The 72089-nt window shown below is 41.6% G+C and overlaps 1 protein-coding gene across 4 annotated transcripts; it reads right to left on the minus strand.

Moving 5' to 3' along the window:
- Positions 1 to 30325: 30325 nt before the first annotated feature.
- Positions 30326 to 39976, minus strand: LOC148039046 (glutamate receptor 3.4-like). Of its 4 annotated transcripts, XM_087674920.1 has the most exons (6): positions 39494 to 39976; positions 35913 to 36205; positions 35123 to 35154; positions 34952 to 35038; positions 34641 to 34810; positions 33357 to 33861 (listed from the first exon to the last, which is right to left on the minus strand). In XM_087674920.1, the coding sequence occupies exons 1-6, from the start codon at positions 39932 to 39934 to the stop codon at positions 33514 to 33516; spliced, it is 1371 nt and encodes a 456-aa protein (XP_087531046.1). In that variant the 5' UTR covers positions 39935 to 39976; the 3' UTR covers positions 33357 to 33513. The 4 variants fall into 4 exon arrangements, with proteins under 4 accessions (XP_087531048.1, XP_087531046.1, XP_087531045.1 ...); XM_087674922.1 differs by lacking the exon at positions 33357 to 33861 and adding an exon at positions 30326 to 30572 and having other exon boundaries at positions 34641 to 35038; XM_087674919.1 differs by having other exon boundaries at positions 34641 to 35038.
- Between the last annotated feature and the right edge of the window lie 32113 nt (positions 39977 to 72089).

A 72089-nucleotide genomic window follows, 5' to 3' on the forward strand; every position in this document is an offset into this window, starting at 1 on the left:
TAGCAGTCCATCAAAAAGGATGTCTAGAAAGCTCTGCCCGGTACTCCCATGGAATGTTACGGGGTTTGCAGTCTAGGGCTTTCTGTGTCTGCCACGTAGCGGAAGTATTCCGGCCATTCCCACTTAGGATCGACCTGAATTTGGATTTTCCTTATTGGTCATTTCCTAACGGCAACTAGCGTCAGACCCAAGTGAACTACTTTATGCAGAAACGCTAGGTCCAAAGCGGATTCCCACTGCACTTGGTTCAAGGAGAATGGGAAACGAGAGGGATGCAAAACTCAACCTCTTTGCCATAAGGCATAGTCCCATTTCATTCCCCTAAAATAGCGTAAATCGGGTTCAATCACAACTCTAGGTCAACGCTTTTGTTGTTCATGTTCTTTGACGATCTTCCTGCTGTCCCTCGTGATTTGAGAAAAGTTCTCGGCCAACTGGGACCACCCATCCATAGGACGGACCTATGGCCCATCCTCCGCACTTTCCTCGGGTTGTTTAGTTATTTAATTACCTAACACACTAGTTGGATATGTAACAATCAGCTTCATTAATTAGCCTGTTAGGCACTGGTTCTTTCATGTAATCTTATCACTTGACATAGAAAAAACAATATCAGACAAGTTCCTTATTAAACAAGTTATCATATTTATCTTTGAAATACAAAGAGTCCAGCCTGTAGGCTTATCCACAATCCGCCCAAAGGCTATCCAGCAATCCATAGGGATTACCAATCCAAGTTTCTGCCCGTAGACTAGTATGCGGGCCTCGAGATCCAATCCCGAGTCATGTTAACCTCTTGTGCAGGGCCTGAAAGGTGAGGGATTTATGGCCAGAGCCCCCCTAGCACCCAAGCATCCTCCTGCTCCAAGTAGCGCTCAATGGAGAGACTTCTCGCAACAGGTTCAGTCCACTTTCCTGGCGCGGTTAACAACCCCCTTGGTTAGGGTCAGGCAGGCAGTCAACGGTAACTGAAGCTGCCTCTCCCTTCAGGCCTTCAACCTAAAGTATAAATATCCATTTATCTTTTAATTCATTGATCAAACAAATCCAAACAGTGCTCTAAAATCTGTAGCAAGCACAAACATTTCCATTGATCCTTTTTGTTAGCAAACTGCTAAGGAATGAATCCTTTCTTTCGAATGCGTCCAGCACTCGATCCGAGATGACTTGCAACTTGGCAAGATCCCCTATATCCTGGGTTAGGGCATACCCTATTAACCCGACTTGGTCAAACCTTAAGCTCATTGGTTATTTCAGTTTATCGGCTTGTCTTTAGTTTCCAATCAATCTTCTTTACTCAAGAAAGATACTAAATTAGGATGATTATTCATCCTCTTGCAAGATAACTTGTGTAAGGACCTGCCAACCTCATTGTGAGAATTTGGCCATTCCCTTGTGATCCAATCACAAGATCATATGACTTCGCACTTGCTGCGCAAGTGTCACATCGAACTATGAGACTTATTCTACTCATTGAACGGAGTCACAAAACAATCTGTTCCTGATTACATTAGGCTGACATCGTTAGACCTAGGGTTCCAAGTTCCATCTTGTAAGATTCTTAGGGACAAACCCTAGTTCACCTTCCAAATATGTTGCACTGTCCCTACATTTCGGCGAAAGTGGGCAAGTATTTAGGGTATAGGAGTTTCAGTTTTAGCAATACATAACGATTAGGTTACGTATTAATTCCTAGTGAATTTCTTGGAATTTAACTCATTCCAACGAGTACTCCGTGGTTTAGGTGTTTAGGTTTATGCTAATTTGTTTAACTCTTGAAGATAGTTACGTTATCATTTCATAAACACATCACTCGTTGTCTATGCGTAAATTTTTTTTTTAACTTTAACTTATCGATTAAGGTCAAGGTTAATTCCAACTAATCTTCCTATAACTTTGCGAACAAAATTCATGTTAAACAAGCAACCTTTTTCTTGGTAATTTATGCAGTTGACAAATGATAATTTCCTAGAGTTATGCATCGTAAGAATCATTTCATGCCTTGCACTTTCCATGATGATTTATTGCAAAGAGGATATGGATCAATAGTGCGATATGCAGTTTATACTTCCAGGCTTAAACGAAGTATACTATTTTAATGGACATCAATCTAATTTTTAATTCATTTCAATGCATAAAGCTATTTGCTAGAAATGCATTTATGCTTCCTTTATTTTGCTTGTTTTATTGAAAGTATTAATGACTAAGTTCCTCCGTTGTGAGTATTTAGAACAAAAATATATCCTATTTCCAACAAATAACCTTGCATGATTGAATTACAACAATACCAAATAAAAATTTGGAAGGAAAACCTGGGCTTGGGGTGAGATATCCACGTGGATGCTGGGAGATGACCCTCCCGCGCGGCTATGCCTTGGACTTTCTTAGGAGGCATCGCAATTGTAGTCTTTCCGTAGTGGAAGAAGCTTTACGACTCCTTTTTGAAATTCCACCGTGGCTTCCTTTGCGATTTTCCTTCTTAAGTTCCACCGTCCTTTAAAAGTTTCTTTTGCTTCCCTTCATGGAGACTCTTTGAAGGGATGGGTGTGTGGAGGAGGAAAGAACCAGGGAAAGGGGTCTAAAATCTGAAAAGGGGGTATTTTGAAAACCCTCTACGAGTAGGGCTCATTTTACACAGAAAAAGGGGCCTAATGGGGGTTCAAGGGGGAATTTCGAGGAGGGGAAAGAAGAAAGGCCTTAGGGAGCCCTTTAGAGGGATTTTAAGGACACGGGGAGAAAAAAAACATTTAGGTGAAAACCCTTTTATGGGGGAGCATGGCGAGTTCTATCCTCACAACAACAGCAGGCGCGGCACACTATCCCCCTCACGATGCCCAGTAGTGATTTAAATAGGGGGAGGGAGAGGTTCCTCCCTTCCCTACGCGGCAGCACGCATGGCTTTGGCTCCATCATGAGCTCCAGCGTGCTGCTCATTCCTCGTGGCTTTCCTCCGTCTCCTCCAACATGACGTCGACTGGGGGAGAAGGAGGGGATAGTTAATTTAAAGAAGAAAAATTTTCCCCTTATCCGTTTGGCGATAATACATAAGACCTCTACCATTGTAGAAAATATGATTGTAACCAATGAAATCTCACAAGAACATGCCTCAAGCCAAGGCTTAATCACCTCCTACAAGAAGAGAAAAATTCCCATGCCACCACAGGAACTTGCTGAGCTCTAATAACTAGATGAGTCTGAGTCCAATTTCTTACAGAAGTGATAAACTTTGCACATTTCATGGGCTCAAGATGGTTATCAAATCATGAACAATATGGATCAATGACATGCCATCAAGACTTCCAAGTATGACTAGACATATGTGGCCCCAACCTCATTTCGAATATTAGCTATGACACAAAATTGGCCATTAGAAGATAATATCATACTACATCAATACTTGGATAGAATTCTAACCAAGGAGGAACTCTGCATTGCAAGTCAAATAATCAACTCAGGTGACCTCTTGGACAATGTATTAACTTATATTACACAAGTGGGCATTCTTCCACTAGATATGGACTATTATGCGACCCTAGAGTATAACCCCAAGTTTTACTCTTGGCCCTTGAAAAGTAAGGCACACCACAGATGTAGCAAAGACCCTTCAACCTTTACTTCCATAATCTTAGGAAGGTTTTTCATCATTTCGAAGGGGGAGAGGGTAAAGTGGAAGGTGAATAAAAATAAAAATAGGAACTAAACTTCAAAAAATAAAATTGTATTCTTCTTTTAGTAAAAATGTTCCATTAAGTGCTTGTGTAAAATGTATGGGTTGATTAATATGGAATTCTCATTTTGTGATTTATGCATTTCATCAATTTCTAATCACTTTATCTTTCGTGCAAGAAATGTCCTTTAAGGAGAACTAATGATGGGTTATCGTGTGGTGGCATGAACCCAAATGGCAAGACAGTAGGATAAAACCAACATGCTTCCATTCTCAGAGGAGAAACACAAAATATACAGCTTAGCCATGGAGATACATGCGTTTAATCAACTGAAATATTGTAGCATCCATAGTTTAGGGGAGTTTGTGACATTTGAAGAGGAAATCAGGTGAATAATAGAACAATGCAACCTTGCCAAGTTTCTAGAGAAAGTGGAGCAGGACATCGACCATGGCAAATGCACTAAGTTCATAAGGACCTTAGATGCCCAAAAGAACAGTGGCACAAAAACAATGACAGGGCGATGCCATGAGAAAGGTGGAAGTGGAACTTAGCTCAAAAATGGTGGAGAAGGCCTTGGGACTAGTTGACAAATGAAAGAGATGGCCCAAGAGAGATATCTATGGGATGTTGGGAATGGACAAGAAGAAATTCTATACAAATGATGAGATCCGCTTGGTTGATGTCCTCGAACCCACCATCAGTAGACTACAGGCAAAGATGGTACACAACCTCTTCTCAAGTCAAAGTTATAACACCTGAAAGGGATGCAAGAGATGCGGGAGAGAAGAGCACACACAATGTAGGTGATGTCCACAATGTTATGATAGCCTTATTGCACTTTCTTATATATATGAATAAAGAATATGGGTGGTCACTGTACACAGGCAGGCCCAAGGACCTTTTACCCCAACAACCTCCCACTAAAAGGCCAATGGGCGAGGGAGTGAAAAACAAAACAAAGCAAAAGAGACAGGGTGAGGAATCATGACATCTCGCCCAACGCCCAATCAAAAAGCAAGCTATGCAATAAGTGGTGGGAACCTCCTCACAAGAAGAGTCAAGCATTCCTAACTCCATGACATCCAGGAGAGAAGTGATCCCATAGCTCTAGAAAATGGATCAATCCATGACTGCTTCCCATGAAGCAAGCAACACAACTCATAAGTGCACAGCTATAAAGCATCAGAGTGGCACAAGCATCAACGCAGCGCATAAAAGACAACAGAGAGCATACAGACTCTCCAAGGTCAATCATCAAAAGAGGGCCAGCATTCCGAACACAAGTCAAACATGGTCTCAAGACAGTATGCGGCCTCAGCAAAGCGGAAGACTGACGTACAACTGTAGAATTAGCCATAAAGCACATTGAACGCGCATCAAGAGGCCTGAGAGGTGTCTGCATCTCATAAAAGACAGCATGATGGTTGCGTAGAACCTGTTGGGCATCTAAATCTCAAAACTTGTAAGCTGTAAAGTCACCATCTCCATAACCAAGGAGTAGGCATCTCCGTGACATAGGCTCATGTGGCATACTGACAGATGCCTGGCAGCCAAACATCCTCAAGTGATCATAGGAGGGTCTCATGCCACTCCATGCCTCATGCGGAGTAACAATATCCAAAGAGAAACACGACGTCTGATTAACCAAGTAGACTTCCATCATAAGGGCCTCAGCCCAAAAGCCATAAGACAACCTAGCTATGGTAAGCATAGAAGCAACCTTATACTGTGGGCATAAGAAATCAATGCCATATTCTTGACAATAGATCCATAAGTTGGGAGAGATAGCATGACTCTCATAATCCATCTGCAAGCATTTAGGCCTGCTACTAGCAGAATCCATAAACCTGTCAAGCATAGCAACAACATCCTCAATCCATACAAAAGGCTAAGCCCAAACACAGTGGGTAGCATGATCCATGAAGGTCACAAAATACGACGCTCCACCAAGTGACTGGGAAGGCATAGATCCATATATTGCAACATGGACTAGATCTAGAGGAGCATGCCTCACATGATCGCCATAAAACAAAGAGGCTCTGCATGGACCATGAGTACAATGAGGGAAAGTAGCATGGGGAAGAGCAGGCAATAAGCCCATATCACATAAAACATCCATCTCAATGTGTCGTACATGGCCTAGGTGACAATGCCACTACAATGCATGTGGTATCTGCATAATTGCAACCATAGAATCTCCCACATGAGAGACATGCACTACATAATCATGGCCATATCTAGCACCTCTTGCCAATACCAACCACGACAGATTTTCCATGAAGAGACATAATATCTTGCACCATGCAACTGACTAACATAGATCCGGCTCTTACTGAGCATAGGTATATGCAAGACATCATGGAGCATAAGAGAAGAACCATTTGGCAAAGCCAAGTGTATATCCCCTATACTAATAACATGACAATCCTAGTCAAGGCCCAAAGAAATACATCCGTCAATCTCCCTGTAAGAAGAGAACCAAGCTCTATGCGGAGTAACATGACAAGATGCCATATTGTCTAAAAACCAATCAAAGGTATAGGCCGTATCATTGAGCAAGTAATTTGTAAGGTAGCACGATGCCAGGAGTCTGAGCTCAGCTACATCATCATGGGTAACTACATGCACCATACCATTATCAATAGTGGTCTCACCCACTGTATCACTGACTTTGCTCTCATGTCTAGTGCGGCGCAATCTTTTCTGCTCTCTAATCCACTTGAAGCATTTACACTTCACATGCCCTGTCTTTCCACAATGAAAGCAAACAGAACATGTAAAACCTCTAGAAGAGGACAATTTCTTTGTAATAGCATTAGTAGGGCTGCCCAATATATTCAAGGAGCTCAAAGAATTAGGGGAACTCTCATAAGAGGGAACATGCTCATCAAGAGGAGTGTCTGCATGACTAGAAGAGCTGGAAGACGTCATAGCATACTGCAAAGGGGACTCATCCAAACCAGAAGGGGAGAACACAAAGGCATCAACCACGGATGCACAAGCTCTCACATATACAAGCCTAGCAGACAAAAGCATGACATATCTAACCACTATAGCTCGCAGCCATAAAATCATAAGCATGCATCGGAACCATAAATGCATAAGTATCCCTGAAACATTGGAGTATACATAACTTTTCAGTGTCTCATACCATGTACTGACATACATGTCCAGCCAAGAACAGCATGTGGCAAATAAACATGTAAGAATCAAGCTCTAATAAAAGCCCAAATATCTATCTAAAAGCATCCAGGTAAGAGGCTCTGTAAAATACATAGCAACAGATCATGTGCATACACGGGTGGCCATAAAGATCAACTACTCCTTGACATACATGGGCAATAGCTGCCCAAATAGCATAGATGCCATACAACAGAGAAGTATGCTGGCTATAACTATAAATCCCAAGCACTATCCAAGTCCACTGATAAGTAAGTATCCTGCATGTCAAATGCAAACGAGCAATCATAGCTCAATAGGCAATTGCAAAAACAAGGGAGGAGTTCACTACTCAATACCTGTAAGTGTATCCAAGTAATAGCCTAGATCCATAATCAGAGCATCAAATCCCATATAGCATCCAAGGTCGTAACAAAAAAAGCCAAGTCGTAATGGAAAAATCCAAATCAATGTCCAACTGCTCAAGGGAATACTCAAATGAATGTCAAGACGAGCTCAAACAACTGCCATCCATAGCCAAAGCATAAAGCATTCACCAAGACATCTTAACACGTACTGGGTAGCCTAGGCATAAACCATGTCATAGATGAAATGCCAGCTACAAATAAGTGATAGTCAAGCCCAAATCAAGCTCTAATATCATCTCAAAAGCATTCTGAAGCATAAACAAGACATTTGGCATAGTCCAAATACATCATGACATCATATCGAGTAGCCAGGAGCACCTCGTGACCAATAGGCATAACTCAACTATAGCATAAATAGCTTCAGCCTTGAAGTTTCTAGCAGCAAATAATAGTCCAAAACTAAGTAAAATAATGCTCAAACCAAGCTCAAATCAAGTGTCAACTCATAGGCATACATTCCCAGACATGTAGGCACCAACCGGGCGTAATCGGACATCAAATGACCATGTAGCTTGAGCATAAAATGTAATGACAAGGGGATGCCCTATTTTGGGCTGCCTATGCACTATGTAAAATAGTCAATGGCTGAGCAAGATCAGCTCCAAAATCATCTCACATGATAGGCATACATTCCCACATCATTCCGAGAGCATTCGGGACCAATTGGGCGACCAATGTCGATGCCAATGTGGCCCAAACATAAAATGCTAATATAGCACTGCTGTAAACTATCTGTGATCACTCCTGGACTAAAGTAAATCAGCCCACAAGTCAATGCCAAGTCAAATTCCAAGTGCCAAGAGAAAATGCCAAGTGTCGGGGGCTCTCATGAAGCCATTTTGAAGTGTCAAAGAGTGCCAACAAGGAGGGGAGCTGAAGGAAGAGAATCACGAGTTGCTTTCAAGAGCCCAAAATTGGTGCAAACTATAGGGAGGGGGGTGATCACGTTTTTTATGAAGAGGGGGTGCAAGGGAGCCACAAAGGGGACTCTAGGAAGCCAATAGAAGCCTCCAAACCAAGCCTCAACAAGCCAAGTTCAAGGGGGGAAGCTTCAATCTTCAAGGATAAAGCTCATCAATGGCTACCCTAACCTGTAAACCATGCTGTACCTATGTGGAATCAAATAAATGAGAGATAACAAGATCTCATAGCTCATGTAGATGCTGGGAAGAGTTCGCGAAGGAGTGGCTCTGATATCAATTGAAAGGGATGCAGGAGATAAGGGAGAGAAGAGCACACACAATGTAGGTGTTGTCAACAATGTTATGATAGCCTTATTGCACTTTCATATATATATATGAATAAAGAATATGGGTGGTCAGTGTACATGGGAAAGCCCAAGGGCCTTTTACCCCAACAACACCCTCATGAATATAATAGGACTGCCATTGCTAGAAAGCCTCATAGAAAATGCATTGGATGATGTAAACTGGAATGCCTATGTTTGAAAAACAACACAAGCGTCAGCAAAGGTGCTGGGAACAACGCCCAAGGGCAGTAGAGGGAGACTCTCTGGCTCAACAGCGGAGTCTACAACAGTGGAGTCAAAAAGGAAAAAATCAGTATCTAAGGCATCAACCATAGGGTTTGGAGGGGTACTTATAGATTTAATCTAGGAAGCCCTTCTACAGCCCAACACAAGGAACCACCGAAGGGGTGGTCAATGAAAGTAATATCATGGCTTGGGTGCAATATTTAGTGAGAAAAGTGCAAGAACTTGTGCTTGCACCAAATGAAGGAGTCCCCCCTTGTAAGAATAAGAGGCCACCAGAACTTGATGTTGAATCATGCCAAGGGCTGAAGAAACCCCACTTGGAAGTATCAACCACTTCGATGCCCTCAACCATACACAACACAGAAGAATATGACATGTTGGTAGAAGAATTTTAGAGCCAACTCAACAAGATGACTGGAGAGAAAAAGGTTGTGCTTGTAGAGCTAGAAGAAGAAAAGAATATATTTGCAACCTACAATATAGAAAAAGCAAGGGTAATGACCATCATAAACAAGGAGATGATTGCATGGAACGAGGCGTTAAAGGTAGGGCAAGGTGAAGAAAGCTTAAAGGATTTGTATGATGAAGAAAGAGACAACTGTATGACTCTAAAGGAAATGTGTGCTCTCAACTCTAGGGAAAGTAGACGCCTAGAGCTGGAAACAAGGAGTTAAAGTGGCAAAGAGAGGAAGCAAAAAAATAACTAGATGCAACAAAAGATCTGCATGCGACAAAAACACAAAAAGATGAAGAGGCCACAAAGAAGTTGGTAGAGCTGCATAACCAACTTCAAGTATCTCTGTATGAACAGGCAATCCTAAAGGAGCAAGTAGAGTGTCAGAACCTAGAAAAAGAACAAATGAATACATTATGGCAGGAGTAGGTGCAAATAATTGCCACTCTAGCCTAATATTAGAATCAAGGTTTGGAGTAGATGAAAGAGAAGGTAAAAGAATGGGCAACCAAAAATGAGGATAGAATCAAAGACTTAGCTTATCGAACTAGCCCATTCTGAGAGTGAATGCCACATGGAAGAGAGCAAATTTGTAGTCGTAAAGATGGGGATGTTGGAGCAACAAAAAAACTTTTTAAACACGGTGCTAAATGTAACGTAGTCAAGAGAAGAAGAGACCCTTGAGGAAGTCAAAAGGAAGTTAGAGTTGACAAAGAGAGCACTTCAACATGGCCTCCATGCCAAGGCACCCAAACCTATCATTGGCTTAGGAGTGGAGGAGTAAAGAGCCCATTTAATCTCAACTAGATTAACCACACAAGAACTCGAATTTCTAGGGTTTGGGGAGCCAAAGCAACAAGCAGAGCATCTCCCACAAGAGCCAACAGAGCCAATCCATGAAGAGGGGCCTGACTTTGAGCGTGACTAGGAGGAGGAATAACAAATGTATGAACCGATCCCTCCTCTACAACCACAAGCCTTAGGGAATTCACTATTTATATACCCTTTATATCATGTGCATTCAAGGCCGATTTATAAATATCCTTATCTATGAATTCCTAGGTGATATGGCTTTCTGAGTCTCATCTCCATCATTCTTTCCTAGGTGATATAGAGGCCCTGAATGCACGTGAAAAAATAATATTTTAAAACTCCCTTATGTTGAACCCACATTATACATACAAATATTTATGACTGATCTCTCCAAGCCACAAGGATAACTAGAAGAGCAAGGGGAGGAAGCCATACCACCTGAAATAATGGTGGAGATGAGACACAAACGAAGAGAGCAAGTAGAACTAGCATGCAAAAAGCTTTGAACGAACCCACTATTGCAAGTTCCACAATTGGCCATGCCTCAAGGAGTGGAGTGTGACCCTATAAATTGGGGCCAAGAACTTGCGGTGTGGGAGAAATGGAAAATTTGCAGGCACCCTTTTGAAGTCTTCTTCACCTTCCCTCGAATGCTAGACAATGTACTATCTCCAAGGGTGGTGGAGGATGTAATAAAGCTCTTGAAAAGGCTAGGAAGGAGATTGTTGGAGGAAAGAATGAGACACTCCACGAGGTGGCAAAAAAAGCCTACAAATTATTGGGAATACAAGGCAGTGGAGGTGCCCCAAAGAGTGGAAGGGTATTAGGATCAACCTAAGTGGCATAGAAACATCTGGGACTCTTACTTAGAGGCCTTTATGGCTTTGTATAGCACCTTACCACATGAGAGGGATGATCCTACCTACAGGCCCTATCCGCAGAGAATCGAAGTTGACTTCAATTGAGAGATGCATGATGAGGGCTGAAATGATGAATGGGTTTCCTCTCACCCATCCAACCTTCAATCCTCACTAAGAGAACTAAAGAGAGGCACCACCTAGCCAAAGCGAGGATGGGCTAGGACATCCCTTTTCTCAAAGAGAATCAAAAGAACCAAGACACAAATTTACAAGAGAGAATATATGTACTAGACACCATATTAGAATATGAGAGAGAGAGAGATGAGAGGAAAGGGAGACAAGAGGAGAAGAGGTAGAGGAAGCTTGCCATTATGCTACATGGAATGAGAAGATGAGAAGAGAGGGAGATAAGAGGAGAAGAGGTAGAGAAAGCTTTGCATTATGCTACATAATAAAAGAACTCACTCATAGCTCATCTCAAAGAGATGGACTAGCATGAGGGTATTCTAGAGTGCTCTCATGTGCTTGTCATTGTCCATTCTCCCCCCTTTTCCATTCTCCATGGGATCTTTATATAGCCTCCATGAGAGATTAGATTAAGCTAATCTTCTTTATTAACATAATCCTAGATGATGTATGGCATCTTTGAAAATATGGAGAATAGTGGATGGGACAAGTCCCCACCTTGGTCATCATGCAAGAAGCCAAGGGTGATGGTAGACAAAATAGAGAAAGGGAGCTACATTACAAGTGGTGGGTGCCCAAAGCACATTATTATAATATATTTTCAAAAAGGATAGAATGAAAATTTGGTGTGGTGAAAGAGAGAAGAAAATTGCATGTAGCCAGTAGTCTACGCCTTCGTAGCTTCAAATCGGTGAAGAATATGAAAAAGATTTCTTCTGCAATTTTGTAGACCAGGTCGAAACCGATCGGGCTGCGTAAATTTTTTTTTAAAATTCACTTTTCCTTGGGAGTTATTGAGATTATAAAAAACGGCTTCCAAAAGCTGCTTTGACTTTAGTCCCCCATATATATATAAATACATATAAGCATGTGACAGAAGGGGTCCATGCTTGTAAGCCTTTTTGTACGATCCAAATGACACCATGATGTGGATATTGACTTGTGTACTAGGGTGAGGTGTCCTCTAATGATGGTGATAGATTCCAAATCTCAGTGATGCAGGCGGAACCCATGTGTAGTTGGAGGCTAGTCCTTTGAAAAATCTATGCACTCACTCAACTCTAGGTGTAATCCATTTCCATCTTCACTAAGATAACCATCCCTTTTACCCTTTACATTGACATCCCTCCTAAGAACTTGTTCCCTCCATTTGCCAGAGTTATCATAATCGAGAAGCAATTCAGCATACCTAGAGCTTGAAGAGTAAACCCAAAGTGATATGGTAAAGCTCTTGATAGGGGCTTTGGCCAAATTTTGTGGTAGAAATCCGGGTTGTAAAAAACCCAGATCATTAGCCCTCCCCTTAGGCTAGAGGCATTCATGCCTCTAGCTTGCTAATGATGGTCCAATAGAGCAAGGAGAACTGCACCCCCTCATTGGTGGCTCTTTATTGAATGACTGCTCCAAAGTGTTCATATTTATTTGAAAATAAGGCTTCAGTGCGCCATCCATTTACCCTTGTCTTGTGAACCTTCCCATCCATGTCACCTAGCAATAGTTGCCGTTTGGATATCTCCTTATGGAGACCCAAGAGGAACACCAAGGAAAAGGGAATTCTCTTGCAAGAAAATCTATCTTGTAACATCAACAAGCTTTTATTTCATTCTTTTGATCATCAAAACAAAGAAAACAGCAATTCTTCACATAGCATCATAGTAGATATCTCCCACGGATTTGATAGAATCAATCATATTCTTCAATATCTTCACAAAATCCATCAATATAACAAAGAACACAAAAGAATACACCATATTTGAATGGAAATCAATCACATATTATTCATCTTCAATATCTTCATAATTCTCTCTCTCAATCTCTCATATACAGTTACACTGTTTTGATAGAATTGACTATCTCTGACTCTCTCTCTCTCTCTCTCTATCAATAGTACATCATCTCCTCACTATAATGCTCTATTAATAAACCTCAATAATCATATAATCATTCTTAGGTCGTGGATACACCTCCCAAGAGGTATGTCTGATATGAAGAGTCACCAAAGCCACTACAGTGTCTTTTCACAGCTCACTACTGTCACTGTTACTTAGTCTTCTCTTTAGTCTTCAGCAGCTGTTTCTTCCACTTATTTTAGCTCTTTTGAACTTAGATTCATCCTTTCCAAAGGTTAAAAAACTTTCCCAAAGTCACACATACATTCTACAAAACACTTACAGAAGGTCTACAGAACAGTCACAGTACAGCACCAGAACAGCTACAGTATAGTTACAGTACAGAGACAGAGCAGAGACAGAGACTCTACAGAGGGTCTACAGAAGGTCATCAAAACCTCATAACTCATACTCAAACCATCCCAAACTCTCAAAAACTATTCAATAAGCTTTTACAAGATCTCAATCTTCATCAATCATCAATCCATGCTTCATACAAAAGACAATCTGAACAAAACAGAAGCTATACAGAAGGTATACAAAACCAATCAGAACCTATCAGAACATCATAGAACCTCATATCTCCACTGAGAATCATCATGAACTTCTAAAACATAATCAAAATGTTTAAAAGATATAAGAGATTCTCTTCATCTTTCCACCATAGGCTTTCCATCCACCAACAATCTTTTGAAAAGAGCTCTCGAACAAGTATTCGCAATCAACACGAACTCATCACATACAATTAAGACAACACATACACAAACACTAAAGATATATCATTAAGAATCTTCCAAAATACATTGAAAAGGCATCAATGAAGATGATCCCTTTTAAAAGCTTGGTGGTTTCAGAAGCAATCCATGGAGAAGGATTCATCTACAAATATCTTGGGAGGATTTTGAAAGAACTACAAGCAGCACATCCTTTCGAGCAAGACAAGGTATCTGCTAGGGAGACATAGGCCATGAAAATACAAGACATCCAACTGGTGGGAGTCAATGTTCACATTGACATTCATACAAAGTTTTGGAATGGCCTTTTGATCATTATGGGAATGCCTATGCATGTATGCTAGATACCAAGCAAAATGAGCTGTCAATCTCATCGAAGGACCTAGAGATTGTGAATATTGGTGAGCACAATGAAGGTAGTTCTGGTATGCTTGACTGGCAGTTGTCCAATCTCCTGGAATAATTGGCCAGTTTATCTGAGGTCCCGTAAGAGAATCACTCGAGCTCCATCCTCTTCTTCTGGGAATCTACTAATTAAACCCTTCTTATTCACTAACCAACTGAGGGGGTTGAGAGATAGAAGTAGCAGGAGATGGAAGTGGAATAAGTAAAATTGGATGAAGAGATGGATAGGAAAAATCATAAAAGGAGGAATAGGTTAAAGAAGGAGTGGCTGAAATTTTTAAGGAATCACTTAGGAAAGGTGTTAATTGATAAATAGGAAAGGTAGAAGGTACATGAATGGATGGAGAAGGACATGGTAGAGAAGGGAAAAATACTCTATCTTCGATAAAAGAGAAATATGTAAATATGGGAATTTGAGGAAAAGATTGAGGTTGAAAAAGAAGGGGTAAGATTGCTGTGGAATTGGTTTGATAGAGGGAAAGATAGGTATCATAACGGTGAGCCATTTGTTGGTAATACAGTAGGCTAGGAATAGAGGGATCTAAGATAGATCTTCTCTGATAGGCATAAAAAAAGGTGGAATCAAATGGATTATTTTTGGAAAGGTGAGCTAAGAGATCCACCCTCAGTTGGTTAGTGCTCTGTACATAGGTAGAAGCTGTGTTCTGTCGTTGATTCAGGACCACAGAATCAATCATTGAGTGCCAGGAATTATCAGGGCAAGTAGCCACTTTTGAGGAGTAACTCTGGAACATTGGAAATGTTCAAATGTAGACCATAGCAGATCCATCCTGGACTGCAATCGTCCCACTTTATCTTGGAATAGAGGACACAAGGTAGCCTGTCTATGGAGAACTGCCAAGTCCTGTTGTGAGAGAGAAGGGATCAAGGGAACACTAGGGCTTGGAGGAACAAACCGTGACTTTGCCAACTGGTCTTGCAATTGCTTGATTTGGGAAGCTTGTGATTCCACTGTGTCATTAGCAGTCTGTAAGGCTGAGAGTTTTACATCTATGAGAGTTTGAAACTCGTGCGCTTCTTTGGATATCCTCTCCTTCTCCTCTGAGATTCTAGTGACCTCTGATTGAGCCTCTGTTAAACTGAATCTTCAAAGAAGATATCTCATCTCTTTGGATTTCAATCAGTTGGGTTTGTTGCTCCATCTGCTTAAAGAGATCTGTTAGGGTATCCTTAGCAGAGGCTAACTTGGATGTTGCCTTATACAACTGGTCTTTAGACTGCATCAGTTCTTCATAAAAGGAAGCATAAAGCTTTTGAATACAGGCTGTCACTGACAGTTCAATTGAACTCTGAATGTCTTTACATAGGAATGGAATGGCATCTCCCGATACTAGACTGTTTAGTGAAGGTACTGATATGTCCAAGGAACCTTCTCTATGTGCTCTGAACAGGTTGTTACATGTGAGATAAGCAGGGAGATCACTGCCAAATGTAGTAGGAATTGTCACTGAAGGAAGAACTGAAGGAGCTTTATCTGCTACCCGCTTCAAGCGTTTGTGCTGTATGACCAGGGGAGGAGAAGAATCCAGATCCTCTATATCAATTGGTTCTGACTCATCTGAAGGTGGAGGGGATACTGGATCAGATGGAGGAGCTGGAGGCACACTCTTCTGTAAACCTGAGTAGGTCAAGAAAGCAGGCAGGTAGAATCCATAGGTGACATTGGTAACATTTCCCCTGGTTACTTTAACGAAATATTGATCCATCTTTGTGAGTAGGTAAGTGCTCCAATCAATAGCTACTCCTTTAACACCATTCGTGAAGTTGTAAAGAGCTCTTTTGACAAGTAATGGGATGGTGTTTTTGCAGGCATAAACCTGTCTTGGAGGAACTGGCAGACCAACTTCCACACAGGATCGGTGATCATGGAAAAGGAGACTCCTGAAGTGTTGATCACCTTCTTGACATCCAGAATTTCCTTGGTCTGTTTTTGTAACAGCTTCAAAATCTCATCGTTAGAGAATAGCTGGTGAGCTGTAACAAAGGGTTCACCTTTGTAGGGAAGAGACAGAAACTTCCCTAAGCCTCGAGGCATCAAAGTCATGGAAGTACCATGGACCAGTCCCGACTTCTTGCTGTATGAGACCAAGAACTCATCACACATGGATGGATCTTCTGGAATCAATGGAAAGGAGGTAGCCACGAAAGTCGCGAGTCCCGCCTTTGTGAGAGGCTCAAAAGTGAGTAGGGAAGAGTAATCCCTACTGACTAGTGGGACATACTAGATAGGGGAAGGAGCGTGAGGTGCCATTCAGATGGTAAACACACACACCACAACACAGACAGTCGCAAAGAATGCCTGCAAAACAACCAAAGGGCTATCAAAAATGAATCAATCCAAAAAGAAGGACACTCATACAAACATAGATGTAACTAACCCAAGTACCACCCCAGACAATACACAGGCTAGAAAAAATTTGGCATGACCTCTACACATATGCAACCGAAAGCTTCATGTGATGCAACATGCAAGCACCCAAATCCTCGTATCAGGCAATAAAGGGAAAAAAAAAACTACACACCGTACCCGTAATCGTAACACATGGACAAATCAAACTACCATAAAAGATGTTCACCAAGACTGAACCATAACTTGGACCATCAGTGTCAACTAATAGACGTTTACGCACCCATCCCACGAAGTGAGTTTATTAAAAAGGGGGAAAAGAAGTGCAGTGAGGGGGAATCGCTTTAATGAAGGGTTCATTGTAATAAATTATTAACAATAGGTGACATTTTATGAGGTGATAAACCTTAATAAGAAAATGGCAGTTCTTTCTTAAAATTTTAATTACAAATTATTAATTTGGAACGGTGCTTTAGCGCAACCCGGACTACGATGCCCAAACTGGGTCTCTAAATGCAAATTCCTTAATTAAAAATTAAGAGTGATGTGGAGTGCTTTTTTGCCAGCGTGTGCTCTTGTGACGACTGGTTCATTTTTAATTACAAATTAAAGTACCTCTTAAGCACACGTAGCGCATGCAAAGTGAATGGCTTGTTGATTTTTAAATTATGAAATTGTGTGTTTAGCGCGAATGCGTGTGGAAAATATCGGTGAATAAATAGTTCATTTTAACAATTAATTTGTGATCAAGAGGGAATTAAAATAAATAAAGCTCACAAAATAAATACATGGTAGGGATGTATGCAATGGCCTGAAGGAGCACGGAAGAGACCCCCAAAAGCAATAAATCCAGGGTGAAGGGTCGGCCACCAGTATCCTGCTAATAGAGCCTTCCTGGCTGTCGCTTCTCCTGCGAAGTGTCCTTCATCAGGGCCTCGCCCTTGAGGTATTGCTTCAGCATTTGCAGGCATTTGAGTGTATTCTCAGTTTGAAACAGGGCAGGAACAAAGGGCAGCCACTCTTCTTGAGCTCCATAGCTCATATCTTCCCTCCCCTTTGCATTGGGCCTTCATGGCTTGGTATGTGCCTACCTTGGCCCATCATTGAGCCCCCCAACCATCATAACTCCATGTGATTGGTAGCAGCACTCCAGGCCTCAACACGCTGAATATGGCACCCATTTTCAGACTTTGACCTCCATGTTTTACAGCTGAATGCTTTGTTGCTCATGGAGCACTCATCATTGGCCTATTTGGAGGGCATTTGAGCCATTTTTGGATGTCATTTTGATGCTTTGGCTTGACATTGAGGTTGGGAGCTGATCATTCTCAGTTTTGAAACTGTCATTCACTGCATAACAATGCTGGAAACAGGGCAGCACCCCTGACACTGACATTTGTTGCTTATGCCTCATTCCATTGGAGCTATTTGATGCCCGTATGCGGTCTACTTCCTACTCGGATGTATTGGGGATGTATGCATTTGGTTTGACCATGATTTTGGCTTGAATTCGGGGCTGAAATCTACTGTTTAGAACAGTAAATACATGCTGGAATAACAGTGGGCTGAAGGTACTTTACATGCTTTGGCACTTACCTACCGATACCGGATGTATGCTTTGAGCTTTGGCATGATGTCTCTGACATTTGGGGACGACTTGGAGCATATGTATGAGATTATGGGATGCTTTTGAGCTTCACATTAGCTCCGTCTTCACTGGCATTTGGACCGACTTGGCATGCTCGTGGACCGCCTATGCCTCATGTCTCTGCTTGACAGTTAGGCTTTTGCATTACATGCTTTGGTTCGTGACATATGCTATTTGGTTCGTGTATGCCATACCGACATTTGGAGCTTGGATTTGGATGTATTTGAGCATTCCCGGCTTACTTGATCGCTGATCTTGGTTGCTATTTGGATGTCATTGAGTTGATCAAGAGCTTATTTGGGCTTATGTATTGCTTCATGGTTAATACGATTGGTGCTTCATGTATGTCATGCTCTCTTGGATGTGCTTGATGCATTGACAGGGTCACTTATCACTGGTGCTTTCTCTTGGGTTGTTTGAGCTTCTGAGCTCGCTTTGTACGCCTTTTGTGCCAGTGGGAGCATTTTACATGCTTGCTTGACCTTTGACAGTTGCATGCTATTGGAGCACTTACATGTATTTGGAGCAGTTTATGTCTTGAGCAGCTATATACGCATTGAGACTTTGGGATCATACTCCGATCTTTATGGATATGCATTGATGTACTCTTGGTCCACAAGATGCTTATGAGCTGAGTCTCATATTTGGATCTTTCTCTTTGAGCGGACACCTATTTGTGCCAGGTTTTGGCAGTTACAGGAACACTTTGCCTAGAGTGTCTGGGGGTGTACCTTTCACTGGTAGATGTTATTTTGACATGCTTCGGTGTTGAGCTCATGTTCTTTTCACTGTCATTGGCCTTTTTTATGTCCGTTTCATGCCGGCTTTGGACCTAGCATTGTTTGCCTCGCCCTTTGGACCCCGTTTTGGTCATTTTTGGGCAGTTTCTGCAGTAAAACAGCAAGCAGTTTTGGACTGTTTGGGCATTTCCAGCCTGCATAATGGTGTCATCTTCGCATGATAGTGCCATCTTTAACATTACAAAGTTGGATGGTACCAACTACTCTTATTGGAAGAGTCAAATTTGGCAGGTCTTGGTGCAGAAATCTCAGATTAAGCCACTTCGGTTGAGTGGGGAGCTGCCTGAAACTATGGACAATGACGACTGGCTTGAACTTGATGAGCTATGCAAGTCCACGATTGTATTGTCTCTTACTGAACAGGTACATTATAATGTATTTGAGGAAGCACAGAGTGCATGGGATCTATGGAATAAGATCAAGAATCTCTATGATAAGAAAAGTCCGGCGAGTCAGATGTACTGGTTGAAGCAGCTTATGGATCTGCGCATGAAGGATAATGCGACTATGTCTGCTCACTTGAGCCAGTTCCATGCTATACTGAAAAACCTGACTTCGCAGGATATCACCTTTGGAGAGGAAGTAACTCCTCTTTTCTTGCTTGGGACTCTGAATGAGTCATGGGATGTATTCCGCACTGCTCTTTGTGCCTCTAGTGCTACTCTAAAATTGGCAGATGTTGAGAGTGCTCTTCTTCAGGAAGAGGTGAATTGCAAAAACTTGGATGCCTCTCGTGGTAGTCATGCTTTGACAGTTAGAGGCAGGAATGACAGGAATGATCGTGGTAATAACCGTGGCCGTGACTCGCAGAAGGGTCGGTCTAAATCTCGTGGCAAGTCACGTAGTAAGTCGCGTGGGCGCAATGCAAATGTCACTTGTCATCATTGTGGGAAAAAGGGCCATATTAGACCACAGTGTCATGAGTTGCGCAATGAGAAGCGCAAGGATAAGGGGAAAGATAAAGTGCAGGAGAAGTCCTCTGATCGCAGCATAGTACCTGCGAAGTCCAGCGTCAAGATTGAGGAAATTAATGTCACGCAGACTGAGGAGTCCGATGGTGGTGATGAGTTTATACTTGCAGCTAGTTCTTCTGATGCTTCACACTTGACTGAGACATCTAGTATGTATGCACAGTGCTGGTTATTGGATTCAGGAGCATCCTTCCATGTGACGCCTTACCGTGAGTGGTTCCACTCTTACCGCACTATATCTGGTTCAGTCAGACTTGGAGACGACATGTCTCTTGACATTGTGGGCATGGGTGATATTCAGTTGCACTTTTCCACTGGCAGTTAATTTTTGCTTAGGGATGTACGTCATGTACCTGCGCTTACGCGCAATCTTATGTCTGCAGGACAGCTGGATGATGTAGGATTTCATGTATGTTTTGGGGATTCTGCCTGGAAGATTACTCGTGGTAGACTTGTGCTTGCTACAGGCGCCAAGGCTGGCAGCCTCTATCCTCTTGTTGTATCTGGGTCCTCAGTTGACCATGTTTTGGTAGTGGGTTCTATCCCACATGTATCACTTTGGCATGCTCGTTTAGGGCACATGTCTTTGAAGGGAATGAAAATGTTATCTGGTTTGCAGTATCTTCCGCCTTTGGATTATGCATGTTTTGACTCGTGTGATCATTGTCTTTATGGTAAGCAGAATAGGTCTATGCATAAGAAATCGGGTAGGCCACGCATGACTGAGCCCTTGGCATTGGTGCATTCCGATGTTTGTGGGCCTATGCCTTGCATGTCTATGGGTGGCGCGAAGTACTTTGTTACCTTCATTGATGATTTTTCTAGGAAAGTGTGGGCTTATCCCATAAAGCATGTCTTGGTAGTCTTTCAGCGTTGGCTTCCTCTTGTTGAGAACCAGACTGGGTATAGGCTGAAATGCCTTAGGACTGACAATGGGGGAGAATATGTCTCACATGCTTTTGAGCAGTTTTGTGATGACAGGGGTATTAAGCGTCAGTTGACCGCCCCTTACACCCCACCCCAGAATGGTTTGGCTGAGTGCATGAACAGGACTATTCAGGAGCGTGTGCACTCTATGCTTAGCCATGCAGGCCTACCCTAGAGTTTTTGGGCTAAGGCAGTTAGTACAGCAGTGCATGTCATAAACCGATCGCCTTCCAGTGGATTGGATTCCCAGGTTGTAGAGGAAGTTTGGGCTGGTAAGCCACCCTCTTATGCGCATCTCCGTGTCTTTGGATGTGAGGCATTCTGCCATGTGCCCAAGGACAAGAGGAGTAAATTGGATCCAAAGAGCATTAAATGCATATTCCTTGGCTATGGTGAGTCAGGGGAGATGGGCTATCGCCTATGGGATCCGCAGGCGCGGATACGCAGCCATGATGTCGTCTTCCATGAAGACAAGATGCACAGGCAGCCTGAGAAGGTGGTTGAGATCCGTAGAGTGATCTTTCAGGAGGAGCCTAGAGCTCCAGCACAGCCAGTAGTACAGCCTGCAACAGTTTCTCCACAAGGCCAGGGTGTTGGACAGGCAGTTAGACAGGCAGCAGAGCCTGCGGTGAGACGGTCTGCTAGAGGCAGACGTCCACCTGACAGATTTCAGCCCTCTATGCATTATGTTTTGGTTACAGATGCAAGAGAGCCTTTCACTTATGATGAGGCTATGCGCAGGGGTGACAGTCACTCCTGGGAGAGGGCTATGCAGTCTGAGATACACTCCCTGCATAAGAATGAGACTTGGGATTTGGTTGCCTTGCCTAAGGGCAAGAAGGCTTTGCCATGCAAGTGGGTATACAAGCTGAAAAGTACCCCTGGACACCCCAAGCCGGCATACAAGGCTAGATTGGTAGCAAAGGGTTTTAAGCAGGAACATGGTGTGGACTTTGATGAGATCTTCTCTCCTGTGGTTAAGATGACCACCCTGCGCTTAGTCTTGGCTTTGGTTGCACAGCTTGATCTAGATCTATATCAGATGGATGTCAAGACGGCTTTTCTACATGGGGACTTGCATGATGAGATCTATATGGATCAGCCTAAGGGCTTTGTAGAACCTGGCAGGGAGCACCTAGTGTGCAAGTTGAAGAAGAGCTTGTATGGCTTGAAGCAGGCACCTAGGGAATGGTATCATAAGTTTGATGCCTTTATGCAGTCACAGGGCTACAGCAAGAGTGCTATGGATCCGTGTCTTTATGATGGCAGTTTGCTTATCTTGGTACTCTATGTTGATGATATGCTGATAGCAGGGAAAGCTCATGATGAGCTAGATGCTCTTAAATCTCAGCTGAAGAAGAGCTTTGAGATGAAGGATTTGGGACAGGCCTCACATATACTTGGAATGCGCATTAGGCACGATACGCATCAAGGGCTTTTGTATCTCTCACAGCGGGAGTACATTCAATATAAAGTCCTTGAGCGCTTCCGCATGCAGGACGTAAAGCCTATTGGCTGTCCATTACCTTCTTATGTGAAGGTATCACAGGCCGATTGTCCGCAGACAGATGAGCAGAGGGCCAAGATGGCCAAGATCCCTTATGCTTCAGCCATGGGCAGTTTGATGTATGCCATGATAGCCACTCGTCCAGATGTTGCGCATGCAGTTGGTGTTGTGGCACGCTATATGGCTACACCTGGCAGCAGACATTGGGATGCCGTGAAGGGTATCATGAGGTACCTCAAGGGCACAGCAGATATGTGTATTTGCTATGGTAGCCAGGATACAGGGGTCGTGGGGTACACTGACTCCGATTATGCAGGACATGCAGATAGTAGGAAGTCCACTTCTGGCTATGTATTCACCTATGCTGGAGGGGCTGTCTCTTGGATGTCCAGGGTTCAGAAGTGTATGGCTTTGTCTACCACTGAGGCCGAGTATGTTGCAGCCACTGAGGATTGCAAGGAGGCCATATGGTTAGGCCGTCTAGTTGCTGACCTTGGAATTGATGCTATACCTACACTGCATTCAGATTCTATGAGTGCCATTCAGTTGGCTAAGAATCCGGTCTTCCATGTGAAGACAAAACACATTGAGGTGAGGTATCACTTCATACGTGGTGTTGTGGAGGACAAGTCTGTTGACCTTGTCAAGATCTCCACTGACGAGAATCCTGCAGATCTGCTCACGAAAAGCCTCACTACTGAGCGCTTTGCCTTCCTCAGGAGATTGATGGGCATTGGATGAGATGTTGCCTTTCCTCATCCCTTGTACCTTTGTACATTTGTACTGTCTTTTCCTTTTTCTTTTTCTCTCTCACTAGGGCAGATTCGCCTTTAAGTGGGAGGTTGTTGGGGGTAAAGCCGCCTCCGCCGTGCCACCCCGTGTATTACTACACTGACAGTACCCGCCACTGCACATTGCAAGTGGCAGGCGCCCGTTACGTCACTTTATTCTTTATTCTTTTAGTGACAGTTTGAATAAAGGAAGGCCCGGTCACACATTGTGACCGTTGGAGTTCCAATTTCTTGTCTCTCTCTTTCTTGCTCTTGCTCTCCCGCCATAGCTCGCGTGCAAGCTTCGATCCTTCTCACCTTTCATGAAGTGCTTGAAGATGCTCATTCCAAGTCTTGGTGTGAATCAATATACCATCAAGCCAAATGAGTAAGAGTTTTTTTGTATTAAATGATGAAAAATTGTGTTGCTAGTGGAAAGTGTTTGAAGGATTGAAAATTCTAAATAGCATCACTAAAAATTTATACAGCCCTTAAGGTGTGTAGATGTCTTGTGAGCATTACTGAGCTTTAAATGTATTTGTTGATTGCTAGAAGCCAAGTCAATGGATGTCAAAACTATTGATTGTCCAAGTTTCTCCAATTGGGTCTATTGGTTGTGTCTGGATCTCATGAAATATTAAAATGCTAATTGCCACTATATTGCAATGTAGATCTGGTAACATGTTTAGTGAGATCACTTGATAGATGTGGTGCACAGATCGAATGCTGTACGCTCGCGTAGTGAATGCCAGAAGGTCCCCAAGAACAATAGAACTCTACTTTTTGCACAAATTACAAGGTAAAAAGCATGAACGACAAGAGCAAGAGACCAATTGGGTGCAATCTCCCCCCATGCCTTATGTGAGCGCTCCACAAAGCATGTATTTTATGTATTATTCGTCTTCAAGCTCAAATAATAGCCCAAATTACAAAATAGCAACCTTTTAGCTTTTGAGTTTGCTTTAACACAAAAATAGGAATAAAGCTAATGGACGGTGCCCAAAGAGTCTGGCACGCCCAATACAATGTCCAAATAGAAATAACATAATCGTGCGCCCATGCGCATACAAAATAATAATAAATATCCGACGCCTTAATAAATAGGCAGGACAAAATATAGGCGCCATGCCTAAGGTATGCGCCCATCAAAATATAATCCATAAATCGAATACTCGCTATCCTCCAATGCTTTCCTCCCCCATTGCTGCTATCTCTACACATCAACTGAAGCATTCACAATCGTTAGTAGAATAATATAATTAAACCGACAAAAGTGAATACCTAGCAGTCTTCAGCTACATAAATAAATCAACTGGTTAGAAATAAATCCTAACCTTAATTTATTACAAATGCGCATTCTAAACTCATAAACGTTTATTAATTTAATATGCATTTTGTGGAATCACCCGCTATGGAATCACCCATGTACACACTAAATTAATGAAACGCCCGAAAAGGACAAGCGTCCCCATCAACTTCTCATGCAAAGAATCCACTTTGTGTATGAGCCCCGGTCATCAAAGTTTACGGAATCCACCGTAAAACTTCACAAAATCCACCATGGCACGGAATCCACCGTGAAATATGCCTCCTGGCATCATACCCCCGGGGTGGGATAGCAATTGACCTCAATTGCTATTAGCTCAATGTGGAGCTAACAGAGTGGGGAAAGCATTTAAGTCTCTAGCATGCATCCATTGTGCTTCTTCTACAGGATGGTTCCTAAATTTAACTAGATATGTAGAATATCTTCGGCCAGTTCTAGTGGTCATAAAATCAGTATCTATAATAGCTTCAGGTTCAAGTATTTCAGTCTCTTCCTCTAACAAAGGTGGGTTTTCATAAACAGGATGTACAGGTAATTGACCTCTAAAGGGTCTTAATAAACTAATGTGAAATGTGTTGTGAATTTTCCAGTGAGGTGGTAATTCTAACTTGAATGCATTGTCATTAATTTTATGAATGACCCTAAATGGTCCATAGAATCTAGGGGCTAATTTCACAACTAGGTGTCTATCTACACTTTGTAATCTACGTTTTTCTATTCTCAACCAAACATAATCATCAACTTTGAAATTCATTGCTTGTCTTTTCTTATTGGCTTGTTTGGTATATGATTGCTGGGCTTTGGTAATCATGGTTTTAACCTCATCAAAAATAGTATTGTGCATACTAGCAATATCATCAGCACTCTGAATTCTATTTGACAAAGATGCAATAGGTGTAGATAATCTATAGCCATAAATCACTTCAAACGGTGCTTTCTTTGTAGATGTGTGCGGTGTATTGTTATATGCAAACTGTAATAAATGCAAATGTGTATCCCATGTCTGAGGTTTAGAAATAGTATAAGCACGTAAAAGATCTAATATAGTACTGTTAATGACTTCTGTTTGTCCATTAGTTTCAGGATGAAATGCAGATGAGAAATCAATCTTTGTGCCAAGTTTAGCAAACAGAGTAATCCAAAAGTTGTTACAAAATCTAGAATCACGATCAGAAATAATAACTTTTGGTAATCCATGGTTAGTAAAAAACAGTTTTCAAAAACAATTGTGCTGCCTGTGATGTTGTTAAAGTTTTCTTACATGGAATGAAATATGCTTGTTTACTAAACCTATCTACTACTGTCCAAATCATATCATGGTTAGATTTAGTATTAGGTAAACTAGTAATAAAATCCATAGAAATTTGTTCCCATGGTCTAGATGGAATAGACAAAGGCATAAGTAATCCATACTGTTTACCATGATGTCTCTTAACTCTTTGACAAATCAAACATTCAGAAACAAAGTTAGATACATTAGTGTCCATATGCGGCCAATAAAAATCTTCAGTTAATGTACGTAAAGTAGATATGATACCTCTATGACCTTGATATGGGGGACAATGAATTTCATTCAAAACAAAAGATCGGAATGGAATTGTAACACACAATCTCTTTTCATAAAACATAAACCCATCATTATATGACAATGAATCAATAGGAATCAAGTTATTTTGAACTAATTTATTCCAATCAGCATGAAAAGTAATATCCTGATGATAAGTATCTTTCATAGCAATCAAAGAATCAAAAGATATAGCAGAAATATTATCAATGGAAGGTCTTCTACTTAATGCATCAGCCACTACATTTTCTTTTCCGGGTTGGTATTGAATGATAGGATGAAAACTTTGAATAAAGGATGCCCATTTGATATGGCGGTCAGAGATTTGTGGTTGGCTAAGTAAATGTCTAATACTTTGCTGATCGGTCTTAATCGTAAATTCTGAAGCCATTAAGTAGTGTTTCCACTGTCTTAATGCTTGTACAACAGCTAATAGTTCTTTGTCATATGTGGAATATTTCAGTTCAAAGGGTTTCAGCTTACAACTAGAATAGGCTATAGGATGATTATCCTGCATAAGTACAGCTCCTATTCCTGATCCACTAGCATCAGTTACTACTAAAAAGAATGGTCTATTAAAATCAGGCAACTGTAGGACAGGGGCATGGGTTAATGCATGTTTCAATAAATCAAAGGATTTCTGTTGATTTTCGGACCAATGATAGACAATTCCTTTCTTCAGAAGTTTAGTCTCAGTGGTAAAGCAAGTAATGAAAATTTACGTACAAACTTCCTATAGAAACTAGCAAGACCAAGGAATGAGCGTAACTCATGCATATTTTTAGGTACGGGCCAATTCAATATTGCATCTATTTTCTTAGGGTCAACTTTAATTCCATCAGATGATACAAAATGACCTAAATACTCAATTTCTGTTTTAAAGAATTCACTCTTTTCAGGATTTGCATACAGTTGATTATCTTTTAATAACTGGAAAACCAATGACAAATGCTCATAATGTTCTTTCTCATTTTGACTAAACACCAAAATATCATCAAAGAAGACAATTACACAATACTGATATTTCAAAAATATACGGTTCATCATTCTACTAAACGTAACAGGTGCATTAGTCAATCCAAATGGCATCACTAAAAATTTGTAATGACCAAACTGTGTTCTAAATGCAGTCTTGAATATGTCTGACTTATCTAGTCTCACCTGATGATAACCAGACTTAAGGTCTATTTTACTAAATATAGCAGATCCTTGCAGTTTGTCCATAAGGTCATCAACTCTAGGAATGGGATACCTGTTCTTTACAGTGATCTTATTTAAAGCTCGATAGTCAATGCACATACGATAGGTATTATTCTTTTTCTTGACTAACAGAACAGGTGCACCAAATGGAGAACTACTAGGTCTAATCAATCCTCTATTTAGTAATTCCTCAACTTGACTCTGAATTTCTTTTTGCTCTATCTGGTTATGCCTATATGGTGCTTTGCAAGGTGGTTGTGTACCAGGAATCAAATCTATCTTATGGTCTTTTGGACGTGAAGGAGGTAAACCAGGTGGTAGGTCTTCGGCAAAACAGTCTTTAAAATGTGCAAGAAATTCTTTATGCCTAGGGTGCATATGATTTTCTTTGACTTGCAGTTCATTCACCCAAATGAGATAGGATTTACTATTCTTGCGTAATGCACGTTTAGCTTGAGTATGTGAAAGCAGTGGAAAAACATTAGATGCATGCATACCATATAATGTAATAGGTTTTTCTTGAAAAGTAATAGTCATTGAATGTGTGGAATAATCTATATCTGGGTTATGCTGATGACGCCAATGCATACCTAAAATAATGTCACTCGACTGTAATGGAACAACTAGGAAATTTCTTCTTTCAGTGTATTGACCAATTTGAATCTCTAAGTCATGCACTTCCTGTGTACCATTATACCTAGTGCCTAAGAATGCTGCTTTAATACGATAATGCGTAGGTACAGTCTCTAACTTCAATTCTTTTACTAGCTTTGCTGAAATAAAATCATGAGTGCTACCGTCATCATGCAAAATAATATTTTCCTTTCCATGCACCAAACATTTCATAGTCAATAAAGAATGTGGAGTTGGCATACCTGGTAAAGTATCCAAAGGAGTAGTAGTGTCGCCCTCATCTTCTGTGAAATCAGGCATATCTTCATGTTCCTCTTCGTCCATTGCTCCAAGGTAGTTTATATGGGCAGGTGGCTTCTTCGAATGGCAATTTGCTGCTAGATGTCCAGGCTGGTGGCATTTATAACATACTATTGGCTTGGCTTTGGTTACATTGTTTGCAATAGCAGGAAGTCTAGGGACATTAGGATTTGGCTGTGGAATAGGCTTGGAATTTTGATTGACATTGGATGGTAATGCAGGTGGTTTTGCCCAATTTTTATAGAAAGATGATGAAGAGAAACAACCTTGATTAAATCTTCTAAAATTGGAATTGAATTGCTTAGATCCATAGTTACCATTGGCTTGGAATTGCTGTGGACGTCTGTCTCTACCTCGCAGCTTGTCTTCAGTGTCGTGAGCTAATGAAATTGTGTCTTCAAGAGTAGCAGGCTTGAACATGTTAACTTCAGCGTAGTAATGCCCAAGGAGTCCAAACATGTACTTGCGCTTGTGTGTCTCTTCAGGTACGTCTTCAAGCATGCATAACTGGAGTAGTGCATTCCAAAAACGCTCTGTGTACTGAGGAATAGGCTCACGATCCCGTTGCTGAAGAAGATCCCATTGCTTTATAGCTTTCTCATGAAATTGTGGAGGAAGGAAATTCTGCATGAACTTTTTCTTGAAATTCTCCCAGGTAGTGGGACAATCTATACTGTTGCGTACAACAGTCCACCAAAGAGATGCTCTTTCCACTAAATGATTAGTGACACACTTGATTTTATCTTTTTCTGCATAGGTTTCCTCATGGAAATAGTCGTCAAACTAACTAATGAATGCAAGAACAGTTTTTCCTTCTCGTATGCCATTGAAAGTACGGAATTTGAAACTTCTTTTACTTATCTTTGATTCCTTGCGAATGGTTTGAGCTTCGAGAGTTGCGTCGATGGTACGTCGGATAAGATCTTCAGATTGAGGTTCTTCTTTATCGATAGACGCTCTTTGTAAATTTGCCAGTTGAACTTGCAATGCTTGCCTAGCCCTTCATTCTTCATCCAATTGCATCATGATTAAATCCAGCTTTTGCTCCATCGTAGGTTCAGGTAGGTCGCCTTCAGCCACAAGGTCATCCATATGTGGTTCCGTCATCCTGCAAAACTCAAAAGACCTTTCTCACTCAAAATCAAGTTAGCGGGATGAGCGTAGCTCAAGTTCGGGAATACAAGGCTTATGTATTTTTGGGTATGGCTTTCACAATCTTCGAAAAATCTGTGTTTTATCCTTCTTCGTATGCTAAAAATGCTTCAGGAAACCTGTGTATGGGTAGAGTACCTTCCAATGAACAACTTTGCAGTTCGGAGTTTCTGCGCAAGAACAACCCTTCTATGAGTTTTAGACAGAAGTCAGTTTTGACTCCAATTGACTTGTCTGACTTGCAGAGTACCAGACTTATGTGACTTTCAGAGTCCAGACTTACAGAACTTAGTCGATTTATCTGACTTGTAGGATTTAGACTTGAGAGACTTGCTGAACTTGATTGGTTGTGTGTGACCTGAATTTTGTGAGGACTTGTTTGATTAAGGAGCTTATGTGATTAAGCTTAGTAGCCTGAGGCTACTGTCAACGGCGAAATTCGTGGGGGGGGGGGGGGGAGGCGTTTATTTTTTTCAGTGCCGAAAATTCCGCGACGTCTTCTGATACCTCAGGAAAAAAAATTGGAAGCTTTAAGCTTCTTAAAGCTTAAGCTAAGCTTCTTAAGCTTTAAATTTTGAAGCTTGAAGGTATGGAGATTTATGACTTATCTCTGTGTAACCACGACTTGATGAAGAAGATATAGGAGTGGTCCTCCGCCTCTGCAGACCGGTCCTTCACGATCCGATGATGGAAACAGGGGTTCTTGATCGCCAGAAATCTGCCTGTATCGACGGTTCGCGACGAGATTGACCGTAGAGCCCGATCATTCTAGGAGCTCCGCCTTCGCACAAGATGGGTAGCGATTGGAAGCTCTTGATCTCAGCTTCGCTCTGATACCACTGGTGCGCAGATCGGATGCTGTACGCTCGCATAGTGAATGCCGGAAGGTCCCAAGAACAATAGAACTCTACTTTTTGCACAAATTACAAGGTAAAAAGCATGAACGACAAGAGCAAGGGACCAATTGGGTGCAATCTCTCCCCATGCCTTGTGTGAGCGCTCCACAAAGTATGTATTTTATGTATTATTCATCTTCAAGCTCAAAGCTTTTGAGTTTGCTTAAACACAAAAATAGGAATAAAGCTAATGGACGGTGCCCAAAGAGTCTGGCATGCCCAATACAATGTCCAAATAGAAATAACATAATCGTGCGCCCATGCGCATACAAAATAATAATAAATATCCGACGCCTTAATAAATAGGCGTGACAAAATATAGGCGCCATGCCTAAGGTATGCGCCCATCAAAATATAATCCATAAATCGAATACTCGCTATCCTCCAATGCTTTCCTCCGCCACTACTGCTATCTCTACACATCAATTGAAGCATTCACAATCGTTAGTAGAATAATACAATTAAACCGACAAAAGTGAATACCTAGCAGTCTTCAGCTACATAAGTAAATCAACTGGTCAGAAATAAATCCTAACCTTAATTTATTACGAGTGCGCACTCTAAACTCATAAACGTTTATTAATTTAATATGCATTTTGCAGAATCACCCGCTATGGAATCACCCATGTACACACTAAATTAATGAAACGCCCGAAAAGGACAGGCGTCCCCATCAACTTCTCGCACAAAGAATCCACTTTGTGTATGAGCCCCGGTCATCAAAGTTTACGGAATCCACCGTAAAACCTCACGGAATCCACCGTGGCACGGAATCCACCGTGAAATATGCCTCCTGGCATCAAGATGTCATCCATCCTTATCAAAGCCACTATCTAATATGTGAGATGTATGAAATCAGCAGAACATGCTCTAGCTTTATCAATAGAATGGGAGGTAAATAGGGTAGTTGGAATGCCTTCAATTCAAATTCAAGAGAAGCTCAAGGTGTAGAAACCAATCACAACAAAGCGTGACTGAGAAAGCTACTTTGGTAAAAGGTATACTGAATGTTAAATGTTTGAAGAGTGGTACACCTATCCATAATCTGAAAAAGAAAAGAAATAAGTGTTGTTGCTTGTGTTGGAAACTGTAATTGTTGAGCAAGGATTGCCCTCATGAGTGAGGAGGGCCTAGGGTTAAGGAGGTTTCTAAATTGTGATTCTTGATTGTTAATTGTATGATTGTTGCTAATCTATTTGCCATTTGAGAAGAAGCTTGAGAGTACAGGTGATGTGCTTTTACCAACCACTTGTTTATATAGGTTTCTCGACAATTCTCCAAGTGTGGCTTCTTTAGCTTTACAAATTGCAATATTCTAAATGACCCTAATGTGACTTGAATTTCGTGGATTATTTTTTGACTTGATCAAAATTATTTCAATAAAAACATTTTGGCCAACCTTTTCTATCCTTGACTGGTATTACTTGCCTATCTATGAGTTGGATGGTTTTTCCCATATATGAGTAAAAATTATCATATTTATTCTACTAATTAACTTATATTATAGTTTTGTTCAAATTGTTGATTCTGTACAAGAATATTTTGTTGTATAAATGGTTTCGACTAGTTTTCTTATATAGGAAAAATTTACTATATCTATGATTCCAACTAGTTTTCTCATCTAGGAATAATTTACTACATCATCAACTAGAATTTTAAAAATTTTCTATATAGAAATCTTTTACTATATCACTATCTTGTAAAGTGTTCCACTTTTACTAGTTGAGACTTTTTCTATATACTTTGAGAAGTATCTAGAAAATTTCTCTTTTTTCACTATATGGGATAGTGTTCAAAGCTCCTTGTTAATGGCGGATCAGCGCCTTGAAGCTTGCTACAGCAATAATGCACAGTGATTAGCTATCGTCGACACACCTCCGTAATCTTGGTACTATAGCTACTGTTATCCAACAAGAGACAACCACCATAATCACGATAATAGCTTTTCAAGCTCTTTGTTAGTTGTCCTCTTCGTCAGACTGCAGCTTCCGAGATATGGCGATGGCAGCCTAATTTGGCCAGCTTCAACACGATAAATACCGATAGCATCGTAGCTCCCCGGCCACAAATACATGTAGAGCTCCAAGAAAATCCTACATTATCATGACTTCCCAATTGGCCAGCGATGATGTAATTTATTTGTATCATGTGCATTCAATACCTAAATCACAATCACTTACCTTTGAATTTCTCAAGTGAAACACACATTTTCTCTTACATTTTGGAGCGCATATGCTACTCTTTCATACTTATGGGTGACCCCCAAGGGTGAGAGAGATCTTGTGATTGGAGGTGTGAAGCCATATAAAAGCATAGAGTTGTGTTTGAAACCGTGCCACAGGTAGGTGATACTATATCAAAACATGACAGTGTTGGAGGATGAAACCATGATTATACAAACTCATCTAAAGTAGCCCATTCTAATCTTGGAGGTGGGAGATGGTTTATCATTTTCTATCCTTTGGGAATTGTTGGTACACATTAGTCCTCTTAACATAGAAGGTGACATGAGTCCTTGCTAAAAAATATCCCAACACTTTATGTAAGAGTGGGAGGTCTTATATTGGCTAAGTGCAATCAAATTGCATTGAATACTACAAAGTCATAAGAAGAAACTTACCTAGGCTTCATCATAGTACAAATCCACTTTCATTTTGACACATTAATATATTTTTAGTTTATTGGCTATTAAAAATCCACTTTCAATATATATTCATCTGACATTAAGTGATTGCTCCACTCAATCACAAACCATGAGACTGAATCGATTAGTTAAATTAATACTTTGGATATACTTTCATTGGTGGCAAACTCTATATTTGAAACCACATACTAAGTTTACCAAAGGGATCTACCTCTATATTGGCACCACATCAAAGTAGAGGACAAACATGTTGTTGTCTTGTTTTTATAGCCACACTGTTGGTCTTGTGTGAAAGTATCAAACTTGGAAACAAAAACATAAGATCACATAACTTTAGGAGATTTTCACCTCTCTACTTGGACGAAGATTTAGAATTGTTTGAAGAAAAAGAGGTTCTTCTTGCGAAATATAGAAAAAATTGTCGTGTAATTCATTGTAAAGTATGTCTCAAGTAAAGTATACACAAACTAGAAAAAATGCATGCAAGGTGAAGTTCTCTTGTTGGGGAAATTGAAAAAAGAAATTTATAGATAAGGAAGGATTTGCACAAAATTAAAGAGAATTGCGGGCATAAATATTAAATAACAATTGTTGTGTCCATTACAATGTATATGCTCAATGAAGAATACAAAAATAAGAAAGAAGGGGAACCTTGGCTAATAAATTTACAAAATAGGTACAAGTTTAACAAAGTTAGGGGTGAGAGTTGTTTCTATTCAATATCACTAGATGAATCAAATATTGTTCTAGATGAAAAGTAACGAGATGAATTTTTAAGAGAATGGAGTTGAGATAATGCATGTGACAAGTATGATCCTATGATCCAAATGCATTTATGTGGCTTTATTGAATGTATGAAAACACAAGTAATATGGATTGCTATGAGAGGAACAAAAAGTAATAGTGTGCTAGTAAGGCGAATTTGTGTGGGATATCCTTGAGGATCATTGCATTGAGATCCACTCATATTCTTTAACAACTCCTCAAGGCACCCACTCTCAGAGAGATTTAGAATAGCAATGGAGAGTTGATGAGTCCAAGGAGAGTTCTTCTGAAGCACCTAGCTCACAAACCAAGAAACCAAACCAAAGTAAGAATTTGAATATAAAAATCTAAGGGAAAAGCAATAATTTTTATTTAATTGGTTTTAATAAATAGTAAGTATGAGGCTAAAAGACACAAGGAGGTTTTCTTAATATAGAAAATTTGATGTGAGTACACAACTTTTAAAGTATATGCTTTATTCGCACAAGCATGTTCATACTTAGTGGCCATGACAAACGATGCGTACATATGAAAAATGATTGGAAATTCTATCGAATATTGACAAGTGCTCATTTGTCTTGATAAAACATGGAAATCTTAGACCCAAGATCTACTCCAATTGATTGCTCGTTAATTTATGCTCATTGTGTTGGAAAACATGTCACCCATTTCTATTGTGAACATAATGATCTTTTGGTGTCCCTTTGTGTTTTCGGGGGGGGGGGGGGGGGGGGGGGGGGGTGCGCCAGGGGGGGTTTTCGTGGCTAGAAAAGTCATAGAAGATCATGTATAATTATGGGGTTATTTCTCACATGCAATTATCTAAATCAATCATAGGCCCCTTAAATGTGATCTTTTGGTGTCCCTTCGACTAGGTTAAGGGGTCATGCTGGGTAAAAAAGTTGTAGAAGATCATGCATAATTATGGGGTTATTTCTCACATTTAGTTATCTAACTCAATCTTGGGCCCCTTATACTTGCTTAGTTTTGAAGTTAATAGAACAAGCTGTGGAAAAATTGTTAACTTTATTAAGAAGATAGTGATTTGGAAATTTTCAATGAAGAAGAGATTACCAGACCAAAGCCTTCACTTGTAAGAGGTGGATTCGAGATCATGTAGTCACAAGGAGTAGAAATGTTGGAGAGCATGAGGTTGACATAAGGGAACTCATCAATAATAGCAACTCCCTTTGTGAGGTTCCCCTTATATTGATCGAGAGTGTTGAATGCAATGAGCTTTTCATCTGGAATTTCAAAGCGTTCTATCAAATAATCTCTAACAATGGAACCACTCCAATGTCCAATTTTCATAGTATTTGTCTTTAGATAGTTGATATCTAGTGTGGTTGGGGAGAGTTGTCTTGCTGTCAAGTAAGAATTCAAACCAGCATTGTAGCTTTGGCTTAAAAGAAGATCAAAGAATAACCATGCCACCACTAGAAGTCTTCCTATGCCACTTTGTATAGGTTCCCCTATCAAAAACCTCATGTCAGATCATCTCCATTTGACAAAAATGTAAAATATAAGACAAAATTTGATTTGCAGTCTGCACTTACTTTCGAGAAAGATCAGTCCTTTTGTGACTAATCTGTAAAATATACCCATATTAATATAGCTTTAAAAATGATTAAGCAACATTCTTTATAAAAGCATTTTTTTTAAAAAGTCTTCCAAAAATCTATTGTAGTTATAGAGTAATGCTAATAAGTATATGGCCTAATATAGAGCATATAAACTAATATATTGATTAACAACACGGTCTAAAAGAGAGGTCGAATGTACCACAAATAGTAGGCATAAATTGTTCAAAAACCATGCCACACTATACATATTTGACAAATTGAGACTTTTTGTCAACAAGTCCACATAAGATTACTAGGAACATCTCAAACTCCCTTTACAAAACCTTCATGGTTACACATGGATTTATTAGGTCAAAGAGGATCTTCCTAGGAAGGCACCAAAGGCAAAGATAGAAAGGTATATTAGTCAAGGCAAAGAAACGGATTGTATATGTTTTTAAAAGATGGTATGTATTATTTTGGTTCACTAAAACTATTGTTAGAATATTGGTTGTATCAATACATCGGCTATAATTATGCCTTTGCTATGTCACGTGTTTAGAAGCTATAGACCCTAAGAAAGATCCAAATTTGCAAATTTGGGTTACACACATTTGCATGATTGATCCAATCTTAAGAAAAGAAACCCTCTTGTCCTAATTTAAATCCTACCATGGAATCCAAATCAAGAAATGAAAAACAAACATTACAAATCACTATGTTTCCTATTTTCTTAAACATGGAAAACACCTTTTTCCATTAAAAAGAGTGGGGGAAAGCTCACTCGCTAAGTTCTCGAAATTGTTCAAGGATGGTGATCCCATGATCATCCTTAAAATGGGCATGACGTTCAACCATAGCAAGTATGATCCCTGTAATTATGAAGGCTCCAACGATAGTATACCATGTTGTAGCACTAAAAGGAGTAAGAAACAACCACCATGATGAAGGTGCTTGGTTATCATCAAGTCTCTTTGAAAAGATCACTATCCCAGATGGCATAAACGGTTGTGTAAAGTCAGCCATCTTGAGTCGTTTAGCTCCTACTGTGATATCGCCAACTGCAACATCGTATCCCTAGAGCAGACATGTTAATGATAACTTTCAATGTTGATCATTTGACATATGTAATTCACAATTTTAGTTGCATTATTATATTGCATAGATATAGGTCATGATTGTATATGGTTCAAAATTACATATATCTTTCATAATGATCAGTAAATCATTTTAGTATTGAGACTTCAATTATGTTTTCTTTTTCTTGTGTGCATGCGTGTGGAGGTTAAGGGGCAATGGCATGTTGGGTGTGTGTGTTTTGGTGTGGGCAGAGCTCTTGGTCCTTCCATTTGCAAAATGAATATATTGACTTTATTTTTCAGAGAGGATATACAAACAAAATGAGCAATGAGTTTGATACAGGGGCCACCCATGTGGCATGCAAAAATAGAACATACATTAGGAATTGATACAATAAGAACAAGGAATGTGATGGGAATCTAGGTGACAATCAATGATTTATTAAACAAATGTCACATCACTAGGTTAGAGGTATAATGATAGCTTTTCTAAAATTGTGGGTGGTATTGCAAAAGTAATTTCAATGCCATACTCACCTAGCCATTTCCAAACTTTTGATAAAAATTAAAACATGTAAAACTTGCCCCTAAACCCTCTTAAGGACACTCTCCACAGCTAGTTAGGGATTTGTAAACATGCTTTGACATTGGAGCTAAAATATCTCAAGTGGAGGTAGCAATGCACTCAAATGAGGCATCCTACATATGATCTCAATGCTCCATGCTCAACTATTAAATGTGTGGTCTCTCAAGATTATTGTTTGGTGATGTAGCTATATGTTGTGCCTTTCTCTTGAATAATAAAGTTCCCTTATTGATAATATCGTATGCCCTTCTACTATATACAATTAGTATCAAAGAATCCCTCATGAAGTTATATAACAATACGGATCAAAGCAGCTTTGCCTCAAAATCATATTACTTAAGATAGGGGATTTGACTCAAGATAGTAGAGGAGAGTATGAAGGAATGTGATAATGACCTAAAGCATCAAAGAAGGTGTTAAGAAGAAACTCACTAGGGGAAGCTCAATAGAAAATCAAAGCTAGAAACTTGAAAGTAAGCTACTACAATAGAAGGAGACTATTGATATCCACAAGAAGATACTGGAATGAGAAATGGGACAAGGAACAACCCCAAGAGACTTCAAGCTAGTCATAGAAGCCACCATGGAGATAGGGCATCAAAAGCTAGAGTATAAGAATGAAGAAGAGAGATACAAATGAGCGGATGAGTCCTTACCCCTAACTCCAAGAGAAAACAGTATTTGGAGAAGTGGAAGGTAAAGGAATGTGAGAAGAAGAAAGAGTATGAATTCAATAACCAAATGCAAGAACAACCTCAATCTAAAGAGAGGGAGGGCCAAACAATGGTGGCTCCCTTCTTTGAGGGATGGGGCACATTTGATAGAGATGATGAAGTAGGTAAAGATATTGGGCTACAATAAGATAATAGAAGATCGATAATACATTGGGTGAAGGATCCTATACCTAGAGCCAGAGATACATTATGTGGAGGTGTAACCCCCAAATTGGTCAAAGTGAAAGAAGAGATTGGAGATAAGGAGAAAGAATGTATTGTGGAAAGGCAATGAAGCCAAGTAAAGCTACAATTGAACAATGATAATAACTAAGAAGGAGATAAAGGGAAGAATGTTGGGGACAAGTGCAACTAGACATAGGAGCAACCTAAATGCTAGCAACCAATCAACCAACATAGAGAAGTAGATAACATAAAGGAGGGAGAAAAAGTGATCAAGGGAGAGGATAACTGCAACTAGATTTAGGAATAGCCAAATTCCCAACAATCAACTAACCAACCCAAGTTCAATTTACTAGAAGCCAAAAGAAGAATTCAAGAATATGTTATTCAAAACATAGGGAGATATAGGAAAAGAAACTTGCCATATGGATCCATAGTTGAGAATAATTTAAAGATGAGAATGGAAAAAAACAAAGAGGTAAAAGAAAATAAAAAAGAGGATGAGAAAGAGATAGGAATGTAAAAGAAGCTTGGGAAGAAAAAGATAGAGAGTGAGATAAAGACATGTGGAAAGAAGATTTTTAAAAAAGTGAAAGGATGACCAGTACACTAGGCCAAGAGATGAGAGAAAAGGAAAAGAGTTAGAAAGGAGAAAGAAAAAGTAGACAAAGGAAAAGGCGCCAACCTAGAAGATTTATTGTTGCATGTTAGGAAGCCAAAGGGAGAAGATGAAATAGAAGAAGTTAGAAAAGGAGAAGATGAAAGAAGAGGTAGGAAATTTAAAGCTAGATTTAGATGCCATGAATAGGATGTATGTAGATAGACTTGGCAAAATAAAGAAAGAAACTAAAAAAGAGACAGACTTAGGCAAAGATGGCCAAGAAGACAATATAAGAAAAATATAAAAGAGAGAGAGAAGACTAAGGAAAAAAGGATCACCAAGAAACAAGGACAATCAAAGTAAAACCTAAAGGAAGAGGAAGAGGATGCATCCACAACTCATCCACAATTGAAGCTACAAGTGTGGCCAAAGAGTGAAGCAAGAAAGTGCTAAGTCCAAGGCAACACCCCACTAAATTGATTGAAGGAGGGTGAAAATTAAGCTAGCAAGGGTACTTCAACAATAGTAAAAGTTGCAACCTACTTCTTTGAACTTGAAGGATGTTGAGCTGAGAGAGTTTCAGCTAATGGAATTGGAGGAAGAATCTTTTGTGAGAATGATGATGAATGAATGCTCATCAGACAGTATGACCAATATGGCTTGGTCTCATTGAGTGGAAATTCTCTAGTTGAGCCATGATGAATCCCTCCAACTCACTCATAATTTGAATGCCTTTGGACTATGGAACCCATTCAAACCATGCTCAATGATGGGTAAAGATTGAGATCTCAACATTAACCTTGCAAATACTACAAGGTAATGTAGTTTTAATCTTATAAATATGTGAACTTCGAATACTCAAAACGTGGGCATAATGGCAAATACTCGGATGATACCTCTACTTCCAATGCCAAGAATCCATGCTATTTGTGAAACTTAGACTATTTCATTAAAACAACTTTAACACCAAAATTATGAAGCTAAAAAGATCGAAAGGAAACGTACTATATAATGAGACCATGCCTTTCGTGTGAAGAGGTAATCAAGAATGATCAAATAAGAAGGCAAAGGATGGTTGCCAATGTACTTGACTGAGTGTTGTGGATACAACATCATTGTAAACAAACCATAAGACCTTCATTGTAAACTATATGAAGCATAATTGGCGTAAGAGCTCATGGTTGCAGAAGAGAGACCGCTAACCTCGAGGTTGAGCATCTCAATCATGTAGTCGTAGGTGGTGTTGTGGGCGCCGGTGGGATGGACGTTGGAGAGGGGGAGGCAGGTGTAGTTGAGGGTGAAGGAGGGCTTGCCTGGGGGACGGGGAAGGAGAGAGAGGGCCCTCTCGAAGACCTCCACGCACCAGCCCGTGACGTGGGCCGGGTCGGAGCAGTTCACGAACTGCGGGAATGTGTCGATGAGCGGCACCAGCACCTTCAGGTCCGCCTCCTCTGCCGTCCCGCGCCCTGGCGGATATAACTGCCCGGCCCCCTCCATCAGGGAGCTGCACCGGCTGCTGCTGGTACTCTGTTGTTCATCTGCCGCGTACGCTGAGGGAATCATGGGAATTGACCAATACAACGTCGTGACGAGGCAACAGAAATTGATCGAGAAAAACAAGCGCCACAATAGTGAGAAGGTCATCGATGAGGAACACACAACCAGAGAGAGAGAGGGGGGGGGGGGGGGGGGGGGGTTTCAGAGAAATCAGTGCGAGAGAGAGATCAGAGGTGTGTGTTCTGAGAAATCAGTACGAGAGAGAAAAAGAGAGAGAAGAGGGAGACTTAACTTCCCGAAGATTGACTCCGTCGTCCCCCGCCGTCCCCCAATCATCAAAGTCGTGGAGGGAGCGCGCGTGAATGACGTTACCCTGTGCGTATAATGCGCAACGCCCATCTTCAGTACGTAGAGCTGACGCGTTCGTTGCCACTTGTGAGTTCTTGGTTGGTTGGTTCGAAAGGGAAACGACAACTTGCAGGTCGTTCATGAAAGTCCTACGTGCTTTCACTTCGCATACTTCTGCGAAGTTCTAACCGGGCCTTCGCGTTGGCGTCAAATTTCACTATTCCGGAATCCGGACCAGCGTTTACCAAAACTTCCGGAATCCGGACCAGCGTTCACCAAAACAGAGGCATTGTAAAGTGAATTGCAAAACTTTCAAGAACCCTTGACATTTTAAAGAATAAGGTTTAAATCTTTGAATATTTTTAGTTATAAAAATGGTACATACATGTAATTTAATTCAAAAGTCTCTCCAAAATTTTGAGTTAGAGGTTGGATATCTATTATCAAAAATGTTTTTCGTGACTAGTATTTCAGATGTTGGATGGACATTTGCGCAAAGCATTTGAACAAGATAAAATAGGTGCTTTCATGTACACACAACATGCATTAATCCCAGGCAAGGTGCCACGGCCCATGCTTCTTACCTTGAAGCTTGTTCGCTCAAAAAATAGGTACGTCATCCAATATTCACATTGCATTGTTATCCCTATTAGACGTGAAAGATTTTATATTAAATGATACTAGCTAGCGTGGTCACACGGTGTGAATCATTTACAAAACTCATGAGGCTATGCCTCACTTGCTTCCCAGTTTGCCAAGTAAAAACTTTTTCTCAAAATAATTACTTTTCAAGCATGTATACTCCCCTCACCTCCCTCCTTCTTTATCCTCTTTGCCTCTCTGTCACTCTCTCCTTTTCCTCCCTTCTCTCTCTAAACACCTTCCTTGTTAACTATACCCCAAATTTTGAACATACTCACAACACAAACAACACAATACGCACTCTCATTCTTTCTCACAACAACATAATGCATGTTTGCAAGCAAAAGGTAAAAACATTAAAGAGCCATAATGTAAGTGTGGGTGCACGTCAAGATTCCTATAAAGCAAGGGTGTATAGTCCACATATCCCCCCTCACAACACATAAACAACACAATACGCTCTCTCATTCTTTCTCACAACAACATAATGCATGTTTGCAAGAAAAAGGTAAAAACATTAAAGAGCCATAATGTAAGTGTGGGTGCACATCAAGATTCCTATAAAGCAAGGGTGTATAGTCCACATATCCCCCCTCCCTCAGTCTACGTCTCTGTTAAAACAAATTCTTTACTAACTTCATCTTACAAATTTGTAGCTTGCTTCTTGTAATATATACACTACACCATGCTACTTGCATGCAAGTAGCGATGTCAAAGGTGCCTCTATAGCATAGATGCACACCCTTTGCACACACATCCTCTTCTCTGTGTGTGTGTGTGTGTGTGTGTGTGTGTGTGTGTGTGTCACATGGTCATAAATAATACATACACTTACCACTCTGAATTCTAAATTTCTACATACGTGAGTATTCATATTATGTAACTGTATCCTTGCAATTAGAAGCTTAGTGCAACATCATTTGGTATGATTGCAAGCAATTTCTCTCTCCCTCATTTGCACTCTTTGTGTGTGTGTGTGTGTGTGTGTGTGTGTGTGTGAAGAGATCAGTCCAAAGCATTCATTTGATGGGCCTACCAGGAGTTAGTTGCAACAAAAAATGCAAAATTGCAGTGGTAGTTTGGAACTGTAATGAAGCCCTTGGACTGGATGTGGGAGCTTTTGAGGAGGCATTTAGAGGGAGAGATATAGTTTCTACTCAGAGACACATGAGGGACTAAATACTACACTTCCATGGGTGATAGGCTGTAGGTGGGAGTCAGATTGTAAGAAGGAGAGACACACATAACACAGTAATCATGGGTAAAGAGGAGTGGCAGTGCTATTCAAGGAGGAGCTATGGCAAATGATCTAGGTAAGCATATTATGGAAGAGGTTGGCAGGAGCAGGAATAGGATAGTAAGCAAGAGGGCAAACATCTAGGATATAAGTTGCAGTCTGATAATGAGATAGCCACAAATGCCTTGGAAGATCTTATAGTGGAAGAGCCAATCATTGCATTTGTAGATTTTCTTAATGCATCTGAAGAGGTTTATGAAGCTCATGTTCTACTTGATGCAAGGACTCAGAGGAAGATTGATGAAGTGTTGGATGCACATGATTTGCAAGATGCATTTATCATTTCTAATATAGTTCATGAGCTCGAGGATATGCCTTTAGAGTATGTTAGATGTAATGCACCACAATTGCAAAATGTTTTAGATGCTTTGTCAAAGTCCTTGATAGGAAACTCTAAGATGCTTCAAGATATGGAGTACTTCACTATTCTTGGTGATGGTGAGAATGTGTTGGATGCAAGTGATGCACATTTTATGTTTAGTGTGATACACACAATTGTCAGTATAAGAAAATTTCCATGCGCTTGACTCTGAAAGAGTAGGCATGTTGCTATGCATTTGTTGATGGGTGCATTGATAGCTTGTATATAGAGATTCCATAGCCTCTAAGTGTATAATGCACACCCAAGGTCTTATGACCCTAGAGGATGTACTAGGTGTGGCTCAAAAGTTGTATAGATGTTGAGTATTTTGATCGATGATCAAGGGGGAAGCCTTCTTATATGCATGATGAGTGACAAGTTGATGCTATGGGTGTTTGATCCGGGCAGTGCATTAGTGGCACATACCAGAGGATGTGCAGGTTCAGAGAGGGTGAATGTTGTGCCACTATGTGGACACAGTGTGAAAAACTTTCGAGTGCGTCATCATTTGGCTTTCTTATGAATCTAGAGAATCAATGTCATCTTAGTCATTAGTGCTAGTGCCCATAGTATGGTTAGTTTCAAAATACGGGATTTTTGGACAAGTTTAGTCTATTGTTGATATTTTGGATATTATTTCTTGTAAATATCCTAAAAAGGTATAGAAAACTTCTAGAATAGAGTGACATGCAAAGAAAAAGTAAAAATTTAGTCATTTTTGGGAGATCTCATGCAAAAAGAAGATCTTGTAAAATCGTGTAGCATGTGATCGTAGTTGACAGGCAAAAAACATCACTTTGAGTGGCAAAGACGAAGGAGTGATCTGCGAGAATTCTAAGCAGGTGTCCTATAGTTTCACCCCCTTTCGAAGTAGCAAAGCCATCATATTTGCGATCTGAGCAACAAAGAAGAAGGTAATGTTTGGTGCACGTTTTTGGTCTACCAGGGAGCTCTAGGATATCTAATGCTTAAAGATTTCTTCCGAGTAGTCCTAGATAAGGATTTTGTTCATCTTCTCAGATTCTATCAATATATAGTTCTTTGATTCATTGAGATTTGTCTTAAAATTTTGTACCTCTTGTCTATTATTATTTTTCTCTTCTATTCTCTACTTTCTTCTCTCTCTGATCCCTAGTGGATACGACCTTTTGGTTAAAACCCCTCCCTGACAGTAGTAATTGCTCTTCCTCTACAATGGGATTTTGTTTTAGTGGTATTTGTAAAAGATGGAGATAATTACCATTGCTAATGAAAGCGAGATCTGGGCATGAGGAGAAATCTCTGAGGAACCCTACTATTGATGGTGGGTGGAGGCCCCTTTCAAAGAAGATTAGGTATTATTTAGGAGATGAGATATTCACATTGTAGATTAGAGAGAAGTCATACCTACCATGTGATCTGGGTTTTTTACAACCTGGATTTCTACCACAAAATTTGGCCAAAATCCCTATCAAGAACTTTACCATATCACTTTGGGTTTACTCTTCAAGCACTAGGTATGCTACATTGCTTCTCGATTATGATAACTCTAGCAAATGGAGGGAACAAGTTCTTAGGAGTGATGTCAATGTAAAGGGTAAAAGGGATGGTTATCTTAGTGAAGATGGAAATGGATTACACCTAAGAGTTGAGAGTGCATAGATTTTTCAAAGGACTAACCTCCAGCTACACATGGGTTCCGCCTGCATCACTGAGATTTGGAATCTATCACCATCATTAGAGGACACCTCACCCTAGCACACAAGTCAATATCCACATCATGGTGTCATTTGGATCTTACACAAAAGCTTATAAGCATGGGCCCCTTCTGTCACATGCTTATATGTATTTATATATATATGGGGGACTAAAGTCAAAGCAGCTTTTGGAAGCCATTTTTTATAATCTCAATAACTCCCAAGGAAAAGAAAATTTCAAGAAAATTCTCGCGTTACCCGATCGGTTTCGACCTGGTCTACAAAGTTGCAGAAGAAACTTTTTTCATATTCTTTACCGATTTGAAGCTACGAAGGCATAGACTGCTTGCTACATGCAATTTTCTTCTCTCTTTCACCACACCAACTTTTCATTCTATCATTCTTAAAAATATATTATAATAATGTGCTTTGGGCACCTATCGCTTGTAATCTAGCTCCCTTTCTCTATTTTGTCTACCACCACCCTTGGCTTCTTGCATGATGACCAAGGTGGGGACTTGTCCCATCCAGTATTCTCCATATTTTCAAAGATGCCATACATCATCTAGGATTATGTTAATCAAGAAGATTAGCTTAATCTAATCTCTCATGGAGGTTATATAAAGAGCCCATGGAAAATGGAAAAGGGGGGAGAATGGACAATGACAAGCACATGAGAGCACTCTAGAATACCCTCATGCTAGTCCATCTCTTTGAGGTGAGCTATGAGTGAGTTCTTTTATTATGTAGCATAATGGAAAGCTTCCTCTACCTCTTCTCCTCTTATCTCCCTATCTTCTCATCTTCTCATTCCATGTAGCATAATGGCAAGCTTCCTCTACCTCTTCTCCTCTTGTCTCCCTCTCCTCTCATCTCTCTCTCTCATATTCTAATATGGTGTCTAGTACAAATATTCTCTCTTGTAAATTTGTGTCTTAGTTCTTTTGATTCTCTTTGAGAAAAGGGATATCCTAGCCCATCCTCCCTTTGGCTAGGTGGTGCTTCTCTTTAGTTCTCTTAGTGAGGATTGGAGGTTGGATGGGTGAGAAGCAACCCATTCATCATTTCAGCCCTCATTTTTTGTGCGCCCACTGAGGACATTCTCATCCACAATTCTCTACCTCCTTATGCGGGACGACACAACACATAGTGGTGCATCCTCTACAACAAGTGCTCCAAATGGCTTTTCTCCAATGCCTTTACCAACTCTTTTTGAAGCTGGTCGAAGTCCACAACTCCCACAATGGTCTCCTAAGGAAGCCCAAGAAAGGAAATATGCCTATCAGATGACGGCACTATGCGGGTAAAAGGTGTTCACCTTAGAAATTCCATTCTCTCACAATGGAAAAAATCATATTGCCATCAATTTCTAGCTTCTCATAATTGTGGTGAGTGTTTTGCAAACAAAGTGAAGGCCCTTCCGGGAGGTCCTCGTCTCCAAATCATCAAATCCCTCTCTCCCCGTGGCCTAATCAACATCAAAGGAGGACAACTATGCATGAACGGTGTGGAGTTTTGTAGAGGTGCAAAGTATGGAGAATACCTTCAACTGTTGCTAGTTCGAAGGTTAGGTGTGGTTGAAAAGGTGACCATGACACCTTATGAAATTTATGTTGCCGAGGATAGACACACTAAGGCAATAACAATCACTAGTGAGCAAATCCTCTATATAGCAAAGTTGGTGGGTTCCAGAAAGAAACACTGTGGGGAAAATCCTTCATAATTCAAGAAAGTGAATTCCTTCTACTCTCTTAAGTAGTATCCACTTATGAATAATAATAATGGCCCGAATTTCTACACCTTCCACTCTATACAAAACATCCAAGTTAATGTATGCATCAGTAGGAAGATTTTCTTCCAGCAATGTCTTGTCATCTACTTTGGGGCTGAAAGATTAAGGGAGATTCTTGTATCACCACAACCTATAATCTTCCCAATGTTAGACTACAATGCATCCTTCAATGTACATATATTTATTTTATTATAATAGTTTCTCATGAATCACCACGAGTTCCACTTGCTATGCAAACTGTGCATATTGTAGCTAGCACAAAGCTTAGATTCCAAGGCATTATTAGAAGCCTAGACGTCTTGCTGAAATCAATGCATCTGTGAACCCATTCATCCTTCCCCTCATAAAATACAATATAAGGCTAGATGTGTTCATCTTTGTACTCTACTAAGGCAACATGGCATTTCCAAGCTTTTTTGGGCACAAAGGGGAGAAAGCTCTAGACTTTTTGGATGACTTAGAGATGGCATTCCTAGTCACAGACCAAAGTACGGGCCTTCTCTTTAGTTCAAAGAGTGATGCTCGAGTGTGGTATCAAGCTCTCCCAGAGGCTACAAGGGGTAATTGGGAGGATCTCAAGACCACATTCATGCACAAGTACCAAGATACAGAGCCACCTGAAGATATTTGGAGACAACTCTTAGATCTTCGCCAAACCTTACCAAGGGAGTACCAAGCCTATGAAGGCATGTTTATAAAATTGTGGGATAAATGGACAGCCTCCTTAGTCGAGGGAGAAAGAGTACCTGATTTCCTTAAGAAAGATTGTTTTCTAGCCGGAATCCACCCTCTACTAAGGGAGAAGGTCAAAGGAAAATTTCCCATATCCTATAAAGAATCAGTCACTTATGCGAGGGAGAAATATAGAAAATTGAAATATCAAGCCCAGTTGAAGGGAGGAGTTGAGCCCATACAGGTTTTATCAACCATGCCAAGGCCTAGAGAAATAGCAGAGGCCCCACGTGAACCGGAGATGCCACAGCAAGAGCTCCTACAACGCATTACTAATCAACTTGAAAGCCTTTCATTAAATTTGGTGCAAGGAGTACCACCCTCTCCCCTCATAAATGAAGGCAATCGAGGTCCAAGGAGACAAGAAAGAGAGTATGCTTGCTATAATTGTAGGGAGACTGGCCATGGTATATACTTTTGCCCTCATCCCAAGCGTTTTCCAGGAAATGGGTTCCATCCAAGAAGGAGGGGACAACAAGTGACACCACCTAGGGAGAGGCTTGTTCCACTAAATCCAGGGCCTCCACCGTAGGTTTAAGTTCTCCAGCATCCTCGACCACTCGCAAAGGTGCCGCCCTTGCCTGTCCAATCGTCAAAGAATCATGATGTCAGGATAATTAGTTTAGATGAGAGTGATGTCAAAGGGAAGGCCAAAGTAGTAGAGGTTGAAGCAATGCCGGTGAAGAAAGCCCATAGAATTGAGAGAATGGAGCCTACACCACCAAAAGAGGTTGAAAATATAGAAGAGGAGGCAAAGTCTTCAAAGGCTGCAAAGACATGGAGCAGTAAAAAGAGGAGGGCTCGCTCATGCCAACACATTGAGCCAGATGATTTTTCCCTTGGTTCTAGAGCTTATGATTTGCTTGCTGATGTGAGGGATCAAGGGCCAAAAATTTCATGGCCACAATTACTACATCTATCTCCAACAGTGTGGCAACAATGGTCAAAGATGGTAAGCATTAGATCCTTGACGAATAGACATGTGAATGCAATCCAGGCTAGAAAGATGAAAGATATTGTGCCTCTAGTGGAAGCCAAAATCAATGGGCAGAGAGTGTCAAAGACATATGTGGATGGAGCTGCAGAGATTTGTGTCATGACGGAAAATTTGATGCATCGTTTGGGATTAGAGGTAAATGAAACTACTAAATTTGGGGCCAAAATGGCTAACAATGTAGTAGTAAATTGTTTGGGAGTTATAAAGAAAGTCAAGGTAAAGGTGTGTGGAGTGCAATTGGAGCTTGACATGTATGTGATGCCAGTGAAGGGGGATGGCTATCTACTCATTCTCGGGCGACCATGGCTAATGGGAATGAAATCCAAACAAGATTGGGAGACAGGGGCTTTAGAGCTAAGGCCACAGAAGGGGCTGTAGAAAAAATAGAAGAGCACTATCTACAACATGAAGGAGGGCCGACAGGAGGATCTTGTGTTAGAGACTACCGCTGATGAATGGAGTTCCAGCGAGGGTTGGTCATCTATGACAGAGGGAGAGTCTTCCAATGAGGAGGAAGAAAGCTCTCTAGAAGTGATGGGGATTACATTAAAAGGGCCTTCTAGTAGTGAAATTTTGCAACAGCTTCCAAAGGTTGAGAAGGAGGGGTTAGAAAAAATGTTGGCTAAGGATCTATCAGTTGAGGAGAAGACAGCCTACATGGAAGTGGTGATAAAACACTCTGCACTTTTTATTTCTGATTATGAACACATCACAGGTGTGACAGCAGTACAACATCACATTAATCTAAAAGAGGGAGCAAGGCCAGTGGTGCAGCGACTACGACGGTTGGGAGTAGTTCAACAAAACGCTCTACTCGTTGAGGTGCAGCAACTTTTGAAGGCATGTTTCATCTATCCAATAGGGGACTCAGAGTGGGTTTCATCTGTAGTGGTAACACCCAAGAATAATGGAAAATGGAGGATTTGTGTGGACTACAAGCCACTAAATGCTACAACAAAGAGAGATTACTTTCATCTTCCCTTTCAGGATGAAATACTCAACGAGGTGGCTGGGCATGAGAGATACACTATTTGTGATGGGTATTCAGGTTAGTTCCAGATCCGAATAGCTGAGGAGGATCAACAGAAGACTACCTTTATTACGCCTTGGGGGTGTTTTGCTTACAAAGTAATGCCATTTGGATTAACAAATGCCCCAGCTACCTTCCAACGATTCATGAACTATGTCTTCCAGCCATATTTTGGGAAATCCATCAGGGTCTTTATTGATGATTTTTATATTTATATTTCTAAGGCTCTACATCTAGGGAAGGTGGATGAAGCTTCCAACCGCCTCACACAAATGGGGGGGTAGTTCAACCATGAGAAGTGTCGCATTGGCGAAAGCAGTGTAACTTTGTTAGGGCATGTCGTAAGTGAGAGGGGCATTGAAGCAGATCCAAACAAAGTTAAGGCCCTATTGGCAGTGCCATCACCATCTTCTGTGAAGCAACTAACCTCTTTCATTCAAAAGGTGCAATATATGGAACGGTTCATTCATCTCCTCTCCCAATTAGTATTTCCACTGCAATTGTTGACCCACTTTGAGGAGCTCTTGTGGAGTGACGAAAGCAAATGGTGCTTTCACGAGGTGAAGAAGGCTCTTAGCACCCTTCCTATAATTTTATAGCCTTGCTGGGATCAAGAGTTTTTTGTCAACCTGAGTTTTGGGGAAGATGCTCTAGGGACAGCACTAATACAAAGGGATACTAAAACTGGCCTAATGAGACCGTTTTACTTTTCTAGCAGAGTAATGACAGCATCAGAATGAGGGTACAAGATGGTGGAGGTGATGGTTTTGTCTCTAATGTTTGCTGTAAGAAAGTTTCGTCCTTATCTTCTCCCTAGGCTGTTCACAGTGATCACGACAGAAGAGCATTTTCCATATGCCTTATAGCACATGGATGTTTTAGCCAGAATCGCTAAGTGGGTGATACAACTCCAAGAGTTTGACTACACCTTCAAGGTGGAGGATTCTACTCAAGCTTGCCTAGCTGATTTTTTGACCCATAGATGCCATCAAAAGAAGGAAAAAGAGAAGGGAAAGGTAAAAGAGGAGACACCTCCTTTTGAGGAGCCGCCACGGGTGGAGAATGCCCATGCCCTCTACTTCAATGGGGCCTAGAAGCGTATTAAAGGTAGAGCGGCAGCAGGAATAGTGGTGTTCAGTCTCGAAGGTGAAAAATTTTATGGAGAAGGTATCAGCTTGGAGGATGTCCATTCTAACAATGAGACAAAATATCAAGCCTTGCTTTTACGTTTGAGGTGGTGTCTCTCACATGGTGTCACTCGACTTAATGTTTTTGGGGATTCTATGCTAATTGTTAAGCAAATGAAAGGAATCTAGGCTTGTAAAAATGATAACTTAGTAGTGAAAATGAGAGAAGCTAAAACTCTAATGAGAAAGCTACAGAAAGCCCAAATCTATTTTGTGCCAAGGTGCACAAATGGCAATGCAGATGCTCTAGCAGCTGAAAATTTGAAAGAGGTAATGGTGAGCATCATTGCAGTAAAGCTTCCCTTGCTTCAAGGTAAGTTTCAACTAGAAGATGTGCTTTATTTTCTAGAGCATGGTGAGGCACCTACACATATGAGTAAGAGTGAGAAAAGGTGGGTGGCTACTAAGGCCACTAAATAGCGCTTGATAAATGATGTGTTGTATTGCAAAGAAAAGGATGCAGTGCTTAGAAGGGTGCCAACAACAAATGAGATTATGGGTGTGATTAAGAGCTGCCATGAGGGGGTTTGTGGGGGACATTTTGCTCAAGAAATAACCTGCAAGAAGATTCTCCATGCCGATTTTGTGTGGCCTAGTCTACATCAAGATGTGCAACATTGGTGCCGCACTTGTGACGATTGCCAAAAGGCCGGACCAAGGAAGCTAGTGCATGAGGAACAAAATCCCATAACTACATATGGCCCATTTGAGAAATGCGGGATTGATGCAATAGGGCCACTCCCATGAACTCAGTCTGGCAAGGAATACATCATAATGGGTGTGGACTACATGACGAGGTGGGCAGAGGCTTCAGCAAAGTAGGATCACAGCCCAAGAAATGGGAAAATTTGTGTTTGAAAATATTTGTTGCAGGTTTGGCACAGCCCAAGAAGTGGGACTACATGACGAGGTGGGCAGAGGCTTCAGCCAACTAGTAGGATCAGAGCCCAAGAAGTGGGAAAATTTGTATTTGAAAATATTTGTTGCAAGTTTGGCACACCTTTGGAAATTATCTCTGATCGGGGTCCTAGTTTTAGGGCCAACCTAGTAGGGGAGCTAATGGAAAGGCTAAAAATCAAGCACAAGCATTCAATTCCCTACTACCCACAATGTAATGGTTTGGTCAAAAAAGTGAATGGGCTGATTTTTAAGATAATTACCAAGCAAGTACACATGCACCCCAAGAACTGGGATAAAAAATTGAGTGCAGCTCTTTGGGCCTACAGGACTTCATTCAGAATCTCACTTGACTATACTCCATTTCACCTTATCTATGGCCAAGAGGCTTTGCTTCTTATAGAGGTGGAATTGGCCAATTTGTGTGTTTTAGTAACCAGTCGAGAGAAGAATCAAGATAATAAGTTAGAGGAAAGGATCTTGGATCTAGAGAGGCTGGAGTTAGACAGAGAAGCAGCAGTCCAATACTATTCCATGCAAGCTGAAGAGAGGAGGAAGACATTTAATAAGAAGCTGGCTAGCAAACACATAAGGGAAGGATCACTTGTGCTATGCTATGATAACTGCTTTGATAACAGAAAGGATGCTAAACTTGTGTTCAAGTGGGAAGGGCCATTCATGGTCATAAGGTATTGAGAGTGGAAAAAGACTGATTTTTTGACTGATTTTTGTTGTTTTTGAGGTCTGAATGATTGATTTTTTATGGATTTAGAGTGATGTATGATTGTTAGTGGAAGTATTTGAGAGTGTTTTGGATGATATTGATTATGTTTTAGAAGTTCATGATGATTCTCAGTGGAGATATGAGGTTCTATGATGTTCTGATAGGTTCTGATTGGTTCTGTATAGCTTCTGTTTTGTTCAGATTGTCTTTTGTATGAAGCATGGATTGATGATTGATGAATATTGAGATCTTGTGAAAAATTATTGAATAGTTTTTGAGAGTTTGGAATGGTTTGAGTATGAGTTATGAGGTTTTGATGACCTTCTATAGACCCTCTGTAGAGTCTTTGTCTCTGTACTGTAACTGTACTGTAGCTGTTCTGGTGTTGTACTGTGACTGTTCTGTAGACCTTCTGTAAGTGTTCTGTAGAATGTATGTGTGACTTTGGAAAAGTTTTCTAACCTTTGGAAAGGATGAATCTAAGTTCAAAAGAGCTAAAACAAGTGGAAGAAACAGCTGCTGAAGACTGAAGAGAAGACTAAGTGACAGTGACAGTAGTGAGCTGTGAAAAGATACTGTAGTGGCTCTGGTGACTGTTCATATCAGACATACCTCTTGGGAGGTACATCCACGACCTAAGAAGGATTATTGAGGGTTATTAAGAGAGCATTGTAGTGAGGAGACGATGTACTATTGATAGAGAGAGAGAGAGAGAGATTCAGAGATAGTCAATTCTATCAAAACAATGTAACTGTATATGAGAGATTGAGAAAGAGAATTATGAAGATATTGAAGATGAATAATATGTGATTGATTTCCATTCAAAGATGGTGTATTCTTTTGTGTTCTTTGTTATATTGATGGATTTTGTGAAGATATTGAAGAATATGGTTGATTCTATCAAATCCGTGGGAGATATCTACTATGATGCTATGTGAAGAATTGTTGTTTTCTTTGTTTTGATGATCAAAAGAATGAAATAAAAGCTTGTTGATGTTACAAGATATATTTTCTTGCAAGAGAATTCCCTTTTCCTTGGTGTTCCTCTTGGGGCTCCATGTTTTTGGTGCACAACCGGGGAAACTTGCCATCAACAAGCACTAGAAGAGGCTGAAAATGAAGGAAATAGCATTGCCAAGAAGAGAAGATTTCAATGGATGTTTGTAAAGTTCCTTCTTCCACTAAAGAGTTGGAATTTCTCATTATCAATACCACTTTCCACAAGAAGTTCATCCCACAATGTCGGAAACATATTACCATCATGATGCATGCTCTATGTGGTGGACTATTTCCTCTTCCTGTTGAAGCAGCATAAACTTGCATCTTAGTGGCAAACTGTTTGGGAACAAACTGAAGAGCAGAAACAGAGAGAATGACCATCCATGGAAGATTTGGCATTCATTGAGAAGTTTCCAGACATCATCAAGTGGGAGATTGTGAAGAAGCTTCAAGAGTCGTGGTCTGTAGAGGTTCACGAAGACAAGAAGGAAATGAGTTGGAATTTGTTTGTGGATGCTCAACAGCAAGATACATGGGATGCTTGGTGCACTGATAATCTTCTGTTTGTCCAATTAGCAACCCACTGGAAGTTTGTAGACATAGTTTTTTTCACAACATACACTGTTGAAACCCTTAGAAACTGGCATTATTATAATGACGCAACAACGATCCTAAGAAGAATGAGTTTTGATACTTTCAAAACAGAATATCTTCCCCTTTATAGTGGTTTGAAAGCTGAATTCAGAGATGTTGAGAAGAAGGAAGTAGAGGAGATATTGGCCAGAGAATCTATCAGAGACTCAAGCCCCTCTAACACTATCCTATTGAGTCCAGACCAACTGGTTGAAGTCAACCCCTGATGAATGACACAATAAAGAGGCAAGCATTGGAACGAGTCCAGAGGTACATGAGAAGAGAGAAGGCAAAAATCAAAGCTGAGAATGAGCTTGCAGAGTAGAAGCCTCCTTTGACGCCCTAAAAGCACTCTTTACAGAAGTCCCCATGGCGACTCAAGGTCCCCTTCCTAGTTAGATTCGTCCTGGAAATATTGATGACAAGCCAGCAAATGCAGTCCCATTACCAGTCTTTAAGGGAGAGTACAATGAAGACCCTGATCTTCATGTAGCAGAGTTCATGGTAGTATGTGTGGCTAACAATGCCAGAACCCCTGAGCATTGGTTAGTAATATTCCCCACTACTTTCAAGGGCGCGGCGTTTCAGTGGTATGAGAGACAAGCAGTAGGAACTTTTGGCACATGGGACAACTTGAAGTTGGCCTTCCTCACTAAATTCAAGCGTGAAGGTTTTGAAGAGCGAATGCGAGAGGAGTTCGTGAACCTAAGTCAGCTCTCTAGAGAAAGAGTAGAAGCTTATGTCTCGCAAATGGAATCCATCCTGAAGAGATGGACTAACCATCATTTGGACGAAGGTATCCAGAAAGAAGTGTTTCTCAAGGGCCTACAACCAGAAGTTTGTAAGTCCGTGGAATTGAGAAGACCAGTCAATCTGCAAGCTACAGTGGAAGGTGCAAGATTGTATGACGAAGTTGAAGCAAGGCTATCAATGACTCCAGGAAGAGGAGTCTTACCTCCTCATATACGTGGAATGGTATACCCACCAAATGCAGTCCCAGGGACAGTTCCCTACCCCTATCCCCAGATGCAAACAATGTCGCAGTATAATGCACCTAATCCAGTGTGATCACCGCAAACAACAGTGCCTCAAATGATTGTTCAACCACAATAACAGTGGCCTCAAACAATTCCTCCAATGGCGACTCAACAACAGTGGAATCCTACCAACTGAAATCAACAACCCCAAGTCCCAACAGGAGCTCTGAATCAGAGCCATAACAGAGGACCTTCTAGATTGACCCAACCAGTTTATGCAGTAATTACAGATTCTTCCCAAAACCCTACTACAAGCACTTCAAGAGGTGAAAATCTGAAGGACTACTTATCCAACTCAGTTGCAAGTATTAAGAAGGAGCTTCTTGATGTGATTTACAGAGCAGCTACAGACACTGAAAGTGAATACCGCCAATATATCCACTCCTGCGGGAGCTGGAAGAGATGTGATGCGCTCTAATATATGGTGCAGAAAGTGTCATCAAGCGGGACATTTAGCCACTGAATGTACCCGAAAACTAACCATTCCTGGAGCCTTCTGTTCCTACTGTTTGCAGAAGAACCATACAGAGGATATTTGCTCTCTGAAAGAGACGCATGAACGGAGACAGAAGGATGAAAATGCAAGATTCAACTTGCTAGAATCCAAAATGACAACACAGGATATTGGATCCAAGCCTAGAGAGTTTGGTCCTAATTTTTGTCTAAGGAGGTTTCCCTCTCAAAGTTACAAAGGACGACAATCTGGCGGTGGTTAGGGATCAGAGGTGGAATGTTATAGGTGTGGAGAAAAGGGACATATCACCCCAAATTGTCCAAACCCTAGACGATCTGTGGATTACAAGCCCTTATGCAGTCGATGCAAAGGAGAAGGCCACACTACAAAGGACTATCCCAGTCCAGCCAGTGTAAAGGCCAATGCCACTGATAGCCAATAGAAGGTACAAGAACATGCTTCCAATTTGGTAGAGTTGGAAGTTGCCATTGTTACGCACACCAAGAAGAAGGAACTAGTGGTTCAGAATGGAAATGACTCTCTTGCCAAGACTGTGAAGTTCAACCTACCTACAGAGGGACAGGGTAGTATAGAATAGAACAGTAAAGTATAGAGTACTACAGTTCCACAAAAGGCTACAGAGACAGTCCCAGAGACAGGACCAGAGGCCTAAGAGATAGATTATACAGAAGCACTTTCAGAAATAGAAGAAGTTCCAATGCAGCAATTGTTAGTAGAAAAAGGAAAGATGAAAATGGGTGTAGCCCCATTCCCCAGCCAGGTGGAGAAGCCTGTGGATCCTATTAAAGATTATGACTTGGTCAAGGACTTAGACAACTTTAAACCAAACTTAACATTCCGGCAGTTGTTGATGCTGTCTCCCAGTTGCCGAAAGAGATTCAAAAGCATCTTGACAAGAAGGCGTGGACTAAGAATCACTCCTTCAACACCAGCCAAGACCAATAAGGCCCCGGAGCCTGTAAAGGAAGTAGGTGTGGCTAATGCCTTCCTAGATCCTAGAACCCCAGAGATTAGTGTATGGATAGAAGGATGATTCATTTCAGATGTATTGATTGATGGAGGCTCATCAGTAAACATAATGATGGATGTCACAATGAAGGACTTAGGGTTGCAAGGAATTCAACCTACACAGTGGCTTATCAGATTGGCAGACCAAAGTAGAGTCAAACCGTTGGGCATCCTCCCATATGTAAAAACAACCCTTGCAGGAAGAGACTATTGGCTGACATATTTGGTGGTCAAACCAAATTCTTATGGGACTTCATACCCTCTGCTATTGGGAAGACCTTGGGTTTTTGAAGTAAGAGCCAGGACGGACTGGTTCAAAGGAACCCTAACCCTAGGGAGAGGGCCCAATAAAGCGGTGTTAAAGCTGTATGGATCGCAAAAAGGCAATGGATCCACATCCATTGAAGTCATAACTGACTCCTCTAACGAGGCAACAGATGGTACATTAGGAGATGAAGAAGCTATTAAGCAAATATTTCCTAAGAAAATAGAGGCACAGTCCCTAACAGTGGGCATTGTAAGCCAACTGCCATGGGATGTAAAATCCTTGTCCATGGGAGAATACCTCCTACCTCAACTAGAATTAACTTCTGAAATCACCTCTGACAGTGAAATAGAAGTATGGATGTACTGTTCTCCCTGTTACATGATAGTCGCAGAGACAGAGCAGAGTCAGTACAAAGACAGTACAGTTACAGAGTAGAGTCAGTATAGAGACAAAGCAGATACAGAGAGGCTACAGAACAGAGACAGAGCGGATACATAGACAGTTACAGAGACAGTAACAAATACAGAGCCAGAGCCAGAGACAGAACTAGAGTCAGAACTAGTGATAGAAGTAGAAGTAGATGTAGAGGCAGAAGATCTGTTCTTCTCCTATAGAGCCTCTACAGAAGCAGAGACAGAGCTTCTAGAGAATGAGGATGAAAATGATGAGGAAAAAAATGAAGTAGGCTATGAAAGTGCAGATGAGGAATTCCCTCTGATAGAGGATGATTTGGTTGATGTCCCTACAGAGACCTCAGAGGCCGAATATCTCAGGGTACTGGATGGAACGACCATGGTTCCATTTGGGTTGATCAATGGACCACAAAGTATGCCGAATCTGTATAAGCAATGGATTAAAAGCATAAAAATTAAGTTCACCAGTGGCTCTTGTTGTCCTCACTGTTCAGTCAAAAGAAAAGATGATGATGATGCCCCTTATCAATAGAAGCCCAAGCTCTCAAAGCCACGGCCTCTAGCGACACATCCTCTGAAGATGAAGCCTTGAGTCTTGACGAGGTCACCACTCAAACAAAAGCAAACAAAGCTTTGATACCCTTCTAGCAAGCTAAACACACGAATGAGTCATCTGTTTAGAAGGAGGACACTGGTTCTAGTGGGACATTAGATGAGGATACGACTCTCTTGAAAGAGTCAAACCTCTACCCAGAAGCTGTAAAATATTACACGGCGCAACGAACAGAATCTGAGAAAGAGATAGAGAGTACATAACAGATAAGAGGAGAATCAGTAAATTCTTTAACTCCAAACAACTGATACAAAGATGGCTCTATCCACCCGTGCGCTTCCACTATGTGAAGCTTAGATGGCGATCTAGACAGAAGATAGGTGAAGAGCTTAAGGTTGGCTGGAACAACAACTCTGACTGGGTGAAAGATGAGTGAGAGATGGCTATAAAGGGGTTTAGCTTTTATAGCCCGCGAAGGTCGTTAGGTCGGCCTGTTGGCCGCGGCCTATTGACCGACCTACCATATGAGCCTCCACTAGTCGGGCCAGGGAATATTTCCTTTACCATCAGGCCGGGGGCGCCGCCCCCGGACCCCCGCCAAGGGGGCCGCTGGCCCCCTGGGACCCCCCAGCCAGGGGCCCCTTTTAACTCCCTTACACCACAACTCGATGCAATGCGCCTCGAGTTGCTACTAGCTTAACCACTCCGTCTAACCCAAAGATTAGACCCACAACAGTCACCTTTTTGCCATCCGGTCACATAGACCTCATCTGATATACAAGTCAGGACTCAACCAATGTCTGGGCTCACATTTGGCTTCTCCTCATAATGGGGGCCTTACAACTTTGAGTACCATGGATCATTGGTAGCACCTAATGAGGGTGGGGCATTGATCATATCTAACACCCCCCCTCAATGTCCACCCATAGGTGAACTATCTCCTCGGCCCAATGCCGAGTCTCTAAAGATGAACTTAAAGAAGATCCTTCGTAAGTGCTTTGGTGAAGATATCTGCTCCATTCTCCTCTCTTGGACAATAGACCAATTCCACTATCCCATCCTCCATCAAATCACGCACATAGTGATACTGGATCTCTATATGTTTGGTGTGTGCATGAAACAGAGGATTTTTGACAATGGCGATGCAACTCTGATTGTCACATCTCAGCACAGTTGGTTCTTCATCCTGCACTCCCATATGCCATAGAATCCTTCTCAACCATACAGCCTCACATGCAGCAAAACAAGCTGCCTTGTACTTTGCTTCGGTAGAAGACAATGCCACTGTTGGTTGCTTCTTACTAATCCAAGAGAAAATTCTTGAACCCAAAGAGAAACAATAACCAGAAACTGACTTCTTGGAATCAATGTCTCCTGCCCAATCTGAGTCACAGTTCCCCACAATAGAAGTTCCGAAACTGTATGTGATACCATAGTCAAGAGTTTTCTTCAAGTATCTGAGCACTCGCATCCCAGCCTTCCAATGACTCTCATGAGGTTTGTTTGAGAACCTGCTCAAAACACCAACAGCAAAACTGATATCTGGTCTGGTGTTACATAAGTAGATCAGACTGCCGACCAACCTCCTATACCTCCCAATGTCTGCTAGTGCTGATGTATCCTCGACGGATAACTTTGCATTCACCTCCATAGGTGTAGCTATCTTCTTGCACTCGGTCATGCCAAATGCCTTCAAGATCTCCCATGCATACTTCTTCTGAGAGATGAAGATCTTTCCTGGATCTTGCCAGACTTCAATTCCCAAACAATAGTGTAGCAAGCCCAAGTCTGTCATTTCAAACTCAGAACTCAAAGCCTTTCGAGTTTGGTTGATCATATCTTCATAGTCACCTGTAATAAGAAGGTCGTCCACATATAGGACAATCACTACAGACTTTTTACCATCCCTGTAAACATACAAGTTAGCATCTGAGGCATATCTTTTGAAGTTTAGGTTTAAAAAGAACCTATCTATCCGCTGGTACCATGCTCTGGGGGCTTGTTTCAGCCCATACAATGCCTTCTTCAGTTTACACACTTTGTTCTCAAAATGGGGGGCCTCAAACCCTGGTGGCTGAGCCACGTACACCTCCTCCTTGAGGTCACCATTTAAGAACGCTGACTTAACATCCATTTGGTACACTTGCCACTTCTTGTGGGCAACCACTGCAAGTACCGTGCGAATAGTGGTCATTCTGGCAGTTGGGGCAAATGACTCTTGAAAATCAAACCCTTCAACTTGTGAAAATCCTTGGGCAACCAGTCTAGCTTTGTACTATTCTAAGGTACCATCAACCTCGTACTTTACCTTCTAGATCCACTTGGTGCCAATAACCTTCTGTTTTGCTGGTCGATCCACTAGCTCCCAAGTGTCATTCTTCATTATGCTGTCATACTCCGCCTGCATAGCAGCCTTCCATGATGGATCTGTAAGTGCTTCTTCTAAGTCAGTTGGCTCCTTTACTTCTCTCATAATCTCAACCATCAAGGCCATATTGACTATGTGAGCAGAAGCCCTCCTTTGCTCCTCTATTCTCTGAGACCTCCTTGGTCCGTCTGCCTTCTCCTCAACAGATGTAGGCATAGGATTATTGTGGTCATAGAGCTGCTTCACCCAACGCGGCAATGGCTTTTCCGGTGGGGTGATGTCAGGTTGGTGAACTTTTTCCTCATCATCTGAAGATGATGCTTCCTCCTTTTAAGGATAGGGATAGCTCTCGGGACAGGTTCATAGTGGACTACTTCTTCGCTTGATGATAAAGTGGAAGAACTTGCCTTCTCCTCCTCCACTGTACGCGGCTCCTCCTTGAACACCACATCATGGCTCGCGATGATCTTCTTTGCCTCTTGGTCATATAATTTGTAAGCCTTCTGCTCACTATAACCCAAGAAGATACATTTTCTGCTTTTTGGTTGTAACCTATTTCTCTTCTCATCTGGAACATGTGCATAACATTCACATCCAAAAATTCTGAAATGTGAGACAGATGGTTTCTTACCAGTGTAAGCCTCATGGGGTGTTTTTCCCTTGAGAGCCTTTGTATAGCTCTGATTTAGAATGTAGACTGCAGTATTAATAGCTTCAGCCCAAAAATGGTTAGGCAATCCCTTGCCCTTTAGCATGCATCTTGCCATCTCCACAATGGTGCGATTCGTGCGTTCCACAACACCGTTCTGCTGAGGTGTGTGAGGCGTCGTCAATTGACGCTTGATCCCTTTGCTCTTGCAAAAGCCTTCAAACTCCTTTGAGTTGAACTCACCACCACCATTTGTTCTAAATTTCTTCACACTTTTCTATGTTTCATTCTCAACAAGTATTAGCCATTCTTTAAACTTACCAAAAGCTTGAGCCTTATCACGAAGGAAGTACACCCACATCTTCCTATTGTAGTCGTCGACAATCAACATAAAATAAGAAGATCCCCCCAAGGCCTGTGTAGGCATCTTACCACAAAAGTCAGCATGCACCAACTCTAGAGGAGCCTGTGCTCTATTCTCGCTTTCTTGTGGAAATGCCTTTCTCTGTTGCTTGCCCATTATACAAGCTTCACATGGTTCCTTCAATTCAATTATTGTAGGTAGGTGAGCAACCATACCTTGCTTTTGCATCTCCTTCAATACTGCAAATCCGATGTGTCCAAACCTTTCATGCCAAAGCTTACTTGTGCCCACTCCAGCGGTGGCTGTAAGAGCACTTAGCTCATACAGGTTGTTCCTTATTTCTCCTTTGCCAACAATTGTGCCAACACTATCAATAATTTTTGCACCTGTCTTCTTGAAACTCACTTCATGACCAAGATCAGTTATGGCAGACTGATAAGAGATTTCTTCCGATTTTGGGAACATACAACACATTTGAAAGCTTTTTGACTTCACCATTTGCAGCAACAAAAGAAATAGTACCTGTGTCCATAGCAGGGCATTTAGCATCATTTCCAACCGTCACAGTGATGGATTCTTGTAGAGGCTGCATAGAACTATATAGACCTTTCTTGTTGGTCATGTGACGGGAGGCCCCACTATCCAACACCCATGAGTCAGTGGTAGATTCTTCTTGCGCCGAGAAGCACACTTCCTCAATGGTCGCCATGAATAATTCCAACTCTGCTTCAGCCGTATTGGCTGTCTCTTTCCCTTTACTTTTAAGGGTACCATTCTTTTCATCTGCCTTCTTGACACGACAATCTGCAATTGCATGTCCTTTCTTCTTGCAGTAGAAGCACTCTCCTTGAAACTTCTTCTTGCCGCCCTTTTTCTTTTTGTCACCATCATTTTTGGTGGAGGAAACACCTTTGCCTTTTGCATTGGCAGAGAATGCAGCATCTCCATTGTTACTTCCTTCTCGGGCTTTCAGCCTCAACTCCTCCTCCATTAATAATGCACAAAACTCCTCAAAAGTCAAAGCTTGAGGTCTCACCTGAGTATTAAGGGCAGCTACTAGTCCATCAAACATTTGTGGACAAATCCGAAGACACCTCCGAGCTAGCTCTTTGCTAGTCTTTTGTATCCCAGCGCCAGCCATCTGGTCGCGCAGATTCTTAATCTGAGTGATGAATGCTTCAACCGTCTCTCCTTCAGCAAACTTCTCTGCTGCTAGTTGATTCTCCAAGTTTTGAATCCTTGTTTGGTTTCGTGTTTCATACTGACTCCTTAGTACATTCCAAGCCTCTGATGCTTTGGTTGTATGCTGAATCAAAGTCAAAACACTGTCAGAACAGCTTGTAACTAAGGCACACAATGCATCTGCATTCCTTCGTTTCCAAGCTCGTAGAAGATCTGCATTCGAAGGAATCATCACACTAGGATTTGATGGGTCGGGGGTAGGTTGTGGTTCTGCGTCAGTCCCCAGCACAGTCTCCAGAAGCTCATAAGAATCAAGGATAGTTGTAATTTTGAACTTCCACAAGGTGTAGTCTGAACCATCTAACTTGCCTTCACTAAAGGTTGGTGGACGAATCCTCAGTGTTTGAATAGCCGGTATAGCAACACCACCTCTTGCACCACTTCCAGAAGTCAACATAGTTTCTCTTTGCTGTTGAAGCCTTTGCCTCTTGCACGCTCTCTGATCTCTAGAGCCCCCTGGGCTCTGATACCATGTAAAATATTACACGGCGCAACGAACAGAATTTGAGAAAGAGATAGAGAGTACACAATGGATAAGAGGAGAATCAGTAAATTCTTTAACTCCAAACAACTGATACAAAGATGGCTCTGTCCACCCGTGCGCTTCCACTGTGTTAAGCTTAGATGGCGATCTAGACAGAAGATAGGTGAAGAGCTTAAGGCTGGCTGGAACAACAACTCTGACTGGGTGAAAGATGAGTGAGAGATGGCTACGAAGGGGTTTAGCTTTTATAGCCCGTGAAGGTCGTTAGGTCGGCCTGCTGACCGACCTACCATATGAGCCTCCACTAGTCGGCCAGGGAATATTCCAGGGAATATTTCCTTTACCATCAGGCCGGGGGCGCTGCCCCCAGACCCCCACTAGGGGGGCCGTTGGCCCCCTTGGGACCCCCCAACCAGGGGCCACTTCCGCGGCCCCCGCCACAATAGGGGCCTCTTTTAACTCCCTTACACCACAACTCGATACAATGCGCTTCGAGTTGCTACTAGCTTAACCACTCCGTCTAACCCAAAGATTAGACCCACAACAGTCACCTTTTTGCCATCCAGTCACATAGACCTCATCTAATATACAAGTCAGGACTCAACTAATGTCCGGGCTCACATTTGGCTTCTCCTCATAATGGGGGCCTTACAACTTTGAGCACCATGGATCATTGGTAGCACCTAATGAGGGTGGGGCATTGATCATATCTAACAGAAGCAATCCGTGGGACATTTATCCGCGAAGTGAAAGATGAAAGACAAGTAACGTTCCTGGACGCTGAAGGAACTGAACGTTACCTGAAAGTGGGTCTCAATCTCCAGAAGAAGAGCTAGTGGTCTTGCGAGACCTATTAAAGGAGAACTTAGATGTATTTGCTTAGTCCTACAAAGACCTAAAGGGGATTGATCCCATAGTATGCCAGCATCACATTGACCTAGAGCCTGATGCCAAACCTGTAAGGCAAAGACAAAGACGGATGAATCCTAATTATTCTGCTTTGATGAAGGCCGAATTATTAAAACTTCTTGAAGCAGATTTCATCTATCCCATGGCTAACAGTGAATGGGTTTCGCCCATTGTGATAGTATCCAAGAAGAACGGGAAACTTCGAATATGTGTTGACTTTCGAAAGCTAAATTCGAAGACGAAGAAGGATCATTTCCCTATCCCTTTTACAGACCAACTGTTGGACACAGTGGCAGGTCATGAGCTTTATTCCCTCTTGGATGGATTCAGCGGATATAACCAAGTCCAAATCGTAGAAGAGGATCAATCTAAAACAAGCTTCACCACGGAATGGGGGACCTATGCCTACAGAGTGATGCCATTCGGACTCTGTCATGCTCCTGCCACCTTCCAACGAGTAATGATGGCTGCCTTCCAGAATCATCTTCATGATTTTATTGAGGTGTATCTTGATGACTTCTGCGTCTATAGCTTGATCCGAGAGCACTAGTGACACCTAGAGCAATGTTTTGACAGATGCCATGAGTATGGGATTTCTCTCAACCCCAACAAATGTGTCTTTGGCGTCTCCTCGGGCATGATTTTGGGCCATATTGTCTCTGCACAAGGAATTGCAACAGACCCAGCAAAGATTGAAAAGATTGCCACCTTTACAGCACCAGCAAACCTCAAGCAATTAAGAGGATTTCTTGGCCATGTGGGCTATTACAGAAGATTTATTGCACATTTTGCAACTAAGGCAGCCCTTTGCACAAGCTCCTAAGGAAAGAAGTTGATTTCCTTTGGACTAATGACTATGAAGAAGCCTTTAATACCCTAAAACAGTGCCTTATCCAAGCACCTATTTTACAGCCTCCTGACTGGACGAAGGAGTTCCATGTGCACACAGATGCATTAGTTGAAGGGCTAGGTGCTGTCCTATGTCAAAAGGGCCCTTCTAAATTAGATCAACCGATGTATTATGCAAGCCGAAAGGTCACTGATAGGGAACGGAACTATACAGTGACAGGGCTTGAGTGCTTGGCAATGGTGTTTACACTGGAGAAGTTTCGACACTATCTATTGTCCACACATTTCAAGTTCTATGTGGATCATGAAGCCTTGTCCTTCTTGATGAACAAAGTAGATGTTAAAGGATGATTGATGAGATGGTTGCTCCTATTCCAGGATTTCGACTTTGAAGTAGTCACTAAGCCTGGCCGTTCCCATGTTCTAGCCGATCATCTATCACGGATCCCTCAAACAGAAGCAGAGGAACAAGATGATCTAGACCTTCCTGATGCTTCCTTGTTTCTAGTTGAAATAGTTACTCCCTGGTATGCAAACATAGCCAACCTATTAGCAACTCAACAATATCCTCATGGCATCTCAAGTCATGGGAAGAAGAAGCTTCTGTTAGAATCATCCCCCTACACTTTGTTAGGCGATGCATTGTACAAGAAATGCAAAGATGAAGTGCTGTGAAGATGTGTTGCAGGAGATGAAATCGGCATAGTATTGAAAGAATGCCATGACAAACCCTATGGTGGACACTTCGCAGGAGAAGCAACAGCCAGGAAGGCTCTATTAGCAGGATACTGGTGGTGGCTGACCCTTCACAAGGATGCATATGATTACTGTAAAAGATGTGATGCTTGTTAGCGAATGGGAAAACCCACCAAAACAAGTGCCATGCCACTGCAACCCATTCTTCCCCTAAAGCCGTTTGAGAAGTGGGGGATTGATTTTGTGGGTCCCATTGATCCACCTACCAGACGGAAGCAGAACAGATACATCCTAGTATGTACGGATTATGTCACAAAGTGGTGTGAAGCTAAAGCCCTGAAGCGGGATGATGGTAACAACGTAGCCTTGTTCAGGTACGAGAATATCATCACCTGTTTTGGCAGTCCCCTCGAGCTGGTAAGTAATAGAGGGACTCATTTCCTTAACAAAATCATGGAGGAGCTGACGGAACTATATAAGATCTGCCATCGTAAGTCCACTCCCTATTACCCTAGAGCCAATGGCCAAGTTGAAGTCATCAATCACATTCTCTACTCGATTCTGACAAGAACGATTGCCGCACATCGTCGTGACTAGAATGATCGACTTACAGAGGCCCTCTGGGTGTACAAAACTTCTTATAAGGCAGCAACATGACAGACCCCTTTCCAGCTAGTGTATGGTACAGAAGCTGTCTTTTCTGTTGAGCTGGAATCGCCCTCCTTGCAAGTGGCAGTTAAAGAACGCTTGGGAGATAGTGAGTCACTACAACGTCATCTCCTGCACTTAGAATGCTTGGATGAGATCCGGCGGATGGCCCTACAGTGCATGGAAACCACTCAAGCGCGACGCAAGGCCTATCATGACAATTTCATCAAGCATAAGGAGTTCAAAGAAGGTGATCTTGTTCTAGCCTATGATTCAAGATTTGGTAAGTTTCCTGGCAAGCTCCAACAACGATGGATGGGCCCGTACAAGGTACTAGCAGTCAATCCTAACGGCTCTGTTCAGGTGCAGACCGTTGATGCCTCTGATGATCCTTTCCTGATTAATGGATATCGCCTGAAGAAGTACTTCCCTCCCTGGGGATCTTAACAATCATAGTCGACCTACCCTTTCTCTTTTGGGCGTCGCACTGTCCTTCTTATCGTGCTTTTGATAGCCATGATGATTCTCCTCATGAGGCGGTCTCGTTTTGCTACCCCCTCGCAGAAACATCTCAACCCGACATTGTTCTCTTCTCGTCTAATCCAACAACAGTGGCAGGGTTGGTCCTGATATATGGTATTTCTACCATTCCCTTTATTAAGTAATAACAAAAAACAGAAGAAAAAAAGTTTAAAAAAAAGAAAACAAAAGAGAAAAAAAAACGAAACCGTTATGAGAGAAAAGAAAGAAATTCCATGTCATAACAGGCCTCGTTCCAAGAAAAGGTGGAAACACCCTTGGCCGAGAAGCTGACTGTGGAAAAGGTGGTAACACCCCTCAGTTTAGGATAACCGATTCACCACAGTAGAACCTCTTCAGCAAGCAATTTGAAGCCACCTCCCTTGGTGCGTTGTCTCTACAATATCAGTCCGTCGTCTGCCCTTCTTCACAGATGCCTCTTCTTACAAATCATTGACGTACGTGATTTGTAGGCCGCCTCCCTGGGTAGGCCTCCTCCTGAAGATCCTAATGACAACAACATCTGACATAATCTTCATCACCAACCCCTTGAGTGATGTGAGCTTTCATCCTAACAGGATGGGGATGTGAGTATGGGCTACCCTTTGTATCTATCAGAGAGTGAGACAGAGGGTGGGGTGAGTGACCAATATTTCCCTTTAAATCAAATGAGAGGTGAGATGTGTGAATGGAGTGTTGCATGCACGGGATGGGCCTCTCAATGCACAAAGCACGATTTGTTCTTGTACACTGCACTATAAGGCTCCCTGGCCTTCCTTCTTGCACTGTATGCCGGCACTGGGCAGGATGCACAGTTGCGCCATTAAATGTGCACAAGGCATACAACCTTTGCACAAGTGACCATGAGGATTACATCAACGGGTTTCAGGACATGGCTGCCCTCTGTATCTTTCAACAGAGCATGAGACAGAGGGTGGGCTGAGTGTGACTGGAGTTTCTTCAATCAATTACCGAGAGGTGAGGATTGAGGGATATTATGACCTTTGGAGTCAGGTACGTTTCCATTTCCCTATGCACCCACGGGCTGGGTTTCTGTCATCAGCAAGAGATACATCACTCTATTCTATACACTGCTCTACAAGGCTCCCTGGCCTTTCTCCTTGCACCTATGCCAGATGGGTTGAACGCACCGATGCACCATCAATTGTGTACCCTGGCATACTCCCTCTACACCATTCCTTTGTGGATTCCTAAACCGGGTGTGAGCTTTGGGTTTCCTCATCATTTTCTTGAGTGATATTAGTCATGGGGCGAGTGATTGCTCTTTCATTCCATATGAGTGATTGTAAGTTGAGTGTAATATCCCTCGCCATCGATGAATTTCCTACGATTCCTTCAACTAGCTACCTCCCTGGATGCTATCGCATGGTCCCTGCCACGAAGGATGTGTGTTGTGAAGATACCTTGGTACCTTCTGCAACAGCCGACAACGACAGTGGACGTGCCATCAACAGTCAACCTTGATTCTCGACAACATGGGCCAAGTTTTTCTAACCCTACACCTTCTTTTGTCAGTGACAGTCATGTTTCAAGTGTGGGGACATTAGTGATTGGTCTGTTGTGTGGTACTAGGTCCCTGTTGCTCGTCGGTCAATCCTATCCGTTAAGGTTTTAAGTGTGGGGATGCGTCCCTACGCGTCTACATTACATACCCCTCTGCATTTGCCTTAACCTGATAATGTATCTATGCCTCCCTTGCTTTTACCCTGATGGGGTCCCTTCCCCATCCACCCGTCCATTTTCAACCCACCCTTGGGGCCGTTCCCTTGCAGTTTTTCTTCATTCCCTGATTTTGCTGTCCTTCCATGTGAACGCACCCTATGTTTACTGAAATTCCAATCCAAACTTATAGCCCTGTTCATCCCCTTGAACTAACCATTTTTCCTTTTACCAACCCTTGTTCCGACAAACGGTTCTAAAGTTATTAATTTTTGAACTATTTTGCGTAACTTGGTCGGTTTTCCATATGCACGTGCCTTTATTGCTTCGGAACGGTGATCTGACATGAAAGCCCTGACCTACACCTTCCCCCTGACACTTTTCCTTTTTACTCCCTATCATTCAGAAGTACGGTTCATCCGTTATTAATTTTTACGGGTTTTCGGGGCCCTTTTCGTGCGTCTTTTTCATATTTTTCCATGTGAACATATTGTATTTTCATCGAAATTCCCGTTTGATATGACGACCGTGTTCCTCCACCTTTCCTCACATTTTTCTTCTTTCTCTCCCCTATTTTTCTTGTCGGATTTTTAGTTATTACTTTTTCCATGTGTTTTCAGGTCCATTTTTTGTTTTTTTGCATGTGAACCCCTCCTAATTCCCCCGAAACTCAGTTTTGATGTGACAGCCTTGTGTCACCCCTTTCCTCACATATTTTTTCTTTTTTCTACCCTCTGTTCTGGTGAACCAATTTTTTGTTATTAATTTCCGATCTCGTTTTCGTGTGCCATTTTTCCGTTTTTCCCATGTGAATGCATCCTATCTTGGTCGAAACTGTGTTTTGACGTGATAGGGTTGTTGAACATGTTCTTCTGCATCTTTTTCCTTCTTTCTGCCCTACATTTCGGCGCGTGGATTTTCCGATATTAATTCCCCTATGAGTTTTCAGGCTTGTTTTTTTTGCATTTTTCCTATGTGAACACCCTCATTTTCCTCCGGACACCCTGTCTTACTTTTCCTTGATTTTTCCCTCCTCTCTCGGCCCGTTTTTTCTTTTTACAGATTTTCGTTTCGATGAACGGTTTATGAGTTATTAATTTTTCTTTGTTTTTTTTGTATTCTCGTGTGCCTCGCCTTGTGCGTGAACGCGTGCGTTTTCGTTTTTTCGTGTCTCGAGATGCCCCCATCGCGTCCGCGACTTGCGTGTCGACGTCCGTGCCCCGTCGGGTTCCATCAATGCAAATTTTTTTACCCCCATCCCGCGCATGCGCGCGGGACAGGGGCGTGCGCCCTGTCCCTCTCTTTTCTTTCTCCCGTAATTAATTCTTTTATCCGTTAATTTAATTTTAAAAAAAAACCCACACGGGCACCTCCCCGCGTCCCAACTAACCCCCCCTCTTCTTCTTCTTTCTTCTTTCTCTCTCCTACCCCTCTTTCTCTCTCCTCGACCCTCCCTCACCATCTCCCCCACCGTCTCACCTCCTCCCTTCAAACCCCCCCCCCCCCCCCCCCCCCCCCCATTCCTCTTCCTCCTGCGCCTCCACCCTCTCACCTCCTCCCTTCACCCTTCCCCATTCCTCTTCCTCTTGTGCCCCCCAATTCCTCTTCCTCCTGCGCCCCCACCCTCTCACCTCCTCCCTTCACCCCCCCCCATTCCTCCTCCTCCTGCGCCCCCACCCTCTCACCTCCACCCTTCCCCATTCCTCCTCCTCCCGCCACCTTCCCTGCTCAGTGGTGTCCGCAGTGCCCTCCATGCTCCGGCCGTTCGTTTCGCCACTGGCCGCCCTCCACGTTGCGCCGTTTCACCACTTCCTCCCGCTCCTCGCACTGCTAGCCGCACCGCCCCTCAGCATCATCCCCTCTCCTCCTGCCGCACCTTCCCTCCTCGTCCCCACTCGAGCTGCCCCTTACCGGCCTCTCCTCCTCCTCTTCCTCCTCCTCCCCGTCCTCCTCCTTCCTCCATGTCACCACAGGTTGGTTCAACTAACCTTCCATTCAGTTAACCTAACCATACATAGGTTAACCTAACCCTAATTAGGTTAAACTAACCCTACTTAGGTTAGTTAACCCTACCCTAGTTACACTAACCATAGTTCAATTACACTAACCCTAGTTCAGTTACACTAATCCTAGTCTAGTTAAACTAACCCTAGTCTCCTTAACCTAACCCTCATCTAACTCACCCCCCTTAGGTTAGTCCCCACCTTAACCTAACTAACCCTAGGTTAGTTAGTCTAACCTAGGTTAGTTAGAATCTGACTTATCCTACCTAACAAACTTAGCCTAACCCAGACTAACCTAACCTGCCTTCACTTAGCTTAATTAAATGACCTAGACTAACCCAAACTAACCTAGTCTCCTTTGACTAACTTGACTTGGCTTAGTCTGACTTACATGATTTACCCAGACTAACAGGACTTAGCTGACTTAATTTGACCCTACTTACCCAACTAACCTGATTTTCCTAATTTAATTGATTTAATTAATTTATAAATTCATTTCCACTCAGAAAAAATTTAGAAAATTTTCTAAAAATTCCCTTAGATTTTTGCAAATTTTTGGCAAATTTTCAAGTGGAAATTTCCACCCCCAAAATTATAGAAAATTAAATATTTGCCAATTTATTCAAAATTACCTACAAAAATATAAAAAAATCATTTAAAATTAGTAAAAATACATGAAATATTCTGAAAATTTCTAGAAAATTCCACCTATTCCCCTGACCTTTTTCCATTCATTTTTCACTTTAAAATATTTTCATACAAGGCACCAATCTTTTAAAAAACACAACACACAAAAAACAACAAACAAACAAAACATATTCAACATAAAAATCCACATCTTATTTTCCTAACATAAATTGTGAATATTTCCTTACTGATTGAAATTTTATTTTTCCTTCATCACATATCCATATTTAATTATTATTTATTTTGAAATTTAAAAAAAACACAAACAACCACATACAATTTATTAAAAAACAAATCCAAAAACACACACATAACACAAATTCCCACACATAATACCCCTAAAATATCAAACACACAAAATATAAAACTCAAAAAAATATTAATAAATCCTACTAATTTTTTTTTAAAAAATCGACACATCCACTAAGGTGTTGTCTTTGTTGTTCAGTGCAGTGGTCTTTACTTTTGTTTGACTGGATTTATTGCTTTTGGGGGTCTCTTCCGTGCGCCTTCAAGCCATTGCATACACCCCTACCATGTATTTATTTTGTGAGCTTTATTTATTTTAATTCCCTCTTAATCACAAATTAATTGTTAAAATGAACTATTTATTCACCGACATTTTCCACGTGCATTCGTGCTAAACACACAATTTCATAATTTAAAAATCAACAAGCCATTCACTTTGCATGCGCTACGTGCGCTTAAGAGGTACTTTAATTTGTGATTAAAAATGAACCAGCCGTCACAAGAGCACGCGCTGGCAAAAAAGCGCTCCACATCACTCTTAATTTTTAATTAAGGAATTTGCATTTAGAGACCTAGTTTGGGCATCGTAGTCCGGGTTGCGCTAAAGCACCGTTCCAACTTAATAATTTGTAATTAAATTTTTAAGAAAGAACCGTCGTTTTCTTATTAAGGTTTATCACCTCATAAAATGTCACACATTGTTAATAATTTATTACAATGAACCCTTCATTAAAGCAATTCCCCCTCACTTCACCTTTTTTTCCCCTTTTTAATAAACTCACTTTCGTGGGATGGGTGTTGAGATTCAACAATCACACTCACTAACACCCTCTTTGTATGGAGCTTCACGGCCAAGGACATGCAGGCTTACCTATCCCATATGCACAGTGGTGCCTACTACAATTTTCTACTTTCCTATAAAGCATTGTACTTGCTTCCTTTTCTTAATGCAATGATAGTACTCTTTTCTTTTCAGTGAAGTGTCAGTATCATTGTCCACATACACAAGATTGTGTTTATGAGTCCAAGTCTCAATCTTGGAACCTAATTCACTTGTGTAATTTGACAGTGTCTTTGTCTTCTCCATCATGAGTCTACACTTCTCCTTCCATCCACCATAACTCACTGCCATGTGCTAGATCCCACATCTTTAACATGGTATCAGAGCACAGACGGACATGGCACTACTCCTTCAGCTCCATTTCACTTTCATCTAGCTCAGTTTGAGCTCAGTCTAGCTCAAGACTTCATCTTCTACTCCTTTTTCTCACTACCCTATTTGGCAGCCATAGCCAAACCTGCACCTATCTGTCTTTGAGCTCTTAGATCTCTTGAACCAGGCAATATCTCCCCAAGCTCTCTTCTGGAGGATTGTTCCTAAACTCCCTGAGCTTCCCTCTATTGCATAACAATCCAACATTGGGCTCATATAGCTCTAGCATTGTCATTCTTCTGTGTTTCTGTCCTATGGCCACCATAGCTAGCCTGGACATACCTCTGATAGAGGGATGAGATCTCCCTCTATAGGTCAAATCAGCCTATGACCTCTTCTTGGAAGATGTTCCCCAACACTAGGCGCAACTCTCTATTACAATAACTGATGACATTGTTGCTCTTTGGCCCTAGCATTACAGAAATCGACTGCGCTTGTCCTGAACTGTGCCGATTCGGATCGAGTGCTCTGCGTGCGCCGTACTGCCCGCGATCTGGTCGATCTCCATGGGGCTTTGATAGCCCTTGACATAAGCTTTCTATACATGTAAAAAGTTTTGAAAATGATCAAGTATTGAGGTCACAACAGCTGAAAAACCAGGGCCCTGTCTCAGAAACCCTAATTCCACCATAGCCAAAATCTCCCAAGCTCATTTTTTCTCTCATTTTCTCAC

The sequence above is a fragment of the Lygodium microphyllum genome, chromosome 3 (genome assembly GCF_053477565.2).
Source record: "Lygodium microphyllum isolate KBCC chromosome 3, Lygodium_microphyllum_v1.1.10, whole genome shotgun sequence".
Classification (NCBI taxonomy): Eukaryota; Viridiplantae; Streptophyta; class Polypodiopsida; order Schizaeales; family Lygodiaceae; genus Lygodium; species Lygodium microphyllum.

Bases quoted from the DNA above. Each gene is read 5' to 3' on its own strand.
- LOC148039046 (XM_087674919.1), bottom strand. From the start codon at position 39,934: ATGACCTTCTCACTATTGTGGCGCTTGTTTTTCTCGATCAATTTCTGT. The intron at 36,206-39,493 runs GTTAGCGGTCTC...TGTCTGCTCTAG, and splicing joins TTGAGATGCTCAACCTCGAG to GGATACGATGTTGCAGTTGG. The intron at 33,862-34,640 runs GTAATCTCTTCT...TTTGTGAGCTAG, and splicing joins CAAGTGAAGGCTTTGGTCTG to GTGCTTCAGAAGAACTCTCC.